Below are 72089 nucleotides of genomic sequence, written 5' to 3' on the forward strand. Positions count from 1 at the left end.
CCGGCCTAAATTTGTTTGTTGGGAAGGTCATGGATCCATGAGGTTGGTGTCGTAATGTCCACTTTGCACCAAAAGTTAAAATTTGTGAAGAATGGCAAGTTTGTTGTTGTTGGTGAGGAGAAAGCGCTTATAGTCAGTCATTTGTCATCCTTCACCTATGTGGAAGCTGAAGAAAAGGTTAGAAAGTTGTTCCAAGCTTTGTCTATTGCTGATGAATTGAAGACTGGGGCATCCATGTCTTCTCTAAAGGATGCACAAGAGGCTATTCAGACTGGCAGCACCGAAAAATGGGGTCGTCTGATAGAGATTGTTCAAAACAAGAACAGGGCTGGGTTGGGATTTCAGCAAGGCCCGTTCAACGCCAACATTAAGGCTATGCAATAAGTCTTCCGCAGTGGAGGGTTCATTCATGGAGATGATCAACACTCATCTGCAATTATTGAAGATGGTGATGAAGACGAAGCTTGTGCCAATTTTGTGACACACTGCCAGACTTGCAACAATTGGGTTGTTGTAGATGTTCCTGTCATTGTACATTGTTCAAAGTAATTGTTTTATTATTAAGAAAAATCCTTCTCCTATGCCTAAGGGAGAAGTGAGGCATTGTTGGGCATTTCCTTATTATCATCAATAAAAATTACGATTTTATTCATCCACATCTATGATGTTTATTTTTACTTTTTGCTTTTTTTCTGAAAATGGTAATCACAAAAAACATAAATAAGCAATAATTTTTCTCATGTCTGCATAATATTTGCTTGCACTTCACTTCTCTAAAATCAAAATATCAAATCATTATGCAGGTTGGTTCTCAAACCCATTGAACATAATGATCCTACTCCCTCTCCAAACTTTGATTTCCTTGTGTTTGCAGTTGAGGAAAAGAATGATGATGAAGATGTGTCTGATGAGTTGTTCCATTCACTTGAGCACGAGGAAAGAACCATTTAGCTGTTTGAAGAGCATATTGAATTAGTCAACTTGGGTTCCGAGGATGATGTGAAGGAAGTCAAGATTGGGTCTCAACTGTGTCTAGAGGTTAAGAAGGGGTTGGTTGATCTTCTCCGTTAATATTCTGATGTGTTTGCTTAGTCCTATCAAGATATGCCTGACTTGGATTCTGAGATTGTGGAGCATATATTGCCTTTTAAGTCGGAATTCCCGTCGGTCAAGCAGAAATTGAGAAGAACTCATCCTGATATGGCAATGAATATTAAGGAGGAAGTGAAAAAGCAGATTGATGCTTAATTCCTTGTTACCTTTGAGTATCCGTAATGGGTGGGCAATATTGTACCTCCTCCTAAGAAGGACGGAAAAGTCCGTATGTGTGTTGATTGCAGAGATTTGAATAAAGCCAGTCCAAAAGATGATTTCCTCTACCACACATTGATATGTTGGTAGACAATACAACTAAGTTCAAAGTTTTTTCGTTTATGGACGGATTTTCTTGTTATAATCAAATCAAGATGGCACCCGAAGATATGGAGAAGACCACAGTCATTACGCCCTGGGGAACATGCTGTTATCGAGTGATGCCTTTCGATTTAAAGAATGCTGGTGCAACATACCAGAGAGCCATGACCACTCTTTTTCATGATATGATGCATAAAGAGATTAAGGTCTATATTGATGATATGATTGCTAAATTAAGAGGTGAAGAAGAGCATGTTGAGAATTTGTTGAAGTTATTCCAGCGTTTGAGGAAATATAAACTCTGCTTGAATCCCAATAAATGTACTTTTGGTGTTTGCTCTGGTAAGTTGTTGGGCTTTATTGTCAGTGAGAAGGGTATTGAAGTTGATCCTTCCAAGGTCAAAGCAATACAAGAGATGCCTGTGCCAAAAACTGAGAAGTAAGTCAAAGGTTTTCTCGGACACTTGAACTATATCTCAAGATTTATATCGCATATGACTGCCAGATATGCACCTATACTCAAGCTCCTTCAGAAATATCAGTCTTGTGATTGGACCGAAGATTTCCAGAAAGCTTTTAATAGTATCAAAGAGTATCTGCTTGAGCCTCCGATTTTGTCTCCGCCCATAGAAGGAAGACCGTTGATCATGTATTTGACTGTGTTTGATGAGAGTATGGGTTGTGTTCTTGGTCAACAAGATGAATTTGGGCAGAAAGAATATATTATTTACTACCTCAGTAAGAAGTTCACCGACTGTGAGTCTCGGTATTCTATGCTTGAGAAGACATGTTGCACATTGGCTTAGGCTGCTAAGCGTCTGCGCCAGTATATGTTGAATCATACGACTTGGTTGATATCCAAAATGGATCCAATTAAGTATATTTTTGAGAAGCCTGCTTTAACTAGGAGGATTTTGTCGTTGGCAGATGTTGTTATTTGAGTATGATATTGAATACCGAGCTCATAAAGCTATTAAAGGTAGTGTCTTAGCTGACCATTTGGCTCACCAACCTATTGAATATTATCAGTCAGTGCATTATGATTTTCCTGACAAAGAGATTTTGTACTTGAAGATGAAATATTGTGATGAACCATTGCTTGAAGAAGGGTTATAACCTGGTTCCCATTGGGGCATGGTATTTAATGGAGTTGTTAATTCGTATGGTAATGGCATCGGGGAAGTGATTATTACTACTGAAGGCACTCATTTTCCATTTACACCTAGACTAACCTTCAAATGTACAAATAATATGGATGAGTGTGAAGCTTGCATTACGGGGCACGAAGAGGCCATTGATCTCAAAATTAAATATCTTGATGTCTATGGATATTAAGCTTTGGTTGTGAATAAGATCAAAGGTGAACGGGATACAAATCAACCCAGTTTGATACCGTATAGAGATTATGCGAGGAGAATTTCAACTTTCTTTACAAAGGTTGAGTTTCACCATATTCCTTGAGATGAAAACCGGATGGCAGATGCTCTTGCAACATTGGCTTCCATGATTGTGGTGACGTTTTAAAATGAAGTTCCCAATTTGACTGTGATGCGCCTTGATAGGCCAACTCATGTGTTTGTTGTTGAAGAAGTCAAAGATGAAAAGCCATGGTATTTTGATATCAAATGTTTCCTCCAAAGTCAGATTTACCCGTCTGGGGCATCTTTGAAAGATAAGAAGACTTTGAGAAGATTAGCTAGCAACTTCTACCTGAATGGTGATATGTTTTATAAGAGAAATTTCGATATAGTTTTTCTCAGATGCGTGGATAGACACGAAGCAGACCTATTGATGACTGAAGTCCATGAAGGTTCCTTTGGTACTCATTCCAACAGACATGCTTTGGCAAAAAAGATGTTGAGAGCAGGTTACTATTGGCTGACAATGGAATCTGACTGTTGCAAGTTTATGAAGAAATGCCATAAGTATCAAATATATGTAGATAAGATTGATGTTCCTGAAGGAGAATAGTGATCCAAAACACAACGAAAATTAAATTTTTTCTCCTTTAGTAATCCTTACGAATGGGCATGATCAGTGATAGAATCATTACCTCTTGTGGCGATTGAAACCTTTAATGCAGATCTAAGGAGTGATCACGAAGGTTGAATGGTGACAACGCCTCTACTCATTCCACACGAACGGATTCCTTCAATCTCAGTGCTAGCTGCTACGAATGAAGGCTTTGAGTGTGAGAGAGAGAGAAACGAAATTTCAATTGCACAAATGCTTCTGCACAAGGGTTCTATTTATAGAACCACTTGTGTGGACTGCAAGCTAAAAAGCCCACTTAAGTGTATGTGGCCCATATCTTATGATATGCTAAAATCACTGAAGCACGTGGTACCTTACCATATTTCATATTCTACTTAAGTACACTGTACCTTATGATATTCTACAATTCACTTAAGTGCACCGTACCTTACGATGTTCCTTATTTACTCTGTCTCTCATCAATCTGGCCTTTTGTGTGTGACCTTGTAGGTTTTAAAGACATTAGCAATTATATTAAATCACATATTTAACATAATAAATAGTGAGCGATATCTAGCAACACATCACTGCTATCTAAGACACGAAAATGTCATGTGATTTGACAAATCCTTTTGTGATAATACTTATGTGTATAATTACCCTTTTACCCCCATGTCTATATTGAACACAATGCATAGATCGTGTCATCCTTGTCCAGTTCAATATTGGGCCCGTAGACATTTATCTTGTTACGCAAGATGGGCAAATTCCATCTAGGTCACTCATGTCCCTCAGCATGATTCTTGGAGTACCCATAAACTATCTTTATGGTCATCCAGTTATGGACAATGTTTGATAAGCAATAAAGCACTCAAATCGACATCTAGGATCCATAGTGGTTTCAGGTCGAAGGGTGGTATACACCACTATCACCATGAGAATAACTTATGACACTTTGGATAACATTCTATATGATATTCTCATAGTGGGTCAATCCAGTATAAATATTACTCCTAATATTCATACCTATGTTTAAGACTTGATAACTCCTTATCCGTGATCCATGAGATATGATCATCAATCTATATACATAATAGTCTTAATGCTTTAATGTTATCCCACTTCACAACAAATCTCGACTATGAATACTTTAAGAATAATGTCCTTATGTTTAATGGGATCTCATGATTAAGTCACACTTGATACATTAAACGGACTATCTATTCCAGGGACTTTATTAATCAAACATAATAAAGAAAAAGCCTTTTATTATTAATAAATAATTCGATACAAGTACGAAATATATTGACCTCTAGGGCTTACACCAACAATCTCCCACTAGCACTAGAGCCAATCAGGCATACCCCAATGCCCATAGATCTAGTATGGCCATCATGCTTCTGCTGCGTAAGAGGCTTTGTTAGAGGGTCACCAATATTGTCAAGTGTATGTACTCTGCATATTTTCATATCTCCTCTATCTATTATCTCTCGAATGAGGTGATAACGCCTAAGTACGTGTTTGGATCATTGGTGAGATCTAGGCTCTTTAGCTTGTGCGATAGCACCATTGTTATCACAATAGAGATCAATGGGATCCACAATGCTAGGAACTATGCCAAGTTCACTAATGAACTTTTTGATCCAAACAACTTCCTTTGCTGCACTTGAGGCAGCAATATACTCGACCTCGGTTGTAGAATCAACAACTGTATCTTGCTTTGAACTTTTCCAGCTCACAGCGCCACCGTTTAAGCAAAACACATAATCAGATTGTGATCTAAAGTCACCCTTATCTGTTTGGAAGCTAGCATCGGTGTATCCAATCAGAGTAAGCTCTTCCTGACCTCCATATATCAAGAATGAGTCCTTAGTCCTTCTCAAATACTTAAGGATATTCTTGACAGCTACCCAATGAGCATCACCGGGATCAGATTGGTACCTACTCGTTGCACTTAAAGCATACGAGACATCTGGTCGAGTACATAACATGGAATACATGATAAATCCTATTGCAGATGCATATGGAATCTTATTCATGTGATCCATTTCTTCCTTAGTTGAATGAGATTGTGTTTTTTTATAGACACATGCCATGTTGCATAGGTATGAATCCTTTCTTGGAATCATGCATATTAAAGCGTCTCAGCATTTTGTCTATGTATGTACTCTGACTTAGGCCAAGCAGTTTTTGTGATCTATCTCTATAGATCCTGATTCCTAATATATAGGCTGCCTCACCCAGGTCCTTCATAGAAAAGCATTTCCCTAACCAAGACTTTACTTGTTGTAGGGTAGGGACATTGTTTCCAATGAGTAATATGTCATCTACATATAATACCAGGAAGACGATCATGCTCCCACTAACCTTCTTGTAGACACAAGGCTCATCTTCATTCTTGATGAATCCATATTATTTTACTGTTTCATCAAAATGAAGATTCCAGCTTCTGGAAGTTTGCTTCACACCATAGATTGATATTTGTAACTTACATATCTTTTGGGCTTCTTCTGGTATGTCAAATCCTTCAGGATGTGTCATGTCACATCCTCAAGAAGATTCCCATTAAGGAATGCGGTTTTGACATCCATCTGCCATATTTCATAATCATGATATGCAGCGATAGCAAGTAAAATCCAAACAGATTTAAGCATTGCAACCGGTGAAAAGGTTTCATCATAGTCAAACCCATGAATTTGTTTATATCCTTTTACAACCAGTCTTGCCTTATAGGTATGTACCTTACTATCCATGTGTCGCAACCTACCTGCGAAAAAAAAAACAACCGGCGAAAAAGAAAAGACATAAGAGTCGCCACCGTGCATTATTTATCCCAAAGGAGGGAAAGGAAATGCTCGAAGTAAACCTGGAAAAAGGAAAGGAAAAGACAAGGTCTCACAACCAAATCTTGGGTTCGGGAGTCGATTATGCGAAGGGAAGGTATTAGCACCCCTACGCATCTGTAGTACTCTACGGGATCCACTCTTGTAGTTCTTGTCTAAAGGGTGTGGGTTTATCTAATGTACTATTTACTAAAAAGGGGTTTAAAGAAAATGACTCGCACGAATGTCGCATCCACTGCATACGTATCTCATATGAATATGAGAATCGGAGTCTTCGTAGCTCGGCTGCCTAAGGGTTAGGGGGGGAGTGTGCTCGGTAAGACATCGCGTCTTATGCCTACGTATCTCATATGGAATGAGAATCAGAGCAAGCCGTAGTTCGGCTAACTACGGGTTAAGGGTTGTGTTTTGGGGTGAACGATGTTACTACGCAATCTACCGGATGCTCGACCTTTGGAGACTTACTCGCCTGTAGTAGAAGGAGTAAACGTGTTCTTAGGAGAAGAAAAATCAATGAGTTGTTGGTGTTTGGGAACGCTCATGCAAAAGGGGTAATGAGGATAAGACCTCATAGCTCTTAACCCTGGACAGGGTGAGCTTATGACAAAAAGTGGGGGTACAGAAAGGTGGAACCCTCTCCATTGACTGACCGGACAAAAGATCTGGGGTTTTTGTTCTGAAGCATCGATACGTAGTGTGATCTTAAAGAACGACGCACTGAATAACGGGTGATTGACCATTGATCCCTTTTATCCGTCAATTGCCTCTTCATGGAGGTCTTTAGGCAAAAAGTAGTAAAATGCGGGAAAGATAAATGGGGTTAAGAGATCTACCACACGGATAAAGATCCGAAGCAACAAAAAATAAAGAGATAAGAAACCCAGAGATTTCTCAAGCTAGCACCATCAAAGAAAGCGAGTCAGTACAGGTAATCGGGATAAACCTCCAGGTGGTATCCCACAAATAAAGTGGAACACCAGGCAAGCCATCTCTGCAAGAGTCATATGAGCCCTCACAAAACAAAACTCAACAAATAGGTTAGAGAAATAAGATAGGGTAATCAAGAGTTGCCCCCAAATCAAAATGTAACCACGTGAATCATGCCATTAAAATTCATAAAAAACTCACAAAAGCAACCAAGGGTAGGAGGCCTAAACCTCTTGTCAAACACATGCATCAAAAGAGTATCCAATTCACCCATAATACCTCATACATTCAGAGCATTCAAATTAAAATCATAAAGTAATGGGAATAAGGCAAACCTGACTGGAGAGATCGAATGAAATTGAATTGCCCAGTTGGGTTTGCAAAGCAATCTGAGGGTTTATATGAGATGGAATTGGTTCTTTGCAAGTGAGTTCCCTTCAGTCTCTAGAGGTTGCTTTGAACTCTGTTAGCTCTTCTCTCACTATCTTTTTCCCTGCCAGGGTAATAGGAATAGAATGGTCTTTTATTTCACTGAAACTCTGAATTTATAACCTGATTTTTTTGGACCTGTGGGCTCAGATGAGAGAGGCCCAAGTCCAAAATTTTTCTGTTATATTTTATTTATTTATTTATTTTATTTTATTTTATTTTTTTCGTTTTTTTTTTCGTTTTTTTTAAAACACGTGGGCTTCGTCTAGCGAGCATGACAGTTCAAGAAATTCCTCTGAGCGTAGGTGATTCTGGTGGCTTTTCTTGGGACTCGCTAGGCGACCCATTCTGCTCGCCTAGCGAGCATGACATCTCATGAACAAACTTTTGCTCCTTCAAGATTAACGTTTTGACTGACGAATAGACCCCTGTTGGAAGTAACTCAAGTCCTTCCCTTGTGTTGACTGATCATCTAAATAGAACCCACAAAGTGTCCTGGATGATGTTCAAGCTTCTTGGAGCTAATCCCGATTGACATGATGAAATTCAATGTATCTAATTCTGATTTATAATGATGAAATGCAATGTGAAATGTTAAATGACCTAAAAATGAATGCATGAATGAGGAGGGCAAATTTTGGGGTGTTACAGCTGCCCCTATTCAGTCATCAGCTAACCCGAGCAGGATGAAAGCGAACAGCTTATCAGACAAACAAGGTGAGCTGTGATTGAATACCAAAGACAACCCGAAAATTTGCGCTTTGAGAACACCACAAAAATGCTAAAATACACCGCACTGTTTATTTATCTTCCGATCCTCTGGCTGAATCTGAATCAGTCTTCTGACTTAATATGGAGTTTCGATCCTCTGGCTGAATCTATACTCAATTCAATCCTCTGGTTGGATATTAATTTTGATCCTCGGGCTGGATATGATTTCAATCTTCTGGCTAGATCTTCTTCGATCTTCTGGCTAGATCTGAATTGTTTCGATTCTCTGGCTGAATCTATTCTCTTCGATTCTCTGGCTGAATCGACTTCGATCTTCTGGCTAGATCTTCTTCGATCTTCTGGCTAGATCTTCTTCGATCTTCTGGCTAGATCTTCTTCGATCTTCTGGCTAGATCTTCTTTGTTTCGATTCTCTGGCCGAATCTATTCTCTTTGATTCTCTGGCTAAATCTATTTCCGGTCTTCGGGCTAGACCTGACTTCGATCTTCTGGCTAGATCTACTTCGATCTTCTGGCTAGATCTACTTTGTTTCGATTCTCTGGCTGAATCTATCTTCTTTGATTCTCTGGCTGAATCTATTTTCGGTCTTCGGGCTAGACCTTCTTCGATCTTCTGGCTAGATCTGCTTCGATCTTCTGGCTAGATCTACTTTGTTTCGATTCTCTGGCTGAATCTATTTCGGTTCGATTCTCTGGCTGAATCTAATCTCTTTGATTCTCTGGCTGAATCTATTTTCGGTCTTCGGGCTAGACCTTCTTCGATCTTCTGGCTAGATCTGGATCATTTTGATGATAAATTCCCGTCGTCAGGATCTCACATCGGAGGCATGCGCTAGTTGACCCTCTTTCGAAATCTACACCCAATCTTCATGTTAGATATGCAGCTTCGAGAATATTTCGCTTTCTGGGCTTCGTACATATTCTTCAGGCTAGAACATGTTGTAACGACTCTTCAAATAGACCTTTGTTTTTAAATTGTGATCCGCAGGCTAGACCCTCTTGTAGATTGATTTTCTGTTGAACTGTCAATCTACTCCTCTAGCTGGTTTGCTGGGGAAATAACGCTTGTAGGCGATTCTCTGGCTGAATCTTCAAATTGAACCTTAGGCTGGCTCTTTGGAAAACGATTCTCAGGCTGAATCTTCGAAATGACCCTCATGCTGGATCATACACACTTGATTCTCTGGCTGAATCTCATGACTTTGGTTGTAAAGTAGTTCTTCAGTCCGCTTTGAAGAACCTGTTTATATGCTTATGTGTATGCTTGATATGTATGCAAATGCAAATGCTATGCATGGTGCAAAAAGAAATCTGCTTGGGGAAGCAAACTCCGGTAGGGAACGGATCGCTATATCAATCCTTGAATGCTCTGTGGGGAATGATCCGTCTGCCGGGACCGGGGAGCCACCGAAAATAAATCGGCTTTTTTTTGAAAAGTTGACCTTGCTGGGGGAGTATCAACTATAAGAACTTTGCTTGGAAAGGCTCTGTGAGGAGAGTCTGTGGGGAAAGCACTTCCTGGGGAAATGTCGTAGGAATCGACCCTTGATGGGGATATGAACTTGCTAATCATCCTCAGGCTGGGGATCAAAACAAATCTATTAAAAAAATATCTGCTGGGGAATGAGATGAACACTGGGGACACCCTCTTGTTTGTTGGGTATGCAACTACTCCGCTGTTGCTGGGGATACAAGGTGCAACTCTATTGGGGGGACATGCTCTGCTGAGGAGAGACTTTGTCAACTGCTTAGGGATGAGGATTCATGACTTGGCATCCGGTTCATGTGACCTGCAAACACACACGTATGTCCCGGGGGAATTGCTCGGTTTGAAATCACCGTCCAGGATTAAGCACATTCAAAGCAATATTAAGTGTTTTCCTGTGCAAATCATCTGCAAAAGCCGCCATTGTTCATATGCAATATGTTTCATCAAGAATTCAGACATCTTTTGCAAACAAACTGATAAATGAAAAATAAAGAGGCTCTTTAGCTGAATTATTCGACTTTTATTGGTTGAAAAATTTGTTCCAGGAATAGGCGAGTACATCGGGAAGCTGATCCCTGAAAAGAGGCGATCACTATAACTTAAACAAAAGAAAACTATCCTAATGGCAATGTGGATACGGGGTTCCACTGAGTTTCGACTCTGCTATGGCTCGTATGACCTCAAGACGCTTTGCTCATATTGCTTTTTGAAGTGGATGATTAGTCGATCTTTAACCTTCGGAGATTGCCAGATTGAATGAAACGGTGATATAACACGGATGAACTCAGATCGCAATCATTCGCTTATTCCCTCTTTTGCATGGACCGCCCTTTTGGGTTTTCAATCCACCGAGATACCCTTTTTTGCCTGAGCCGCCCTTTCGGGTTTTCGACTCACCGGGTGTACATTATTTTTATTTTTATATCCCTAATTTTTGCCCGAACCTCTTTATTCTTTTTTTTTTGGTTCGTCAGGATGCCCTTTTTTGCCTGGATTCTTTTTCTTTCATCCAGCGGGTCAATTACGCGAAGTATTTTTTTAACTGCGTCTGAGTTGACAGGGGATGGGAAGTCTTCGCCATCCATGGTTGTTAGCATCAAAGCTCCGCCAGAGAAAACTCTTTTAACCACGTATGGACCCTCATAGTTCGGTGTCCATTTTCCCCTGTGATCTGTGTTGGGAGGAAGAATTCTTTTGAGTACCAATTCACCAACTTGATACTCCTGAGGGCGCACTTTCTGATCAAACGCTCTCTTCATCCGTCTCTGATATAGTTGGCCATGGCATATAGCTGCCAGTCTCTTTTCCTCAACTAGGCTTAGCTGATTGTATTGGGAACATACCCATTCTGCTTCGTCCAGCTTAACATCCAGGGTTTTAATCCATAGGTTGATGGCTTCCTCAAGTCCTAGGATACGAGCTTCGTATTCGGCTTCATTGTTGGTGCAGGGGAAAGTTATTCTGGCACAAAATGGCATATGAACCCCCTCCGGCGTGATCAACACTGCACCAACTCCGCGACCATTAACGTTGACCGCCCCATCAAACATCATAATCCATTTGGATTTAGGGTCAGGCCCCTCCTCCGGGAGTGGTTCCTCGCAATCTTTCGATTTGAGAAACATGATGTCCTCATCAGGAAAGTCGAACCTCATAGGTTGGTAATCATCAATCGGTTGCTCTGCAAGATAGTCTGACAAGACACTTCCTTTGATGGCTTTTTGTGAAGTGTATTGGATGTCATACTTTGTCAGTATCATTTGCCACCTAGCAACTCTTCCGGTAAGCGTTGGCTTTTCAAAAATATACTTGACGGGATCCACCTTTGATATCAATAGAGTCGTGTGAGTCAACATATACTGTCTTAGTCGGCGAGTAGCCCATGCCAAAGCGCAACAAGTTTTCTCGAGCAGTGAGTATCTTTGTTCACAGTCGGTAAACGTTTTGCTAAGGTAGTATATTGCATGCTCTTTTCGACCTGACTCGTCATGCTGACCGAGCACACAACCCATTGACCCTTCTAACACCGTCAAGTACATGATCAACGGTCTTCGATTTTCATTGCCATGTCGGGATGAGTTTGGCGTAACTTCTGCTTCACCGGCGGCATATCTTCATTCAACGGTAACCTGTGCACAACGATGTCTGTATCCAAACCTGGCATATCTTGATAGGACCAAGCAAAGATGTCGACGTACTCACGACGCAAACTGATCAACTGTTCTTTCACCTCGGCCTGTAGACTGGCCCCGATCTTGATCTCTTTCTTGTCGTCTTCGGTACCAATGTTGACGGTCTCAATCACCTCCTGATAAGGTGTAACAGTTCGGTCCTCCTGTTTCAACAACCTGGCTAACTCTTCAGGCAATTCACAATCTTCCTCAACCCCTTCTTCGGCTTGATAGATAGGATTGTCGAAGTCATACTTGGCCATATCAGTGTCGTTAGCAGTGAGATCCGGGTGATCATCTCTGCATGATGGAGGATCATGCTTTACCTTAGAACGAGAGATTTTTGGAAGGAAGAACGAAAGAGAAACATTGCCATTTTTTGTAAAAGTAAAATAATTGAAAGAAAGAGAACACAAAATTGTTTGCAAAATTTGTCCTTTATTGATTATGAAAATAATTGCGAAATGTAACTAAATGGATGACCCTACAGATGAGTCATTACACCTTGGGCAAAGTGTAAGACTTTATTATGCATGTAATAAAAGGAAAACAATAAAAATTACTCCTTCAGTAGAGTAACCCGGATGACTTTTCCGGACGACCAATTGTTGAGCTTTTCTCCCGGGACACACGGGCGAATCCAGCTATCTAAGTCACAGTCGCGGTCAGCCTTGTCTTCATCTGCAGCATTAACGATGTGGGGAGAAACCAAACCCCCGCTGGAGAAAGTACCGACTTCGTTCTTCTGAGACTCCAGAGTAAACCCCAATCCAAACTTGTCTTCTTTGATGACTGGCTCCACAAATTTGCCCCAGCCTTGGGCATTACCAACTTTAACCACTTCAACAGCTTGCTTGTATGAAGAGATAGAAGTCCCGACCTTCTCAGACTTAGGTGAAAAGACAGCTTCGAGCGCGACCTCACTGATGTTTATGGCTTCGAAGCCCTAACACAGCATCTCATGCATCTCGCCATCCATCTCCACATACTTAAACGTAGACAGGTGGCTAACAAAAATATCCTCTTCACCACAGACAGTGACGACTTGACCTTCTAGTTCATATTTGAGCTTCTGGTGGAGAGTAGAAGTAACAGCACCGGCAACATGAATCCAGGGCCGACCTAGCAGACAACTATAGGCAGGCTGGATATCCATCACATGAAAGGTGCTCTTGAACACCTGCGGTCCAATCTTAACTGACAACTAAATTTCGCCAAAGACAGTTCTTTAACTGAATTATTAAACCACTAGGTAAAGTCAATCAATAAGTTCCTATGGCTAAAGCATCAAGCTTTGCTCCATTGCCAACTCGTAGGTCAACTTCACCTTTTGCCAAATCTCTACTCCTTTTTAGCCCCTGCACATTGGGACAAATATGGGAACCGCATCCAGTATATAATACCCATGATGCAGAAGTAGATAAATTAATTTCAATAACAAAAATACCTGAAGTTGAAGTCTCTACTCCATTCTTCTTATCTTCTAGGTACTTTGGGCAGTTTCTCTTCCAGTGTCCGGTCTTACCGCAATGGAAGTAGATGCCTTCCTTTGCTATGCCTCCACTAGGCTTCAAAGCAGGAGCAGTGGGTTTGGGTTTGGCAACTTCCTTGCCTTTCCCTTTATCACCCTGCTTGGTGGGTCTTTTGTTCTGTCTCTTTCCATTTCCGATCATCAGAATGGACTTCCCTTTTGACTTCAGATTCTGCTCAGCAGTTCTTAACATGGCTAGTAGTTCAGGAAGATATTTGTCCATATCATTCATATTGAAATTAATGACAAATTGACTGAATCTATCTCGCAACGATTGCAAGATCAAATCAGTCGCAAGTTCCTTTCCGAGGGGAAAACCCAACCTCTCAAGGTTCTCCACATACCCAATCATCTTGAGCATATGGGGACCTACAAGGGCTCCCTCAGCTAACTTGCCTTGAAAAAGGGCTTTTTAAACTTCAAACCTTTTATTCCTTGCCTGCTCTTGATAGAGCATCTTAAGGTGTTCAATCATATCGAACACTGCCATGTTCTCATGTTGCTTTTGCAACTCTGAGTTCATGGTAGCTAGCATGAGGCAAGCAGTTTCATTGGCATCATCAACATGCTTCTTATAATCATCTATTTCTGCCTTAGGTGCAGAACTAGGAGGTTCCTCTTCAGGAACAGGTTTCTCAAAGACATACAACTTTTTATCATGTTTGAGGACAATCCTCAAATTTCGGTGCCAATCCAGAAAATTTGTCCCAGACAATTTTTCCTTATCAAGGATTGATCGCAAAATGTTGTTAGAGGTGTTTGTTGTCATGGTAATCTACATGAAAATATAAGTATCAATAACATATTTAATTAGGCCTTTAATTAAATATGTTCCCACTATTTTACTCAAAACAAATGACCCTCACCATTTGATTCGGAAAATCCCGTTGGAAGATTTTCTAGTGGGTCGAGATCCACATTTCACTTTGTTTTAAGTCCGTGTAGGCGGATTACACAAAACTAGGTTATTTAGGTAGGAACTCCTTCCAATTGTATCTAATACAACTCTCAAATATTTTAGTTGGGTGAATAACTCCTTATTCCAATCCATCACATGGATCATTTCCATCTCTTGCTTCTAAACATATATAATCTTATTATAATTTGTTTAGTTAAGTTTGACCCATTGTTTTAGCAATTGGATATTACAATTATCCCATCGCACCTTACTAATATAAAATATGCACCTCGCATAGGCGAAACCTACATTATTCGATATTAGTCTTCATGAGTGCTAAAACTTGGAAAGCATAAACTTAATATTTAATTTGAGGGAATTTGCAATTATTCTGATCTCACCGACTTATTTATCATATAAATTGTCTCTCACATGCATCAACATACATTCACATGCATCAACATACATATAAAATGAAACAGTTATGGCGCCTAGCGCAATTGTTCTCCCAAGCCAATGCGAGAACCTAAGCTAACCTAATAACGATCTAAGCTTCTCCAAGCAAGATCTTCAAGGTTGTCCTCCTTTGATATTGTATTCTTCTCTTTCTTCATAACATTACATTACATAAAAGAAACTTGTTTTACATACGAGGGGGTGCGATGAGAAAAGAAGTTACATTAAGATATTAAAAGAGAGGCACGACACGCATGTCGTATTTTAAAATCTCAAAACAAAATAAAGGAAAACTAAGGCCATAACCAATCACCACAAGACAATAATAATAAACAAGTTATTATTATAATTTAAATTCTGTTAATTAAAAAACCAAATTAAATTTCAGCGACCGATCAAGGGGGCAGCGCCCCTGCGGGGTTGTAAGGGCAACGCCCCGACGCAAAATTTTAATGAACAATTCATTTGAAATTGACATCGATTTTCGCATCAACACTTGATACTTTAAAGAACAACTCTTGCACAGTCACAAGCCTAATCGCATAACTCTTTAAAAGCACAACCCTTGTACCGTCATGAACCTTAACGCACCAATTTCATACCGTCAAACACACCTCGATTGTTAATTCAGTATGATTGATCAACACGTCATTGCTTCACCATACTTTCGTCGGATTCCGAAGCAAATGACCATTGATCGCTCAAAGGAAAAAAACCATTAAATGTTTGAATGAACGAAAGAGAAACAATATATCATATATACCGTATTTTGCATCAGAATTACTTATATCATATGTATAACTTGATCGATCTCCATTGTGTAACCTATCGACGATCGATGTATCGCTGCTTCACCATACTAACGTCGGATTCCGAAGCATAATCAACATCAATCATCCAAATTGTACACACATGATGCCAAATTTAATTACTCGTGTATTCTTTGATTCATTCTATCTTTTAATCGTATTAATACAGAAAATATAGAAAATAAACAGCTATTAGATACATGGTTTCTTAAGTGGCTCTGATACCGCTGAAGGAGAATAACGATCCAAAATGCAATGGAAATTAAATTTTTTCTCCTTTAGTGATCCTTCCGAATGGGCATGATCAGTGATAGAATCATTACCTCTTGTGACGATTGAAACCTTTGATGTAGATCTAAGAAGTGATCACGAACGTTGAATGATGACAACGCCTCTACTCAGTTCACATGAACAGATTCCTTCAATCTCAGTGCTAGCTTCTATGAATGAAGGCTTTGAGTGAGAGAGAGAGAGAGAAACAAAATTTCAATTGCATAAATGCTTCTGCACAAGGGTTCTATTTATAGAACCACTTGTGTGGGCTGCAAGCTAAGAAGCCCACTTAAGTGTATGTGGTCCATATCTTATGATATGCCAAAATCACTTAAGCGCATGGTACCTTACCATATTACGTATTCTACTTAAGTACACCGTACCTTACGATGTTCTACAATTCACTTAAGTTCACCGTACCTTACGGTGTTCCTTATTTACTCTATCTCTCATCAATCTGTCCTTTTGTATGTGACCTTGTAGGTTTTCGCGACATTAGCAATTATATTAAATCACGTATTTAATAGAATAAACAGTGAGCGGTATCTAGCAACACATCACTGCTATCTAAGACACGAAAGTGTCATGTTATATGACAAATCCTTTTGTGATAATACTTATGTGTATAATTACCCTTTTTCCCCTATGTCTATATTGAACACAAGGCATAGACCGTGTCATCCTTGTCTAGTTAAATATTGGGCCCGTAGACATTTATCCTGTTACGCAGGATGGGAAAATTCCATCTAGGTCACTCATGTCCCTCAGCATGCTTCGTGGAGTACCCATCAACTGTCTTTATGGTCATCCAGTTACAGACAATATTTGATCAGCAATACAACACTCGACTCTACATCTAGGATCCATAGTGGTTTTAGGTCGAAGGGTGGTATACACCACTATCACCATGATAATAACTTATGACACTTTGTATAACATTCTATATGGTATTCTCATAGCGGGTCAATCCAGTATAAATATTACTCATAATATTCATACCTATGTTTAAGACTTGATAACTCCTTATCCATGATCCATGAGATGTGATCATCAGTCTATATGCATAATAGTCTTAATGCTTTAATGTTATCCCACTTCAGAACAAAGCTCGACTACAGATACTTTAAGAATAATGTCCTTATGTTTAATGGGATCTCATGATTAAGTCACACTTGATACATTAAACGGACTATCTATTCCAGGGACTTTATTAAACAAACATAATAAAGAAAAAGCCTTTTATTATTAAGAAATAATTCGATACAAGTACCAAAAGTATTGGCCTCTAGGGCTTACACCAACAGTTCCTCCTACACCGTTGAACGCCATTTCCTCCCCATGGCCCTTCTCCATGTGGGGAATTGACATGATTGTCATGATTGAGCCCAAAGCATCGAACATACATTGTTTCATTTTGGTGGCTATTGATTACTTCACAAAGTGGGTTGAAGCGGTGTCGTATGCAAATGTGACCAAGCAAGTTGTTGTGAGGTTTATCAAGAATCAGATTATATGCCGTTATGGTGTGCCAAGCAAGATCATTACTGATAATGGATCAAACTTGAATAACAATATGGTGGAAGCTCTTTGCAAAGACTTCAAGATCACACATCATAATTCTTCTCCCTATAGACCCAAGATGAATGGGGATGTTGAAGCTTCAAACAATAATATCAAGAAGATTATCCAAAAGATGGTTGTGACGTACAAAGATTGGCATGAGATGCTCCTGTTTGCTTTGCATGGGTACCGTAGATCCGTTTACACTTCAACAGGGGAAACCCCTTTCTCTCTTGTTTATGGCATGGAAGTTGTGCTCCCCGTGGAGGTTGAGATCCCGTCATTGCGTATCTTGATGGAATCCAAGTTGACTGAAGTTGAATGGTGTCAGACCATGTTTGACCAACTCAATTTGATTGAAAAGAAGAGATTGACTGCCATGTGTCATGGTAAGTTATATCAACAGAGAATGAAGAAAGCTTTTGATAAGAAGGTCAAGCCTCGTGTGTTCCATGAAGGTGACCTCGTGCTCAAGAAGATTCTATCTTTTAAACTTGACGCTAGGGGCAAATGGACTTCTAATTATGAAGGCCCATATGTTGTTAAGAGAGCCTTCTCAGGCAGTGCATTGATTCTTACAACTATGGATGGTGAAGAGTTCACACGTCCTATGAACGTCGATGCAGTCAAGAAATACTTCGCCTAAAAAGAAAAGAATAACTTGCTGAGTTGAAAACTTGAAAGGTAGGCTTAGGCAAAAATGAGTTCCTCGGTGGATTGAACCTGAAAGGGCGGTCCAGGAAAAAGTTAGAGACATAAAAACAAAAAAAAGAATTATCCCGGTAGATTGAGTATCCCACCTTGGGGAAATCTAGGCAAAAATTAGGGATTATGGCAAGTAACTGCATCCGGCTGGTCCTGATCCTTGAAGCAGATTTGAACAGTCATTTGGTTCCGATTCATCATTCTCAACCAAAGACAAGAACACAGTGGATTTCAAAGTTGGTAGGGAAAGTAGTGGTAATTGTATTCAATGTAGCCCTTTTTCATGTAAATTAAGATTTTCAAACTTTATAAAAATCGATGGAGTCCTGCCATTTGCGGACTACCATTCTATTAAATAAAGTTGAGCTTTTATCCAATTATTTCTATTCTTATTTGTTTTGTTTAATAAAATTGAATTTTATGATGATAATTTCGAAATAAATAAATCAAAGAATAAATATTTTTCTGAAATAAAAAGGCATTTACTTTAAGAACATCGATTTCAAAAAGGAATCCTAACAACAATCTAAGAACGGTAAAGTCTTGACGTGTGAAGCATTGTTGTCTTCCCTAAGCAGTTGGTTGGTGGATTTACCTCCCCAACATTTCATCGTTCATCCCCGGTAATAATTGGTTGCTCCCTAAGCAGTTCATCATTTATCTCTAGTTGAGTTGATGTAATTGTAGTTCATCATATGTCCCCAGCTGAAGAATTATGATCTTTGTCTGCATTTGTGTTTATGGGCCTTGGATCCTTGTGAAACCTTTATTTGGTTTTCAGATCCATAACATCTTTATATAGTTGCGTAGCAGTGGCAGTTTCTCCCCTGCGTGAGTCTGCAGATATGGTTGATTTCTTTTGTACCTTGGAATTGGTTTATTCTCAATTTCCAAGAAGAGTCTGATGACTTTAGCTTTCCTTTTGAGGAATGTGTTATTGATTTGTATCCTCATGGGGTCTTTGATTTGTCCTGGTAGATTGTGTTTCCCCAGCGGAGGCCCCATAGAGTTTGATTTTGGATGAAATCCCCATCAGTTTGCCTGATTCCCCACTCAGAGTTTTGCCTCTTGTTGTGACATGGATCCCTGGTTAAGTTTCATCTTCTGATAGAAGTTTTTCTTCATTCAGGAAGTTTTTGATTATGAGAAATATTTATGTTATCCTTGCAGGGTTTTCTCCCATTTGATGTATTGTTGACCTAAAATTCCTCCAGTTGGTGTTTCCATCTTGTCGAGATTAGTCGAGTATCTAGTTGTGATGATTCAAATCCTCATTTGTTTGTGTCCTTTGTGCTCGTTTGTCAGCATAGTCATATACATACTCATGTATAAAACATAGCATCAAATATTTCATTGTGCATTATTGTCGCATTGACTTTTCTTATGATCCCCTACTTTGGTAATATTGTGTCCCCATGCAGATTTGGTGTGTCTGTCCTACCTCAACTGTAAAGTGTCAGCCCCTTTAAGTAGAAAGAGTTCATCCTTTCTTATTCCCCACTGAGTTATTTCCTCGTGGATGATTATTATTTCAGTTTCCTCCTTAGTTCGTTATCTGGATGGAACCACTCCCCTTGAGTTATATCCTCATTGGGTTGAGTCTTGTTTGACCGTTTCTTTCTAGTTCTTACCTAGATAGATCTTTCGGTCCCCAAGAGTTTATTATCCAGTAGCTGGTAATATCCTTTTTGATGTTGAGTACTTTACCTGTGTAATCCCCAACAGATTCATTTTTTTTCGTTTCCCCAACAAGTTTATCCTTGATATGTTCATCCTAACCGGTGACGAATATTCTTCCTATCTGGTATTCTACCCAATAAAAAGGTAATTGTAATTCCTATTATTCCCCCAGTGAGTCTATCCTTGATATATTCACCTTAACCGGTGAATAATTTTATCTTCTCTTCGGTATTCTACCCAGTAAAAAGGTAGATGTAATTCCTATTTGCGGTATTCTATCTGGTAAGGACAAATATAAATCCTATTCTCCCCTCTGAGTCTATCCTTGATATGTTCATCTTAACCGATGACGAATATTCTCTTTTCGGTCTTCTATCCAATAACCGGTTGTTGTAAATCTTATTTCTGTTGGTGGTCTATCCTTGATATGTTCATCTTAACCAGTGACAAATATTCTTCCTCTTTCCCCAGGTGGTTTATCCTTGATATGTTCATCCTAACCGATGACAGATATTCTTCATTTTGAGTTTATCCTTGATATGTTCACTTTAACCGGTGACGAATACTCTCATTTTGGTCTTCTGCCTAGTAAAGGTAGTTGTAATTCCTATTTGATTCCTTTTCCCCAGTAGGTTATTCTTACCCAGTAACCGGTAATGAATATTCCTCATTTTCCTCAGCAAGTCATCCTTGATATGTTTACCCTAATCGGTAACGGATGTCCCTCTGTCCGAGTGTATTATCTTCCTACCCAGTAACAGGTGGTAGGTAATATATCTCTTTTACTCCGGTGTTGAAGTTTATTTTCCCCAGTTGGGTTTGGGTTCATATTTATTTGTGAAATCGAATTTCCTTTGGCTTGAGTATTTCAGTTTTGTTCTGATCTACTCTCGTCCCCTGCAGATAGCTTTATCCCCAGTCCGAGTCTTTCCGTTGATTTATTTTCATGGAAATCACCTCGTGTCTCCAACAGTTTTTAAGTCGTAGTCTGGCCTATGCATAACTTTCATCCCCAGAGTCTCTGTCTCCTAAGTGAGTTTTCCTTATGGAATGAATTGTGCTCCTGTGGATTTCCAGTCTCTCCGGATTCTTTTCCTTTGTGGCAATATATCCCCCACAAATATTATTTTTGCATTCATATCACATTCATCATGAGGTATCTTAGGGACAAAAATTTGTTTCTTGATATTGTTATTTAAGCCCATTCTACCGAGTTGATACGAAGATTTTAACCTTCACATCCTCAGATAGAATGTCCTTAAATAGGGGCAGCTGTAAGACCCGAATTTTGACCCTAAGATCCCTCATGCTATCTCATCATTTGCATTGACTTTAGGATCACACCTTGGTATCCTCCTTACCCCTCATTCATTGGGTTTGCATTGGGAGAGATCACCAATCATTTTTTATTGTGTCATACTTTATTTTTATTTGTTTATTAACCAAAATACCCAAAATATGTCTATGTATAGCTTTGCCTCTTTTGTAGGTGTGTGTGTCCATTTGTGCCCCACCAAGTTCATATCTAGGGTTTGAGACCCTCAGTGCAAGAGATCAATCAAGGAAAGGTTAACAATGTTTCCAAGCATCATATATGGATCCCCATGTTCATTATTTGTCAATTTGATCAAGAGTTCATCAAGAGTTTGAAGCTTGTTTGCCTTGGAAGCCATAATTCATCTAGGTATCTTGTGTGACTTTGTCAACACGTTTCTTCAACAATTGGTCAAATATTTCAAGGGATAATTGATTATACATCATCATATGCATATAGGATCCTCCACGAGCCCCAAAGAGAAAAGGAATTTCAAGTTTGCAAGTTGGTTCAAAGAGGTTGACCAGAGAAAGTCAACTAGTCAAATCTAGGGTACCCTAGACCCTATCTCCTACAGTGTTTGTCATATGAAAAAGATTCCAAGAGAAAAGTTACTATTTATTCCATTCCAAACAAATTTCATTTCATGGGCCTATCACATCATTTCCAATCATTTCACATCATTTTCGGGTGTGTTTATACATCATTTTCGACCATTTCTAATCATTTAATGGGCCTATCACACGCCCATGCAAGCATGCACACTTGAATTACTATTTTTGGCATTTGAATGGAAGTGTGTGGAAATCATTTGCCAAGCCTATAAATGGAGCTCATCCTGCTCAGAATTGAGGAGACCTTGCCCGAGCCTTGCTCCTACAACCTTCACACCCTCCTTTGATAGGATAAACTTGGAGATTTCATTTGAAATCCAGTTTTAGTTTTAGTTTTGTTTTGAGATTGAAACTCCAAGTGTCCAAGCCATTTGAGCATCCATTTCATCTCCTACAAGCTAGTAGAAGTAGGACCAATGAAATTGAGATCCAGATCGAGCTTCATCACTGGAAACAGAAGGTGAATTTTGTGAAACTTTCCTTCTTCGATTCTCCCTCAACTCTCCATAATTTCACTTGTTTTTTGGTTGGATGATGTCCTACCAATGTAGGCAACAAGATTGAGTTGCTTTGAGGTCAAATAGAAGCAACTCAGATCATACTCCTCAAATTTAAAATCCATGTATCTTTCAATATACTTGGAATTGGAAGAAATTGAGGTCAGATTCAGACTCTTGGGGGTTTTTCCTTTAAATTAGTGTACTCACTTTTTATTTTCATGGAGGTTGGTGGTGGACTAGTCCGGTGAGGTCCACTGGAGAAGAAGACCGGAGCTAGGGCTCCGGTGGTGTGTTGGCATCCTACCAACCATCTGATCATGTGTGAATGTTTTAATCATGGCCATTGGTTTTAATTACTCACTTTGTAACGCGTTGACCAGAGTCCACAATGGACTACACACACGTGGCTATCAGATCTGCCACCTCAATCAATGAGAGAGTGTAACGGTAAATTAATGACCATGAAGCTATGGATAAACTTAACGTCGGTAAAACCAAAGTCACCACCACGCTTTTATTGTTTCCAAAGGAAAGGGGAAAAGGACGAACAAAACCCAAACATAAGAAGTTTTCAAATCAAAACTAATAAAATGCCAGAGATTACAGGTAAGGGGGTTGGTTACACAAAGGAAAGGTGTTAGCACCCAAAGTGTCCTAGGTACTCATAAGGAGCTTTTTTTTATATGTGTTTGTGTTTTTGGTATAAAAGATGTTTGCAATAAATAGAGTGTGGGGATGAGAAAAGAATTCATTGATTATATTTTTGTGTTTGACAAGACCTTCGGACTTGTGCCTACGTACCAACATAAAAATGAGGGATCAAAACCTCGTAGTTCATGGTATCAATTTCAAAGTGAGTGAATTTCTTTTAACAAAATTTTTAAATTTAAAAAAAAAAGAGGCACAAAGGGGCCAAAAGAGTTTGAATGAGTGTTAGTTCTTTTTGTCTTTTGAAATATTTAGGTCAATATGGTTAGATTCATTTACAAGTCTCATTTAAGAAAATAGTTTAAAAATGCAATGGCGTAAGGACAAGGTTTATAATTTGCAATAAAGTCTAAGTTTAGAAATCACAAGCAAAGAAGATTTTTTGAAAAAAAACGGGAAGAGATTTGAAATTTAAGAGAGTGGGAGGAGATGAAGAGACTAATCCTAAGCAAAAATTTAAAAGTTAAGAGTTGGAAATATCTGACCAATGGGATGCAATCCAATAGACAATAATGTCATATAGAAATCCACTTTTCCTTTGGACTTTAGAATCAAGCCATATCAATAAACAAGTAGCAAGATGAAGAGCAAGGCATCAAATAAAGATAGCCACATCCAAGCAAGCAACTTCACAGTCTTCTTCTTAATCTTCCCATGTATCAGATGAACTACTCCTTGATTGGCTCAGAATAAGGCATTAGACACAGGTTTTAAGTAACATTTGCATTAAGACCATGTAGTAGATGAATTCACGTGGATCCCCATACTTGCATCAGTTGGAAGCTCAACTCACAATAACTTGGTTTCATAAATGTTGGCATTAGCCAAGTACTTTTGCATAGGGAATGTTGCCTAATTCTAATTCCAAAGCTCAGATCAAATCCAACAGTCCACACAAACATTTTTTAGGGTCTTTGTTGTTTATTAAGTATTTTAAGGTCCTAAGACCACAAACACAAACAAGATACACAAACAAATATATACAACCACAATATATGGCTCAAGTGAGCAAAGTGAAAAATGGCATAAACATAAACAAGTTAAGTGATATGTAAATGATAAATGAAATGGTAAACAACTTAAACTTAAATTGCATAAAATAAATGACTTGAAAATAAAAAGCAAGATTAATAAAAGTTAATCAAATTTTAGTTGATTAGATGTTAGTGATGTTTTGCTTTTCAATTGATTAAGTCATTCTTTGGAGAACACTCAACCCTCTAGCCACAAGCATGGATCCTTGAACCAAGACATCTTCCAATGGAAGGAAAAAAGTCCAAGTTTCCATACAATATCATGATAGGGGGGCGACTTACAATCTCACTTACTAGAATGATATGCCTTTAGGTCAAAATTTAGCGCTATGTTAAGCAATTGTAATTGGACTTATGTAAAAGTCACAACTATCTGAGGCCGGGCAATAAAATTTTGGTGTTAATGCATGTTAGAGATATGGTATAATTAACCATACTCCTAAAACACACCACACACAAAAAGAAAATGATCAAAGGATGAACCTAATCTCATCCATACTTGTATTGGTTCGTCTAACACAAAGTTATTGATGAACCAATTAGCCTTAGGATATTGAGACTTCATTGGTCAATAAAAGGGATGGGATAGAATGAGATTGAAGATGAAGAGGGATGGGAGATGAGATCAACACAAATTGGTCATGGGAGGACTTTTATCAAATTAAAATCATCCATTCATTTTGGGAGATGAAATGTACATTTCATCAATCCCCTAAATCCAATGATTTTAATCCAACAAAAGTCAAATCAACCTTGACCAAGACCCAAACACACAGTCAAACATCACAAGTCAATAAAAATGGCTCAACATAATTTCTACACAATTAAACAATTAAAAATCAAATAAAAATGCATTTAAATTGAATTATGTTTGGTCAAAAACCTAAAACCTCTTCAAAACACCAAATAAATGGCCAAGAGATTTATCCTAGGTCAAACAAGGTCAAAGGACTTTAGACAAAAAATTTCATTATTTTTTGAAAGTCAAAAGTATTTTTAAACAATTAAAAATATGCACAAAAACAATTAAATCATGAAAATATCAAAATTAATCCAAAAAATAATTTTAATTCAGAACATGAAATAGGAAATTATTTGAATTTTTTTGGTGAAAGTCCCATATTTTTTGGATTAAAAATGAAATTGATATGAATTAATTAAAAAAAAGGATTAAATGAAAAATCAGAAAATAAAATACAAATAAAAAAAAACAAGGGCCATCAGATCTCCCTCATTAATTGAGGTGGAAGATCTGATGGCCAAGCGCACACTTTCCACCAATGCCTCAGTCAACTGTGCCACACGCGTGGTAATCAAATTGGATGGATGAGATTAAAACGTGAGAACCAAATCAGATGGCCTGGATTGTTCCAGCGTACCACCGGAGCCCTAACTCCGGCCATCTTCTCCGGCGAGCACCACTTGTCTGGTCCAAGCTCAACTCAATGGAAAATGAAAAGTGAATACACTAGTCTGAGGAAAAATGCCCAGGAGCACGAATCTGGCCTCGCTTTTGTCCAATTCCATGTATATAAAAAGATACAGGGATTTGAGTTTTGAGGATCATGAACTGAGTTACTTCGATTTGACCTCAAAGCAACTCAATCTTCTTTCCTACATTGATAGGACTTCAGACAACCAAAAATCAACAAGAATGGTGAAGAATTGTGGGAGAATCGAAGAGATGAAAATTCTGAAAATTCACCTTCAATGGAGCTTCAAATTGGCACAATCTTACTTTCAATTATGCTTGCCCTAGCTTCAGATGCTTAATGGAGGTGAAATGGATCAAGGAGAAGTATGGACTCTTGGAGTTTCAATCTCAAAACAGATGGAGAATTGAAACTCGATTTTTAAAGAAAATCCTCAAGTTTATCCTTCAATGGTGAGGGTTTGGGGTTGCAGATTCAAAGGTTGGGCATCAGCTCCTTAATTCTGAGCAATGAGGGTCTTATTTATAGCCAAGGATATTGATTTCCACACACTTCAAATTTTGGCAAAATTTCAAAATTCTCTTTGCATGGTTGCATGGGCGTGTGCTAGGCCCATGAAATGATGTGTTTTGATCCAAGAATGAGTGTGCATCAAGCTGAATTCATGTTGGAAGGCCATGCAAATGTGTATGAAAAATGGAAGTGGAAAACATCCAAATGGTCCTTCAACTTGTACCCATGTGCAAGTCCTTCATCCTTTGGCCAAATGAGGTGATCTTAGACTTTTTGGAAAGGTGAGATCAAGGGGAACAACTTTCAGGTTGAACACTGTTTCATTTGAAGCTTGGATCATGGTGAATTTTGAGGTGGAAGTTTGGGAAATCAAACATATTTGAAAATTTTCTAAGTCCCAAGTCAAATGTTCACTTCTTCCACCTTGAATTACTTTTTCTATGGACTTCAAATGAGAAAAGTTCATTCATCAAAGTTGTAGCTCTATAAAACCTCTTCAATTTGGTAATAAATTTGACCTCATTTAGATTTGGCATGAAGGAGTTATTCATTTTAGAAGTTGAGGAAAATCACTTGTTCAATGGTATTGGCCCAAAATGACCTATAATGTTTCCTCTTGGCACATGCATTTGAAAGTGGAATTTGAAATTCCTATGAACATAAACGTTGAAGTAGGCATACTGAACTTGATCATGAAATTTGAATGGATTTCATATCATAAAAATTGAGCAAGTTATGGTCTTGGGAAGTTGACCTCTATACTAGGGTTCAGACAAAATGACCTATAATCTTTCATCATAAAAAGTGACTTTCCAAGAAAAACTAGATCTGTACTTCAACATGAATGTTGTTGGGAATGTCAGTTTGAGTAACTTTGGTCTTGGAATCATTTTCATATGACAAAACCTGTAGGAGATAGGGTCTAGGGAACCCCAGTTTTGACCAGTTGACTTTCTCTGATCAACCACCAAGAACCATCTTGCTAGCTTGACAATATATTGACTTTTGGGACTCATGGAGGATCATATATGCATAATATGATGAAATATGAAGTATCCCTTGAAATATTTGATCAATTGTTGAAGAAACTTGTTGAAGAAGTCACACAAGATAGCCAGATGAATTAGGGTTTCCAAGGCAAACAAACTTCAAACTCCTGATGATTTCTTGATCAAGATAACATGTGAAGATCATGGGGGTCCATATATGATACTTAGAGTCATTGTGAACCACTTCTTGATTGCACTCCTTGCATTGAGGGTCTTAAACCCTATATATGAGCTTGATAAAGCATGAGTGACTATACACATTACCTACAAAAGCATCAAACTATACATTAACATATTTTTAGTATTTTGGTTAGTAAACAAAGAAAAATGAAGTATGATACAATCAAATGTGCTTGGGGATCTCTCCCAATGCAAACCCAATGGATGGGGGGTAAGGAGGATGCAAGGTGTGATCCCAATGTTAATGCATATGATGAGATAGTCATGAGGGATCTTAGGGTCAAAATTGGGGTCTTACAGCTGCCCCTATTTATGGACATTCTAGATGAGAAGATGAAGGTTAAAATCTTCGTATCGACTTAGTAGAATGGAATTAAATAACAACATAGAAGAAAATTTTGGTCCCTAAGAGACCTCACGATGCATGTGATATGAAATGTTAAAAATAATCTCTGTGGGGAAAGTGTTTCCACAAAGGAAAAGAATCCAGAGAGACTGAAAGTCCGCAGGAGCATAATGCATCCCGTAAGGAAAACCTACTGGAGAGACAAAGACTCTGGGGGATAAAAAGTTGTGCGTAGGCCAGGCTATGACTTAAAGCTGCTTGGGGGACACGAGGGATTCCATGAAAATAAATCAATGGAAAGACTCAGCCAGGGATCAAGGGGAAAATCTGCAAGGGAAACGGGTAAATCAGGACAAAACTGAAATACTCGATCCAAATAGAGGACGGCGATTTCACTGAGGAAATATGCACTCAAACTCAACTTGGGAAGAAATGAACTTCAATACAGGATTGACAGAAATATATCATCTATTACCGGTTACTGGGTAAGGAGATAATATAATCTGACATAGAGGACATTCGTTACCGGTTAGGGTAAACATATCAAGGATGACTCACTGAGGAACACAGGAGGTGTATTCATTACCAGTTACTGGGTAAGAACAACCTGCTGAGGAAAATCCAAATAGGATTTATAACTATCGGTTACTGGGCAGAAGACCAAAGAGAGAGAATGTCCGTCACTGGTTAAAGTGAACATATCAAGGATAAACTCAAAGGGAAGAATATTCGTCATTAGTTAAGATGAACATATCAAGGATAGACTGCCGGGGAAAAGTAGGAATTACATCTATCAGTTACTAGATAGAACTCCAAAAAGAGAATATCCGTCACCGATTGGGATGAACATATCAAGGATAGGCTCATAGGGGAGAAATAGGAATTATATCTATCAGTTACTGAATAGAATACCAAGAAAAGAGGAGGAATCCCGTCATCGGTTAAAATGAACATATCAAGGATTGACTCTTTGGGGAATGGAAATTAGGGATTACGACTACCTTTTACTGGGTAGAAAACCACAAAGAGAATATCCGTCATCGGTTAGGATGAACATATCAAGGATAAACTCAAAAGAAAAGAATATCCATCATCAGCTAAGATGAAAACATAAAGGATAGACTACCTGGGGAAACGTAAAACAAATCCGCTGGGAAAAACTAGAGGAAATAGATTAATGTCACTAGGCATTGGGTAAGAGTAAGGCACTCACAAATTGAGAAGAATATTACCAGTTACTGGGTAATAGACTCTCAGGGGACCAAAAGCATCAATATAGGTAAGAGATAGAAGGAAACAGTCAAATAAGGACTCGACCTAGTGAGGATATAACTCAAGGGGAGTGGTTCCATCCAGATAATCGACTGGGGAGGAAACTGAAATAATAATCATCCACGAGGAAATAGCTCAGTGGGGAATGAGAACGGTTAAATTCTTGCTGCTTAAGGGGATGACACTCTACAATTGAGGGAGGAAATACACAGCAAATCTGCATTAGGGAAAGGATACCACCATAGCAGAGGATCAGAAAAAATAATGAATCACAAAGTGCAATAATAATGCAATAATGAAATCTATGAATGTATATGCATATGTATATGTATATGATGATTATGCTGACAAAACAATCACAAAGGATACAAATGTCACTGATCTGAATCATCGCTACAACACTCGGCTAATTTTGACAAGATGGAGGCATCAACTGGAGAAAAGAGTTGGGGGGTAGATATAAACCAATCATCTTAAAGGTTCGACCCTAGCTGGGGAAAGGGAACAAATCAGCAGAGGATTTGAACCATCAACTATGCGGGGAATTTTAGGTCAACACCATGTCAAATGGGAGACAATCTCGCATGGGATACTACCAAAACTGCTCAAGAATCAGTGCTGACGGGGATCAGGAGTGAAATGCGCTGGCGAACTGAGGGGAAATGAAATCTTGCGCTGGAACTATTCAAACTGCTGAGAATAAGTGCTTACAAATCAGCTGGGGAAATGACCTTAAACTCAGCCAGGGAGACTAACTCAAACTTAGCTGGTGAGACTAACCGACTGCTTGGGGAAGACCAACAATGCTTCGCATTTTGGGACCCACCTGTTCTCAGACTGCTGGTGATATTCCTTACTGAAATCGATTGATTAAAAGTAATTGCTTTTATTTTAAGAAAAATGATTTTGATTTTAAATTTAATTTCAAAAATGATCATCATAAAATTTAATTCTATTTGGCTGAAAGATAAATAAGAGTAGAAACAATTAGATAAAAAGCTCAACTTTATTTAATAGAATGCTAGTCTGTAAATGACAAGACTCCATAGATCTTTACCAAAGTTGGAAAATGATAATTTACATGGAAAAGGGCTACATTGAATTCAATGATCGCTAATCCTTCCACCAACTTCAATTTCCATTATGCTCTTGGCTTCAGTTGAGAGTGACGAATCAAAACCAAATGACGTGCTCAAGAATGTCTTCAAGACTGAAGGTCTACCGAATGCAGTTACTTGCCATAATCCCTAATTTTCGCATAAATTGTCCCAATGTGAGGTGCTCAATCTATCGGGATAAAATTTTCTGTTTTATGTCTCTAACTTTTGCTTGGATCGCCCTTTAGGGTTTTCAATCCACCGAGACACTCATTTTTGCCTAAGTCGCCCTTTCGGGTTTTTAACTTAGCGAGCTATTCTTTTCTTTTTAGGCGAAGTATTTCTTGACTGCATCGACATTCACATGACGAGTGAACTCTTCACCATCCATAGTTGTAAGAATCAAAGCACCGCATGAAAAGGCTCTCTTTACAACATACGGGCCTTCATAATTAGGAGTTCATTTTCCCCTAGAATCTGGTTTGAAAGATAAAATCTTATTGAGCACAAGGTCACCTTCTCGGAACACACGAGGCCTGACCTTCTTATAAAAAGCTTTCTTCATTCTCTACTGATATAACTGACCATGACACATGGCAGTCAATCTCTTCTCTTCAATCAAATTCAGTTGGTCATACCTGGTCTGACACCATTCAGCTTCAGTCAACTTGGCTTCCACCAAAACACACAATGATGGGATCTCAACCTCTACAGGGAGCACAACTTCTATACCATAAACAAGTGAAAAAGGGGTTGCCCTTGTTGAAGTGCGGACGGGTGTACGATACCCATGCAAGGCAAATGGGACCATCTCATGCCAATCTTTGTACGTCACAACCATTTTCTAAATGGTCTTCTTGATATTCTTATTTGTAGCTTCAACAACCCCATTCATTTTAGGTAGGTAGGGAGAAGAGTTATGATGTGCAATCTTGAAGTCTTTGCAAAGAGCTTCCACCATATTATTATTCAAGTTAGATCCACTATCAGTAATGATCTTACTTGGCACACCATACCGACATATAATCTGATTCTTGATAAACCTCACAATAACTTGCTTGGTTACATTCGCATACATACTGCTTCAACCCACTTTGTGAAGTAGTCAATAACCACCAGAATGAAACGATGTTCGTTTGAAGCTTTGGGTTCAATCATGCCAATCATATTAATTCCCCACATGGAGAAGGGCCATGGAGAGGAAATGACATTCAATAGTGTCGGCGGAACATGAATCTTGTCTGCGTAAATTTGACACTTATGGCATTTCTTCACAAACTTGCAACAGTCAGATTGCATTGTCATCCAATAGTAACCTTCTCTTAACATCTTCTTAGCCATAGCATGTCCATTGGAATGAGTACCAAAGGAACCTTCATGAACTTTAGTCATCAATAAGTCTGCTTCGTGTCTATCCACGCATTTGAGCAGAACCATATCGACGTTTCTCTTGTAAAGCACATCACCATTCAAGTAGAAGTTGTCGGCTAATCTCCTCAAAGTCTTCTTATCTTTCAAAGATGCCCCAGACGGGTAAATATGACTTTGGAGAAAACACTTGATATCAAAATACCATGGTTTTTCATCTTTGATATCTTCAATGCTAAACACGTGAGCTGGCCTGTCAAGACGCATCACAGTCAAATTGGGCACTTCATTCTAAAATTTCACCATAATCATTGAAGTCGGCGTTGCAAGAGCATCTGCCATCCAGTTTTCATCTCGAGGGAGATGATGAAATTTAACCTTTGTAAAAAAAGTTGAAATCCTCCTCGCATAATCTTTGTATGGTATCAAACTAGGTTGATTCGTTTCCCATTCACATTTGATTTGATTCACGACCAAAGCTGAATCTCCATAGACGTCCAAATACTTGATTATGAGATTAATGGCGTCTTCAAGCCCCATAATGCAAGCTTCATACTCAACCACATTATTCGTACACTTGAAAGTCAATCTAGCTATAAACGGAAAGTGAGTGCCTTAAGGAGTAATAATCACTTCCCCAATGCCATTACCGTACTGATTAACAACTCCATCACAATCTTTCATTTTCAAGTACAAGATTTCTTCATAAGGAAAATTATATTGTATTGACTGATAGTCTTCAATTGGTTGGTGAACCAAATGGTCAGCCAAGATACTACCTTTAATTGATTTTTGAGATCTGTATTCAATATCGTACTCAGATAATAACATCTGCCAACGGACAATCCTTCCAGTTAAAGCAGGCTTCTCAAAAATATACTTGATTGGATCCATTTTGGATATCAACCAAGTAGTATGATTCAACATATACTGACGCAGACGCTTAGCAGCCCAAGCTAATGCGCAACATGTCTTTTCTAGCATAGAATACTAAGTCTCACAGTCGGTGAACTTCTTACTAAGGTAGTAAATAACATATTCTTTCTTTCTAGTTTCATCTTGCTGACCAAGAACACAACCCATACTCTCATCAAGCACAGTCAAATACATGATCAATGGTCTTCCTTCAACAGGTGGAGACAGAATTGGAGGCTCAAGCAGATACTCTTTGATACTGTCAAAATCTTTCTGGCAATCCTTGGTCCAATCACAAGTCTGATCTTTCCGAAGAAGCTTGAATATAGGCGCACATGTAGCAGTCATATGCGGAATGAATCTTGAGATATAATTCAAGCGGTCGAGAAAACCCCTAACTTGCTTCTCAGTGTTGGGCGCAGGCATTTCTTGTATTGCTTTGACCTTGGCAGGATCAACTTCAATACCCTTCTCGTTGACAATAAAGCCCAACAACTTACCAGAACAAACACCAAAAGTACATTTATTGGGATTCAAGCGGAGTTTGTACTTCCACAAACGCTGGAATAACTTCAACAAATGCTCAACATTCTCTTCTTCATCACTGGATTTAGAAATCATATCATCCACATAAACCTCGATCTCTTTATGCATCATATCATGAAAAAGAGTGGTCATAACTCTCTGGTATGTTGCACCAGCATTCTTTAAACCAAAAGGCATCACTCTATAACTGAATGTTCCCCAGGGTTGTAACGAATGTGGTCTTCGTCATATCTTCGGATTCCATCTTGATTTGATTATAACCGGAAAATTCGTCCATAAATGAAAAGACTTTGAATTTAGCTGTATTATCTACCAACATGTCAATGTGTGACAGAGGAAAATCATCTTTCAGACTAACTTTGTTCAAATCTCTATAATAAACACATATATGGACTTTTGCATCCTTCTTCAGAATAGGCACAATATTGGCCACCCACTGTGGATACTCAGCGATAACAAGGAAACCGACATCAATCTGCTTTTGCACTTCTTCTTTGATCTTTACTGCCATATCAGGATGAGTTCTCCTCAACTTTTGCTTGACTAGCGGACATTCTTGCTTCAATGGCAATCTATGCTCCACAATCTCATAATCCAAACCAGGCATGTCTTGATAGGACCAAGCAAAAACATCTGAATACTCCCAGAGAAGATCGATCAACCCTTCCTTAACCTCTGGACATAATTGAGACCCAATCTTGACTTCCTTCACATCATCTTCAGAATCCAAGTTGACTAGCTCAATCTCATCTTCAAATGCCTGAATGGTTTTTTCCTCGTGCTCAAGTAGACGAGATAGTTCATCAGATACCTCTTCATCAATTTCTTCCTCAGCCTCAAACACATGGAAATCAAAGTTTGGAGAGGGAGTAGGATCATTGCATCCAATGGGTTTAGACACTAACCTGCATAATAATTTGATATTTTGATTTTAGAGAAATGAATTGCGACCAAATATTATGCAGATGGACAGTTTTTTTTGTGATTACCATTGTTTTCTTCAAAAAAGTAAAAAAATAAAAGCATCATAGATGTGGATGAATAGAATTGCATTTTATTGATGATGATTTGAAAAATACCCAATAGTGTTCACTTCTCCCTTAGGCATAGGAGAAGGATTTTTCTAAAATAATGAAAAAGAAAATTACTTAGAATGATGGATAATAACAGGAACATCAACAACAACCCAATTGTTGCAAGTCTTGCCATGCGTCACAAAGTTGGCGCAGTCTTCATCTTCATCACCTTCGATCACAACAACTGAGTGTTGTTCATTACCATGGATGAACCCTCCTCTATGGAAACTCGGTTGCACTTCTTCAGCTTTGACATTAGACGACCCTTGTTGGAATCCCAATCTGGCTATATTCTTGTTCTCGCAGACTTCTACCATACGATCCCACTGATCTATGTTGTCTGCCTAAATAGCTCTCTGAGCGTTCTTGAAAGAAGACATGGGTGCCCCAGTTTTCTTTACTTCACCAATAGATAGAGCTTGGAACGGAGTCACAACCTCCTCCTCAGCTTCAACATAAGTAAAAGATGACAGATGGCTCATAAAGAGCGCTTTCTCTCCACCCACAGTGACAAGCTTGCCATTCTTCACAAATTTCATTTTCTGGTGCAGAGTGGATGTTACAGCTCCAACTTCATGGATCCATGGCCTTCCCAACAAACAGCTATAGGTTGGATGGATATCTATTACTTAAAAAGTAATTTGAAAATCACTCAGACATATCTTCACTAGAAAGTCCACTTCTCCTATGACGGTTTTGTGAGAACCATCAAAAGCTTTAACAATCACGCCACTGTACCTCATAGGGGCGCCTTGGTATGACAATATAGATAGAGTTGATTTGGGGAGTACGTTCAGGAAAGAACCGGTATCAACCAACACATTTGACAACGTATCCTCCTTGCAATTCATCGATATATTGAGTGCCAAATTGTGATTTTCGCCTTCCTCGGTAAGTTCTTCATTGCAAAAGCCTAAGTTGTTGTAGGAAGTGATGTTAGCCACAATGTGGTCAAACTGATCCATAGTAACATCGTGCTCAAAATAGGCTTGCTCCAACACTCTTTGCAATGCTTCTCTGTGTGCTTCAGAATTCATTAGCAGGGACAACACTAAAATCTTCGAAGGAGTTTGGAGCAACTGCTCCACCATATTAAATTCACTCTTCTTGATTAATCTCAGCACCTCATCATTGTCATTAGGCTTCAATTTGCTAGATTCTCCAGACTGACACATTGGAGCATTAATTGGGTTTGCTGCAGGTACATCAACCTTCTTACCATCGTCTAACACCTGTTTTGGAAAAACAGGACCAAATACACGACCGCTTCGGGCCACCTTTGTAATATCGGCTATATTCACAACATAATTGGTCGTAGGCAACAAAATATCTTGACCATTCTCCACCATCGTGGCATTATACTGGTATGGAACAACTTTATCGGATGCATACGGGACGGGCCCCGCTAACCGTATCACTAACGGCGACACCGATCTGTTGACGCTGTTACTGCTGCTACTGGCAAACTGAATTACTACCCGCTCAGGGGTCTTAAATACAGGAACAATCACATTTACATCATTTATATCCCTAGAAGGTTGAATATGGATTACATTCTCATCCATCAACTTCTGGATATCCTTCTTGACGATCAAACACCCATAAGGGTTTACACTGCAAATTGCACAACCATCATGGTCGTGCTCACAATCACTAATGGTACACAGGGTCCTATGCATCTCCACCAAGGACCAATGAATACGTCGCACATTGATGACTCAGAAGCTTCCTGGACAACCATCTACCATATTAACAGAGGAAATACCATGAGCGGGCAATGGGTTAGCTTTCACATTCGGCGCATGATCCTCAAAGGACACCATCCCACTCTTCACTAGCTTATGTACCTCATACTTAAATGGGTAACAGTTCTCAATATCATGGTCGGGAGCTCCTTGGTGAAAGGCACAATGAAGTTCGGGCTTATACCACCATGGAAGTGGTTCTGGAATTTGAGGCGGATTTCTTGGCTGAAGTAGGTTCTTGAGAACCAAAGACGGGTAGAGTTCGGCATATGACATAGGAATAGGGTCAAAATAGACCTTTTTCCTCTCAAAGCTTGGTCGTTGTTGATTATTGTTGTTGTTGTAGTTGTTTGTTCTTTGTTGCGGCTGTTGTTGACGTTGTTTTTAAACTGGCACTGATTGATTGTTAGAAAATACTGGGAAAACTGATGAGACTTGGTGATGATGTTGACGTGGTTGCGGATTTCTTTTGACATGAGGACTCCTCTGCCTCCCTAGAGATACTGCATTGGTTTCTCCTTCCTTCTTCTTGGCAAAACCACTCCCATACCTCTTACTAGATGACATTTCTTCTTTAGACAAACGTCCCTCTCGGACTCTGATCGCGACTTAGTAAGTCTATGGGAATCGTGATTGCAAGTGCACAGTCGTATCGTGTAGTTTTAAAGATTATCGAACCCACAAGGACTAATAATCGAACGTATCATTATCTAATGTTACTATATAAATCTAAGGCTGATGATCATTCTTAGATTGGAGGGATGAAGAGAAATAACTATTACGTAAATAGAAGATTAATAAAGATATTTGATAAAGGGGTATCGGTATGTAACGCATCAAACTTCGGGGATTCGATAGATAATTGGTGTAATCTTATTGGTCAAAATATTCTTCAGTAGAAATTATTTATAAAAAGGACTTAGTCTCACACTCTCGTTTTATTGACTCTGACCATACTCTTAAACGAGAATGCTTGGCTCTCGCGGTCTCATTCTGAATTTAAAAGTAATTTTTGAATATGAATAAAGTCTAATTAACCCTAAAGTGCTCTCGCTGTATTTAGGAATAATGCCTAGTTTCAGCTATCTGGTTAAAATCTCAAACTCTCGTTCTTGTTGACCCTAACCTTTGTTAGTTTTGTACTCTTGTACGAAAAATAGTTTTGACTGAAATAAGAAACTAAAACCGAAAAAATAAGTTTTATAAAAGCCAACACCAATTATTTACGAATCCCGTCGTTTTGAAGGTCTTTACATACCGATACCTAGGGGTTTAGCCGGACATGGATCCGGTAACAAAAATGGTATTCAGGAAATCAAACATACAATAAGGCATAAATAAATAAAATGGAAATTAAAACAAAACCTGGAATATAAATTGAAAACTTGAACGGAATCCTGATTCTTCAAATTAAATAATGCCGACAAGCTTTGGCAATCGCGTACAACGTTACAATCGAATTCAAATGTGTAAACAATAAGTTGCAATAGTCCCCGATGTGGAGAATCTATTGCTTTTACAAAGTAAGAAAACTGCCTAAGAAAACTAACCAAAAAGAATCTGACTAGAAAAAAGCGTGTCTTCAAAGGAGAAACGACCCTTCTTTATATATTTTCCACTTCTCTAGATTGTAGCAAAAAGGTGAGTAGAATCGTGGCTAAAATTGTGAAGAGAAAGTAGGGAAGACCGGGTTGTGGCGGTTGCCACAACCCTAGTTTGATCTTCGTGGCAAGCGCCACCTTTTGAGGGATGGGCACCATCACTTCCTTGCTTTGTGGCAGGCGCCACCACTCCCTTTAGGTCATGTGGCGGGCGCCACATATCAAAGTGATGGGCGCCACATGCCCATTTGGTGTGATAGGCCCCATACTCTCTATTTTTCTCCATTTTCTTCTCTTTTTCTTTCCTTTTGCTATTTTCCACTTTGCTTGCTTTTACACCTTTCATTCGATAAATACCTGCAATAAACATAAAATATTGCATAATAATAAGCGTTAATCAAGTAAAAAGCAATGCATATGAAGCCAAATATATGATACGTTTTCGTGTTATCAAACTCCCCCATACTTAAACCTTTGCTTGTCCTCAAGCAAATGCTGCGTATATGAATAAAACGTTTGGTAATATCTTTGTAACATAAAGTATCAAGACTCGTAAAAGACACAGTTGCATTCGGATACTCATTCTAGTCTATAAAATCCACTTTGGTCAAAAATTGCATTAACAGGTACTCACTTCCACACTAAGGGTATCGTTGGAACACATAGTCGCAATAGTGAAACCTAAGTCTCCCTCCTGTACAAACCAATCCGAATCATGTCGTCATGCCTAAGCCTATCTTACTAAACCTTCATTTGATCCTTTTTCATTCTGGCGCAATCACATTAAGCCCGTTATCCTTTCATATTCATAGCAAGATAATCTGTTAGTGACTATGATCTCATCATTATTTATTTCTTTCTTTTTCGCACTTTGGCTCAAATAACAGTTAAAGATGGTTATACTGTTGGGATAAATGACTGGGGTGAGGATCACCTAACTTAGAGGGAACAATATTTTTCATACATTTTGTCAATATTTTTCTCTTTTAAGCTTGAGATCATACACTTATTTGCATCGACTTCTTGCGTAGTATGTGCTTAGGATGATGTTGACTGCTAGATAAACTACTTAAGGAATATTAAAGGATGAACTACTTATTTGCATCGGTCTTATCCTTGGGAGATTTAAGGTGTTAAAATGATACCGATCTTATAAAGTTTTTCCAAATCTCTAAAATTCAACCTCAGTTTTATTTATAGGTTAGAATTTTCAAAAGATGTACGATATCTCCAAGTCTAGACTTTTGCAAAAAAAATTGTATGGCTTAAACAAATAGGAGAATTAGTAATAACGAAAACCATGCATAAAGACTCGACAACACATTGATATTTGACTCGACTTACACTTAACAAAAATAAAATAACAAAAGGAAATAACAATAATTTAAATCTACCTAGAAAGCGATAAATAAAAGCGGTAAAGCTTCCTCCCCCATACTTAAACCTTACATTGTCCCCAATGCAACGAAATAAGATAGGAAGGAAAAGTAGAACCTAGGTAGCCTGCTACTGGCACCTTCTGCTGATCATGCTGCATCTGGCGAAGGATTTGCATCATTTCTGTTTGTTGAGCTTCCATGTTTTGGATTTGTAGGTCGCGTCGAGCGTCTAATTCGCTACGCTGCATCGGTTTAGCATAGATCTCATAAAGAGTGGCTGGTGCCACATTTCTTCTTCCGGGTCTTTGGCTGGAGGATGTACCTGCAACATTTTCAGATGGCATGTGTGTGGTGTGTGGGTCAGTAGCGGGAGCAGCTTGCTCCGGAATATATTCCTCGTCGGTGTCCCCGCCAGCAGCTACATTCTCAGGAATGTGTGCGGGGACCGAATCATTAATATAACAAAAAAATTCCTGGTTACGCAGATCTGTGCGAGTTGGATTTGGGAGGATGAAATCTTATAACACATTGTTTGCAATTATAAGATTAAACTTACCGTCTCTCCTTCGTTTTACCAATTTCATGCTCCTCGCCATGTCAATGTCAATGGCACGATGCGGGAGCGGGGTTAGCCTGAAGAACTTTTCTTCGAGTCCTAGGACTCTGGATATGGAGGTTATTAAAACTCCAAAAATAACCGGCCCTCTCTTCATATTGACAATGGCCTACATGTGAGAGAACAAAAAAGGGACGATATTCACCTTTTGTGGCAGAAAAGTGGCGAACAAATAAAAGAGTTCTTTTTCGTTCACCTTGTTAGAGTTTGCTCGGTCGAAAATGATGAACGTCAATATTTGGCGGAAATATCGAATAGCCGGGTTGTGAATTAGTGTGGCTCTGTTTCTCTCAAAACTATGGGTTACTGTACCCGTTATTACCCTCCAAAATGGTTGAAAGGCGCGTTGCCAACCCACAATATCTGGGACCTAACTTACTACACTGTCCCCATGGGGAAATTGTAGTAGGTCCGCTAGTTGGGAAAATGTGAAGGCATATTCGGTGTTGGACAAACAAAACTGGACAATCCTACTGGAACAAACTGTGTTGGTTGTGGGACTAAAAATTAACGAACTTAGAAATTCTAGTGTTAATTGAGCATAGACAGGGTCCTTAAGAGATAGGAAATAATTTAAATTTAAAGTGTCTAGTATATAGTTAACACTATCTAAAATTCCTAAGGCAAATAAGCAAGGTTCATCGGCATACCTTTTTGATTCAATTTTTCTTGCGCTTAGAGTCGTGTAAGTCTCTTCCTGTAATTCACCTAGCTCGCCGTTTCTGAACACTATTTCGTATTCCCTCATCTGTGCCATGATGAATTTCACACTTCTTATGTAATGTAGTGAGAATATAGCAAGAGAGTGGAGAATTATGCTTATGAGAGGTGTGGTTTTGTGAGATTATGTTGGTGGTTTATATAGAGATGATTGTGGTTGGGAATTGATGAATGAAATAAATTTTATTTAAGGTCTTCAATGCCGTGGTCAAAGGATGTGAGAGTGGTTGAAGAGCTTTTATGGAGTGTCCAACATATAAGGGACAGGGCATTAAAAAGTGATCATGTGACATTAGTACAGCATAATGCATGTGAACGGTAATGTAGTGGCTGACGCCACTTTTTATGCTTGTGGCGGGCGCCACTAGGGACTTGTGGAGGGCGCCACAATCTTCACACAGGCGCCACAACCTGTGTGTGGTAGGCGCCACATGAAGTGTGGTTTGTTCCCATGTGTGTACCTCTTTATGGTTTTGACCACAAATTTCCATTTGATTTTTAATTGACCGACATTAAATAGTGGTTGTATAGTTAGGTAGAAGAAAACCAACATAATACATAGGTAGGAATGAGAAACAGGATATGGAAAAATGAAATTAAAACGCAAAATTGAAAAATAAAAGAATGAGGTAGACAGGAAAAGATGATATAATTCGTGTACTGGAATAAAAAGAAATGAAGTAGATAAATAAATTCCCAATGTGTAAAAACAATAATAAATTTCCAAACAAGAAAATAAAATAAATGTCAGTAAATCGGTAATATTCAAATAAATTAGCCATTACGGCGACGGATGGTAGGAGGAGCAAACTAGTAGAAGTGATGGTAAATATGATCTAGGTTCTCTATCACTACATCCATAAATCTGTGGAATTCTATGCGCAAGATGCTCAGCTCGCCTCTCAGTTTAGCAAGGTGCATCTGGTGGTCCATTCAAATCATAGAGCCAGTTGTTCCTATCATATACACTCGTCCTATGGTCTGGAAGGGTAAACAGGTGTACTACTTGGCGGTTAATTAGAAATTCAAACACACCCGGACCTAGATTCCTAATGATACCGGTGTTGACACAGAATCGAATATTCATAGGTCGTATAACCCTGATGAGTGGGTGTTTCAGTCCGATGGCATTTTTTATCATGGTCACTAAGCCTCCCACTAAGATTGGTTCATGGTTATCCTGTGCTATACGGTCCAAATTAGCTATCATGAATGTAGCGGCGTTAACAGGTCGGGCCTGTGATGCATAATACATTATAAAAAGTTCGTCTTTGGACACGAAGGTTCTGTTCCATTCCTTTCCAAATAAGGTGTGAGCTAGGATCGTATGAAAGTAACAAATGGCAGGGTTATGGATATTCTCAGAATGCATAAGATCCGGCTCAGGATGTGTAAGACCCTAATTTTGACCCTAAGATCCCTCATGGCATCATATCATTGCACATTGCATTTGCCTCAAGGATCATAGCATCTTGGCTCCTTACCCTAAGGTTGGGACTTGTGTGAGTTGGTTTGAGACCACCAAGCATGCTTGAATTGTATATTATTGCTTTTCTCATTTTGTTTACTAACCAAAAGCACAAAAACATGTCACTAACTTTGTTTGTTTTGAAGCTTGAGCAATCATGTGATCCAAGGCTCCTAGGAGGCCCCTATGCTCAAAGAATAGCCAGATGAAAGTGAAAGCAAGCATGAAAATGGTTCCAAAAGCTATCAATCATCATATAGGCCTCCTTAGTATCTCAATTTGTCAATTTGATCAAGATAAACCAAGGGGCTTGAGGATTGTTTCTCAAGGAAACCCTAATTCAACTGTGCCTTGACTGCGCCTTGCTCATGAAGAAAACTCAACCCATGATCAAATACAATCAAGGGAAGTTATTTAATTAATAAATTTATGCATATATGAGTCTATTTGAGTGTCCTCAATCATTCATTCATCACTATTTGGAGTTTGGACTTGAGAAGTTGATCAGTCAATTCATCTGACTATTTTGAAATCCACTGAGACCTAACTTTTGATGTGTTTGTCAAATGAATATGACCCCAAGAGAAACAATGTTCTTAAGAACCATATTAACAAATTTCATGTTCATCAAAATTTTATTTTAAGCTTGGAAGGTCATCATTCATTTCAAAACATTATAGGTCATTTTGACTGAAACCCTAATTTTGGGTCAACTTCCCAAGGACCTAACTCCTTCATTTTTCATGATTTTAAGGTGGGATCAAATTAATTGGAAATTTTACGATGTCTACTTAAATTGTTATGTTGGACAAAATTTCAAAATCTTAAAATAAATACATGTGATAATACAAAACATTATAGGTCACTTTGGACCAAAGTCATTGAAATGTGAAAAAGTCCAACTTCAAGTGCCCATAACTTTGTCATAAAAAATCCAAATGATGAAACATTTAAGTCCAAATTGATTGCCTTGAAACTATGTACAACTTTGATGTTGAAGGTTTTATCATTTGAGGCTTTCATCATTGAAACAGAAGGGTTTGAAGTTGGTCCATTTTGCCAAAATTCTCATACACATGTTTTGCACCTTGAACTTCATGATCAGTTTTCATAAATTTCCCAATTTCAAATGGATTTTTGTTCAACATAACATTTGTCCCTCATGTCTAGACCTTTCCAACCATTACCCACAAGGTTATGTTTCAATTTGGAAAGTGGTATTTTCGAAGATGTGAAGATTTGTGTTCATTTATGCATAACATGTTGAAACTTTGTGCACAAGCCAATTCAATCAAATCTACACGTCCAATTTCATTTCGCTGATGTTTAGCTTGCATTTGCAATTGAGTTTGGGCCTCACATGCGCCTGTACAGGCCCATGCATGGAGGATCCAAACTCATGCACACATGATTTTTCCATTGCTTGCATCACCTCTTGCAATAAATACACATGCCTGGCTTCATTCATATCCAACCTCAAGGTGTCTAACATTCTGCAGAATTGAAATCCTAACCTCCATTAAAAGGAATTTTGAGTTTTCTTCTTCAATTTTCAAGTTCAATTTTCAACTTCATTGGTTGATCATTGAACTTCAATTCCTTAGCCTAGCTCCTTTGCCATCTCAAGATCACACTGCATCAAAGAATTGTAGTAGATCAAGTGTTTGAAAGCTGCTCTCCAAAGGTTGTTGTTCAAACTTTTTCCATTCGAAACTCTTTGATTATTGCTCATTTCTTGTGTTTGTTGGTACCTCTGAAGTCCTCATGTGAGAGACAATTGATCTGTGCATTTAATTTCATGAATTGATCAAGTTTAGTATGAACACCATGAACTTTCATCTCAGATTTCTCTTCATATAGTGATCTTGAGTGGAAATCAATGGCACATGGGTGATGTACATCACCCCAGCTTTCCAATGATATGAGGATCGTGCATTTTGATTAAGTTTTCAAAACCTGCAACTCTGGCCGGAGCTAGCTTGCTCGCCGGAGAAGACGGTGGTGCACACCATCGTCCCCAACGCGTTTGCATCTGGACCATTGGATTTTATTTCCAGATTCAATCCCAGCCTTTGGATGTTATGACTTTATTAAATGCTTTGTGTTTCGCTTTGAATGGATCCACACCTTGAGCGCGCGCCTAAGAACCTTAGGATTGGCTACGTCAATTAATGAACGTGATCCAACGCCTCATGATTTTTCTAATTTCTGATTTTTCATTCTATTTTCTTTTATTTCAAAAATTCATAACTTCTTCATTTTTAATCCAAAAAATATAGGACCAATTGCATTATTTCCCTTTTTAATTCTAGTTTCTGAAAATGATTTTTAATATTTTTATTTTGCCATTTAGTATTTTTTATGAATTTTCTCTTTTCTGGTTATTTTTAATTCATTTAAAATAGTTTCCAATATTCAAAAATGCCAAAAATATTTTCTTAACATCTTTGAATGATGATGAATCTATGAAAAATACTCTCATCAATTTCTTAATTGATTTGATATTTATTTGAGATTTTAGTTCAATTATTTTATTTTTATTCATTTTTAATTGTTTAAAATTAGTTTCTGGTTTCTAAAAATGATGAAATTTTTTGTCAAACCTTGTTTGACCTTGTTGAACTTAGGATGATCCATTTGGACTTTTCCAAGTTGATTTAAAATGGATTTGAAGTTTGACCTTTATTTGTTTATTTTAATTCAAGTATTATTTTAGTTCCAAAAAATACCAAAAATATTTTATTTGTTTCTTGACTTCTAAGCTTCATCTCACTTCTGTTTACCATTGATTGACTTTGATTCCATTCATGTTTGATAAATGTGTGTAGATTATGTCATTTGAATTCCATTTATGTACATTCCATTTCTTCTTCTTCTTCTTCTTCTTTTTTCTTTTTGATCAATGAGTTAAAGATTGGTGGTTAGCCTTGACATATGAGAGGCTTAACCTTCCTTGATTCAAATCAAATTCATCTTGATCAAAGATCAAGTGAATTGCTTTGCATTAAGGATATGTTGCTTCTTGGTCAAGCAAAAAACCTAAATCAATACAAGATCATTCTTCTTTTCTTTTGGCATGGCAAGTTGTAGGAGTTTGGCTTATTAGTCATGATCTCTAACTTGTGTTTGTTGCCTATAGTTTTATTGACCGGCCTCAGATATGTGTGACTACTACATTAGTCCACTTACGATTGCTTAACATAGCGCTAAATTGCCTTATGGCACACTAACACTAACTACTAATCACTAACTTTTAATTCAAGCATTTAATTCTTGCAATTTACTTTAATGCAGTTTAACTTCTTGCTCATTAATTCATTTGCCTTTGCCCTTTGCTCACTTGAGCTCATGTTTATGTTAATGCAATTTGCCTTTTGCTCACTTGAGCATATTATTATGTATATACTTTTGTCTTGTGCTTGTTGTGTTTTTGTTTGTGTGAACCCAATGCAAATGGAAAAAGGACTTAGACTTAGGACCTTACCTATGCTAATGGAGTTTGAAGAGCAACTAGACCTCATGCCTTTAGAATGCTATATATGTTGAAGAATAACTAGGCCTCATGCCTTTAGAATGCTATATATGTTGAAGAACAACCAGGCCTCATGCCTTTAGAATGCTTAATCTTGAAAGATAAATCGAAAGGACCCTAATTCTAAACTTACACTTTAAATTATTCTTTCTATTGCATTGTGGAACTTTTTGATTTGTGTGTTCTTCTGTGCTAGGGATCCTAAACTTGAGCCAAGTAGAAGAACCATTGTCATGAGCTTCCAAAGTGAGAGATACAAAAGCCAATTGGAAGATTCCTAGGAGCTTAATTGATTGTTTGCTTGATTGCTTGAGTTATTTGCTTATTGCTTGCTAATTCCAAAGGATGGGAGCAACTTGGATCATCTTTATGATCTCAAGAAGGGAACTCCAATGTGGTTTTATTTTTCTTCCCTCCTCTTTGCATGTTTAGGACCTAGCCCTTCTCTTCTTCTCTCCACTATAACCCAAGCCAAACCTTTGTGCAAACATTAACATTGTTTTCAAAAATTAGAAACCTAAGGACTACGCTTTTAATTTTTCAGACTCTTTTCATAACACTTATTTTGAATTGAATCTCAAGTCAACTTTGACCTTATTTTGTGAATACATTTCATTTGTAAATACAACTCACTCAATTGTTTTTGTGGTTTCAATGGCCACTTTTGCCAAAGCTTTTTCATAAATATTAGCTATTAGGTTTGAGTTATCCTAGAGGTTGATATAATACTCACCTATATCCTTAGCGATGGACTATAAGACTTCCATGCTTATTATAGGGTTAACCCCTCACTAGCATGTTGAAGCTCTCCTCAAATGGTGGACTTGTGGTTTTAGGTTGGGTTTTCTCCCTTTGATAACAAAAGACCTTAAGGCTTTTGACCAATCAATTCACCAATTTCTTTTGAGATTTTTACCCCCGAACTACGAGGTTTTGTTCCTAATCTTTTTTTTAAGATGGTACGTAGGCAATGGGTTTGTCCATTCAAACATAAAATTTGTAAATAACTTGTATATTCTTCTCTCATCTCCCCAATCATGTTTGCACAAATATTTTTCACAAATACCAACCTACCTTACAACACTGGGAAAAGGGCTCCCTTAGAGTACTAAGGATGTTTTGGATGCCTAAAACCTTCCCATTGCATAACCAACCCCCTTACCCAGATCTCTGACATTTTTATTAGTTTTTGATTTGATAAAACTTCTCGGTTTTTTTTCACTTTCTAACCTTTCCTTTGGATAAATAGAAGTGCGGTGGCGACTCAAATTGTATGATTTACTTTTGATTTAGTTAATAAATCTAAAGGTAACGAATACCCCACTATAGCATGGTCGTTTTCTGTGATGCTACCCTAAAAGTGATCTAATTCAAGGTCTATATGTCTGTCTTCCTGGATAACGGTAAAGGTATCAAGACCATTAGGGTATCCTAGGAGTTCAACTATTTCTCTATGGGTGTAGCGGTGGTCATTATCGAACAACCTAAAGATGATGAGGCCTTTGTTAAATCCCATACCATGGTTTGGCAGGTAAACTAGGGAGCTTAGGAATTCTAAAGTCAACCTACTGTAGGAACTAAATTTTCTTTTGATAGCAAAGGTGTCCCAGCCTAGTTGGTTAATTAGGAACATAACACTGTCTCTTATACCTAATTTGGTCATAGTGCGTCCATCTGGGTATAAGGTTAGTGCCATTTCTCTCTGAGCTAGAGCCTCAAAATGTATCCTTTGAGCTCTGCCTCTGAAGACTATATCCATGAAATCTACTTGTTGCATTTTGATGGTCAGTAGCTAGATAAAATCAAGTAGATAACAGTATTAAGTTAGTAATGGTCAATAATAAAGAAAGATACTGATTGACTTTATAAAAATAAGAAAGAAAGAAAGAATGAAAAATAAGCAGTAGTAATAATCAGAAATTTAGATAATTGAATTAAAATTTAAAAATAGAGTGTGGGTTATCTCCCACCAAGCGCTGTGTTTATTGTCATAAGCTCGATAGAAATAGAATAGATGTTATTCTTGTGAATGAGCGGGCATCTCTGCAAGCATTAGATTCGCGATGAAATCATTGTTGTCAATATTGTGGTAATGTTTCAAATGTTGGCCATTTACTGTAAATGGTTTGCTCGTTTTTCCCTTTATCTCTATCGCTCCATTTGGAAAGACGTTGGTAATTTCCGGGAAAGATTCTGAGGCGGGAGTTAAACAGAAGTATTTGTCACCTTCCTTAAAATCTTTCCTTGATATGCGATTGTCATGTCATTTCTTAGTTCTTTCTTTATAGATCCGGGCATTCTCATATGCATCTAGTCTAAGTTCTTCTAGTTCATGGATATCTGATATTCTTTTTTTGCCTACGACAATATAATTGAGATTAAGGGTCTTAATGGCCTAATATGCTTTATGTTCTAATTCTACCAGCAGATGACATGATTTTCCATAAACTAGCTTAAAAGGTGTGGTTCCTATTGGGGTCTTATAAGCTATCCTATATGCCCATAGAGCTTTGTGTAATTTTGAGGACCAATCTTTCCTAGAGGTGGCAACCGTCTTTTCTAAGATTTATTTGATTTCTTGGTTCGAGACCTTCACTTGCCCACTCATTTGTGGATGATGGGGGTGTTGCTACGCAGTGCCGGACTCCATATTTCAGTAATAACTTTTCAAAAATCCTTGAAATGAAATGGGAGCCACCATCATTGATGACAAGTCTCGACACGTCGAATCTAGGGAAGATTATACGCTTAAAGAGTCTAATTACCACTCGTGTGCCATTTATTGGAGAGGCTGTGGACTCAATCCATTTTGATACGAAATCGACCGCAACAAGGATATACTTGTTACCAAAATAAGATGGGAATGGTCCCATAAAATTGATTCCCCAAACATCGAAAACTTCTACTTCCAAAATGCCTTTAAGTGGCATTTCGTCGCGTCTAGATATGTTGCCAGTGTGTTGACACCGGTCGCAATTGATGATCGCGATGTGCACATCTTTCAACAGAGTGGGCCAAAAGAGGTCGGCTTGCAAGATCTTAGCGCAAGTCTTCGAGGTGCTTGCATGTCCTCCATAGGGAGCAGAATGACAGTGGGAGATTACGTTTTCTACCTCATCTTCGGGGACACATCGACGGAAAATGCCATCGGCGCCTCTCTTGAAAAGCAGAGGCTCATCCCAATAGTAATGTTTAAGATCGTGGAAGAATTTTTTCTTTTGTTGGTAAGTCATGTCTGGTGGAAGCACCCCAGTTGCTAAGTAGTTGAGAAATCAGCGTACCATGGTAGTGTGGTTTTAGTGTAAATTGCTTCCACTACCTCATTTGTTTTGGTATCCTTATGGGTTAATGCATATTTAGATGTATTGCTTTCCAGTTGGGCTATGAGTCTTTCGTAAGGGAAATCATCGTTTATAGGCACTCGTTCAGGTTCAAGACCTTCCATTCTTGACAAGTGATCGGCCACGACATTTTCAGTGCCCCTCTTTTCCTTGATTTCTAGGTTAACCTCTTGTAATAGTAAGATCCACCTTAGGAGTCTTGGTTTGGCATCCTTTTTATTTAACATGTACCTAATTGCAGCATGATCGGTATAGATAATTATCTTTGCTCCTACTAGGTAGGAATGAAATTTATCCAGAGCGAACACTACGGCTAAAAGTTCCTTTTCTGTGGTGACGTAGTTCATCTGTGCATGGTCTAGGGTTCTACTTGCATAGTATATTGCATGAAGTTTCTCTTCCCTTCTTTGTCCTAAGACTGCGCCTACAGCATAATCACTAGTGTCACACATGATTTCAAAGGGTAATCTCCAATCGGGCGGTCGCACGATAGGTGCGGTAATAAGAGTTGTTTTCAGTTGTTCAAACGCCGCTAGGCATTTGTCATCAAAGATGAATTCGGCATCTTTCATCAATAAGCCAGTCAGTGGTTTGGTGATTTTCGAGAATTTTTAATGAATCGGCGGTAGAAACCAGCGTGTCCTAAGAAGCTTCGTATTTCTCTTACGGTTTTCGGAGGCTGAAGGTTTTCTATAACTTCTATTTTAACTTTGTCTACTTCAATCCCCTTATCGGATACTATGTGTCCGAGTACGATCCCTTGTTAGACCATGAAATGGCATTTTTCCTAGTTTAACACGAGGTTCACTTTTACGCATCTTTTAGGTACCATTTCAAGATTCGATAAACATCCTTCAAAGCTCTGTCTGCATACAGAGAAATCGTCCACGAAGACTTCCATGATGTCATCTATAAAATCAGCAAAAATTGACATCATGCATCTTTGGAATGTTGCGGGAGCGTTACACAGTCTGAACAATATTCATCGGTAGGCGAGTGTACCATAGGGACATGTGAAGGTCGTTTTCTCTTGGTCGTCAGGATGAAAAGGAATTTGGAAAAATCCCGAATAACCGTCTAAGTAGCAGAAGTGAGAATGCTTAGCCAATCGTTCAAGCATTTGATCGATAAACGGTAAAGGAAAATGATCCTTCCGAATGGCTTTGTTTAATTTTCTATAATAAATGCATATTCTACTTCCAGTAACCACTCTTTATGTTATAGATTCGCCTTTTTCGTTATTAACAACTGTGACGCCTCCCTTTTTCGGTACGACATGTACTGGACTGACCCATTGACTATCAGATATTGGGTAGATAATACCTGCTTCTAACAGCTTTTGCACTTCTTTATTTACTACATCACTCAGAATGGGATTTATCCTTCTTTGATGTTCTCTAGAGGTCTTACTGTCTTCCTCTAGAATTATGTGATGCATGCATATGGAAGAGCTTATTCCTTTTAGATCTGAGATATTATAGCCTAAAGCAGTTGGATATTTTCTTAAAACATGTAGGAGCTTTTCGATTTCTATCTACACTAAGTCTGCATTGACTATTACAGGTCGCTCGAGTTCAGTGTCTAGGAATTCATACCTTATATTTTTGGGTAGCGTCTTAAGTTCTAGGGCTGGTTTCTTTGGGCAAGGCATATGATCGGGCGTTAGTGCTAGGCATTCACTTAGGCTTTCATCTTGGTATTCCTCACTTCAATTTTCATATTCAAAAGTAGGAAGCCTTGGAATTTTCAGTATTTTGGAGTATGATGTTTGTTCATTCTCCATTTCTCTTATACATTCGTTGATGACATCTAGTAGACAACAAGTATCGTCTATAGCTGGTGCCTTTAAGAATTACGTCAAAATGAATTCGACTTTTTCCTCACCAACTTCAAAGGTTAGCTTGCCTTTCCTAACATCTATAATGGCTCCGGCAGTAGCTAGGAATGGTCTTCCTAATATGATAGGGATGTTGGAATCCTCTTTTATATCCATAATTATAAAATCAGTAGGAATATAGAATTGTCCTATGCTTACCGAAATATTTTCTAACATACCTACGGGAAATTTAATAGAACGATATGCAAGTTGTATGAACATCCTCGTAGGTCTTAATTTTCCCATTCTGAGCGTTTCGCATATGGACAAGGGCATTAAGCTAATACTGGCTCCTAAGTCGCATAGTGCTTTGTCTATGACAAACTTTCCGATTATAGAGAGTATGGTGAAACTTCCTGGGTCTTTTAGCTTAAGAGGCATATTGTTTTGTATTATGGCGCTACACTCAGCAGTAAGTGTAACAGTTTCGTTATCCTCTATCATCTTCTTATTAGATAAGATTTCTTTGAGAAACTTAGCATATGAGGGCATTTAAGTGATGACTTCTGAAAAGGGTATTGTGATATTCAATTGTTTTAGAAGCTCTACGAACTTTTTAAATTGCCCAACACTTTCGGATTTAACAAGTCTTTGAGGATAAGGGATTGGGGGTTTATACGGTGGTGGAGGCACATAAGGTTCTTCTTTCTCTACGACCTCTTTGTTTTTATCTTCCTCTTGATCGTCTTCCTTCTCAGTTACCTCACCAGGGTCTTGGTGCATGGATGGGTTTTGAATTCTAGGGTCGGTCGGTCCGTCTAGTTCTGTCCCACTTCGTAGTATAATAGCATTCACATGACCTTTTGGGTTTGGTTGCGGCTGTCCAGGAAATGTGCCTGCAGGAGCAGCAATAGGTGCTTGTTGTTGAGCCACTTGCGAGATTTGTGTTTCCAACATTTTGTTATGGGTGGCTAATGCGTCTACCTTGTTTGCTAACTGCTTGATTTCCTCACTAGTGTGTATGTTTTGATTTAGGAAATCCTTAATTGTTTGGGCTTGGGTAGCTATGAAGTTTTCCATCATTATTTCTAGGTTTGACTTCCTAGGAGCATTTTGAGTATTTGTGGCAGCTTTATGATATCCTGTTGGTACAGCAGGTGCTTGGTTAGGTGCATACAATGCATTATTGTTTTTGTATGAAAAGTTATGATGATTCTTCCAACCTGGGTTATAGGTGTTTGAGTAAGGGTTTCCTTGAGCATAGTTTACCTGGTCTGTGGAGGTTCCTGTCAAGAGTTGACATTCTGGGGCAGCATGCCCTAGAACTCCATATATCTCGCAGTTTGGTGTTGTGGCAGCCATGGTGGCTGCGGGTGTTATGGTCAACTTGTCTATCTTTTGAGTAAGAGCGTCTACCTTGGCATTCACATGGTCAAGACTGCTTAATTCATACATACCGCCTTTCGTTGGAGGTTTCTCTATGGAGGTTCTTTCGCTTCCCCATCGGTAATGATTCTGGGCCATACTTTCGATAAGTTGACAGGCCTCATTGTAGGGTTTATCCATCAGTGTGCCACCTGCGGAGGCGTCTACTGTCAATCTTGTGTTGTACAAGAGACCGTTGTAAAATGTATGGATGATCAACCATTCTTCTAGACCGTGATGTGGACAAAGCATCATCATGTCTTTGTATCTCTCCCAAGCTTCAAAAAGTGATTCATTATCTTTTTGTTTAAACTCGTTTATTTGGGCTCTTAGCATAGCCTTCTTACTAGGTGGGAAATATTGTGCTACGAAAAATTTCTTCAACTCGTTCCACGTAGTGACAGAGTTGGATGGTAGAGGCTGGAGCCAAGCTCTAGCTCTATCTCTTAATGAGAATGGGAAAAGACGTAGTCTTATAGCTTCATAGATGACACCATTTTCTTTCACTGTGTCTACGTATTGCAAAAACACTGACAAATGTAGGTTCGGGTCCTCCGTGGGACTACCTGAAAATTGGTTTTGTTGTACGGCTGACAACAACGAAGGTTTTAGCTCTAAATTATTGGCCTCGATGGCAGGGGAAGCGATGTTGTTATGTGGTTCATCTTGCGAAGGGATTGTATAGTACTTAAGAGGACGGTTTTGCAGTCCTTTGGTCATCTCTGGTCGAATAACTGGTTCAGGAATAGGTATATTAGGATCGGGAAGATGTAGCTTGATACGATGTTCTTGTATCAAGTCTCGTATCCGGCGTTCTAATCTTAGATAACGCTCAGGTTCGTCGAACGGTAGCTTTAATTTCTCGCCTTAAGAGCGAGTATTTGGCATACACTCGACAAAATAGAAAGGGAAATAGATTTGTTTGCCTTAGTCTATACTGGGCAACGCTGGAGTTACGATATCGACTAAATTAGTCCCCGAGAACAGCGCCAAAAACTTGATTGTGACTTAGTAAGTTTATGGGAATCATGACTGCAAGTGCGCAGTCGTATCACGTAGTTTTAAAGAATATCGAACCCACAAGGACTAATAATCGAACGTATCGTTATCTAATATTACTATGTAAATCTAAGGCTGATGATCGTTCTAAGATTGGAGGGATGAAGAGAAATAACTATAACATAAATAGAAGATTAATAAAGATATTTGATAAAGGGATATCGGTATGTAACGCATCAAACTTCGGGGATTCGATAGATAGTTGGTGTAATCTTATTGGTCAAAATATTCTTCAGTAGAAATTATTTATAAAAAGGACTTAGTCTCACACTCTCGTTTTATTGACTTTGACAATACTCTTAAACCAAAATGCTTGGCTCTCGCGGTCTCATTTTGAATTTAAAAGTAATTTTTGAATATGAATAAAGTCTAATTAATCCTAAAGCGCTCTCGCTGTGTTTAGGATTAATGCCTAGTTTCATCCATCTGGTTAAAATCTCAAACTCTCGTTCTTGTTGATCGTAACCTTTGTTTGTTTTGTACTCTCGTACGAAAAACAGTTTTGACTGAAATAAGAAACTAAAACCGAAAAAATAAGTTTTATAAAAGCCAATACCAATTATTTATGAATCCCGTCGTTTCGACGGTCTTTACATACCAATACCTAGGGGTTTAGCCGGACATGGATCCGGTAACAGACATGGTATTCAGGAAATCAAACATACAATAAGGCATAAATAAATAAAATGGTAATTAAAACAAAACCTGGAATATAAATTGAGAACTTGAACGGAATCCTGATTCTTTAAATTAAATAATGTTGGCAAGCTTTGGCTATCGCGTACAATGTTACAATCGAATTCAAATGCGTAAACAATAAGTTGCAATAGTCCCCGATGTGGAGAATCTATTTCTTTTACAAAGTAAGAAAATTCCCTAAGAAAACCAACCAAAAAAAATCTGACTTAAAAAAGTGTGTCTTCAAAGGAGAAACGACCCTCCTTTATATATTTCCCACTTCCCTAGATTGTAGCGAAAAGGTGAGTGGAATTGTGGCCAAAATTATAGAGAGAAAGTAGGGAAGACCGGGTTGTGGCAGTTTTCACAACCCTAGTTTGATCTCCGTGGCGAGCGCCACCTTTTGAGGGATGGGCGCCACCACTTCCTTGCTTTGTGGTGGGCGCCACCACTCCCTTTAGGTCATGTGGCGGGCGCCACACATCCAAGTGATGGGAGCCATATGCCCATTTGGTATGGTGGGCCCCATACTCTCTATTTTTCTCCAGTTTCTTCTCTTTTTCTTTCCTTTTGCTATTTTCCACTTAGCTTGCTTGTACACCTTTCATTCGATAAATACCTGTAATAAACATAAAATACTGCATAATAATAAGCGTTAATCAAGTAAAAAGCAATGCATATGAAGCCAACTATACGATACGTTTTTGTGTTATCAGACTCCTTCCTCTAATCTCATCCCCATGTTTACCATCTCAGTAAATTCACTGGGGGCACTGGCAATCATGCGTTCGTAATAAAACGAATTCAATGTCTTAAGGAAAATCTTCGTCATCTCTTTCTCTTCTAACGGAGGATTAATTTGAGTGGAAAGCTCTCTCCACCTCTGGGCATACTCTTTGAATGTCTCTTTGTCCTTTTGAGACATAGACCTCAGTTGGTCTCTATCAGGCGCCATGTCCACATTGTACTTATACTGCTTCACAAATTCTTCACCCAAATCATTGAATGTGAGAATACTTGCACTGTCTATCCCCATGTACCATCTCAAAGCGGCACCAGTCAGACTGTCTTCGAAGTAGTGAATCAATAGCTGATCATTATCAGTTTGAGTTGATATTTTCCTGGCATACATAACAAGGTGGCTAAGTGGACAAGTATTTCCCTTATACTTTTCAAAGTCAGGGACTTTGAACTTCATCGGGATCTTAACGTTGGGTACCAAGCAGAGTTCAACAACACTTTTACCGAACAAATCTTTTCCTCTCAATGTCTTCAATTCCTTACGCAGCTCAAGGAACTGATCCTTCATCTTATCCATATTCTCATAAACATCAGGGCCCTCAGACGACTCAGAATGATAGATGGTATCCTCAACACGAGGCAAGGTATGAACAACTAGAGGCGGCACAGACATGGCCGGGCTAGATGCCGGCATAGAAGCAAATATGGGTGCAAACCCTTCAGGAATAAATTTCGATGGTATTCCCCAAGGAAATCCAGCAGGCATAGTTGGACCGGATTGAGTAGTAGCAACAGGGACAGTTGAGGTAGCAACCTCTGAGATGACGGTCCTTTGAGGAGGAAGTTGATGGAGTTGGAGAAGACAAATGATGGGCAACTAGAACAGACTCCATCATAACAGTTAGACGAGCAATCTCATCCTTCAGTTCTCGGTTTTCTTGCTCTAAGTGCTCCATGATTCTCGGTTGATTGGCGCGAGTGTTGTATCGGTGAGTCAGCTTGGCTGAAGCATAAAAGAATAACCGATAAGACATCTGGGGGAAGAAAGCCCGTTTATGCAGATGATGCATGAAATGCAATGTTTTTGATTGATTTTATTTTCGAGGAACATACTATTTTATTTGCAAATATATAATAACGATAATAACAATTTGATTGTCCATAAAAATATCTTTTATTCATAAAATTTGGAAGTATTACACTGAGTACACTTTCAGAAACCAAAATACAAATTCAAGAGAAAAGGAGACTAATCATCCTAAGGATCCCCTAACAACAGTGTCAGATGATCTGGCCGCTGGCGCGTACTTCCTTCGGATGTGTCAGATCTCGGACTCAAAAGAAGTCTTCATCCGAGCCTTCCCGAGGACAAGCTGATCAACAATCTTCTTCCAAGCCCCGGAAGGCTGAGGCATACTAGAGGAAGATGGACCCTTTGGCTCTCTCTGTCTCTTTACTGCTCGGTCTTCAAGAAGTTCAATAAGTGCATCTTTGTCCTTAGATTCAAGCTGCAACTCCTCATGCTTTTGGCTCAAAGCAAGGAACCGCTCTTCCCGCATATCCTTCTCTTGCTTCATGTTGGCGAGTGCGTCTTCCAACTCCTCTACATCTTGGTTAGGGAGAGTTGATGGCTCAACCACAACCATAGACATAGGTCTTTCACACACATACGTCATCTTCAATTCCAAATCTCTCTTCTTCACCCAAGTAGTGTAAGCTTCTAAAGATACACAGTTTCACGGACCAAGCTCGGATCTTCCTTTCCTATGCACATTATGCTAAGCATGTATCATTTTTTGCTTCAAAAGTTGGGGATCTTTACCCTCTTGATAGAAAAGACCTTCTAACTGAGTCTTATTAGGTTTTCCTCTCAAGGGGAACCCAAGTTGAGGACGAGCCAAATAAGGGTTGTAGTTGATTCCTCCTTGTGTACCAATAAGAGGCACATTAGAGAATTCGCCACAATTGACAATAGTATCCAAGCTACTCATCATAGAATCATACCAAATAATATCATCTTTAGTGAGAGCCATAAGTCTCTGAGACCACCGTAGACATTGTTTGTTCTCCACAAAAGCAGGTGTCTGAGGCAAGTGTGAAATAAACCACTTTTACAGAAGAGGAACACAACACACAATAGTCCCACCACCTTTATAATTCCTCAAATGCAAAGAAAAGTACACGTCACCCAACAGAGTTGGCACGTGATTCCTAATCAAGAAGATTCTAATGGCATTAACATCAACAAAACCTTCAATGTTAGGGAACAAAACCAAACCATAGACGAGAAACACAAAGATGGCTTCAAAAGCATCCACACTATCGGCTTGAGCAAAGACAATAGCTTTCCCAATGAGAAACTAAAAAGTCAACCCAAACATTCCTCCTTTCTTCACCCAATAAGCCTCAATCTCATACTTTTTCAGATGAAGAGCTTCAACTATAATACGAGTTCTGGGAATCTCCTCCAATCCACTAAAAGGCACCTTGTCAGAAACAAGTATTCCTAAGAGATGGGCATACTCCTCTAACGTAGGCATAAGCTGATAATCGGGAAAAGTGAAGCAACGGTAGAGAGGGTCATAAAACTAAACCAAAACACTCAAGAGTCATTCAACTACATCAGCGGATAACACAGATAAAATCTTCCCATGACGTTGCTTGAAGTCCAAGGGATCTAATACAAAGGATGATAGCTTCTTTAACTCTTCCAAGTCGGGACATCTGAAACTGTACTTCTTAGTGTTCCTTCGTCCATAATCCATGGTCTGAAAATATTTGTAAATAAAACCTCAGTTCCTTGAAGTTATTTTTCGTGTGATGAATGTTATGATGCATATGAATGCATGAATGCAACAATCACAAATAAGGGATCACACACAAGGCAAACAAGAAAAGGTCAAGGGATGAATCGATTCATTGTCAAGATCAATCTTCCATTTTGGTGGATTATGGTTTTCACCTTATCAACACCCAAGTTCCATTGATATTGACAAGACTTGATTGGATCAACCAAGAATCAAGGGTTTGTTGTGAGTCACGAGCATGGAGTCAGGTTAAGAACCATCCCAAAGGAGTGTACTAAGGATAAAAACCTGTAAATCATGTTCTAAAAAAGTTGCCAGAGTATTAATTCCATCTATCAGATATTATAGGGTAGGATGACTGACTCATCAATCCATAATATTCTTAAGAGAAACTCGTCTGAGTGTAGTTTTGTGTAACAACTGTTATCAAGTCTACACCTGAATAGTCTTTGCACTGCGTCCTAAATGGGCCAAGTGGGGTTAAATGTTCTAAGGTCCTCAGCTTCTCAGACCGCAAATCAGAGAAAGTAATGTTTAACCACAAATAACTTGTGTGACATCAATAGCTCCAAAAGGGTTTCCACTGAGTAGATGGGTCTCAAGCCAACTTGTTAAGGACTACTCCATACAAGTCGAACATGACTATACCATCCTCCTATCTTAATTGCACTCAAGTTTGGGTTTGAACTTATCTCACCACTCAGAGTTCACCAAGCATAACAAGAAAATTATATCACACAAACAAGTATACAAACATCAAATATACAATTATATACACATAAAAAAGTAGGCTAAACCCACTGGAGACTACTCCCCAGCAGAGTCGCCACTTAATTTCTATAGCGGTAAATTCATGAGCATTAAGCTATGGACAAACTTAACGTCGATAAAACCAGAGTCGCCACCACACTTTTATTTTCTCCAAAGGAAAAGGGAAAAGGACGAACAAAACCCAAAGATAAGAAGTTTTCAAATCAAAACTAATAAAACGCCAGAGATTACAGGTAAGGGGGTTGGTTACACAGAGGGAAGGTGTTAGTACCCAAAGTGTCCTAGGTACTCCTAGGGAGCCCTATTTTATGTGTGTATGTGTTTTTGGTATAAAATATATTTGAAATAAATAAAGTGTGAGGATGAGAAAAGAATTCATTGATTATACTTTTGTGTTTGACAAGACCTTCAGCCTTGTGCCTACGTACCAACATAAAAATGAGGGATCAAAACCTGTAGTTCGTGGTATCAATTTCAAAGTGAGTAAATTGCTTTTAACAAAATTTAAATTTAAAAAAAGAGAGGCACAAAGGGCCTAAAAGAGTTTGAATGAGTGTTAGTTCTTTTTGTCTTTTGAAATTTTTAGGTCAATATGGTTAGATTCATTTACAAGTCTAATTTAAGAAAAAAGTTTTAAAATGCAATGGCATAAGGCCAATGTTTATAATTTGCAATAAAGTCTAAGTTTAGATATCACAAGGAAAGAAAGTTTCTTGAAAAAAAGGGGGGAGATATTTGAAATTTAAGAGAGTGGGAGGAGATGAAGAGACTAATCCTAAGCAAAAACTTAAAAGTTAAGACTTGGAAAGATCTGACCAATGGGATGCAATCTAATAGACAAGAATGTCATATAGAAACCCACTTTTCCTTTGGACTTTAGAATCAAGCAATATCAATAAACAAGTAGCAAGATGAAGAGCAAGGCATCAAATAAAGATAGCCACATCCAAGCAAGCAACTTCACAATCTTCTTCTTAATATTTCCATGTATCATATGAACTACTCCTTGATTGGCTTAGAATAAGGCATTAGACAAAGGTTCAAAGTAACATTTGCATCAAGACCATGTAGCAGATAAATTCATGTGGATCCCCATACTTGCATCAGATGGAAGCTCAACTCACAATAACTTGGTTTCAGAAATGTTGGCATTGGCCAAGTCCTTTTGCATAGGGAATATTGCCTAATTCTAAGTCCAAAGCTCAGATCAAATCCAACAGTCCAAACAAACATTTTTTAGGGTTTTTGTTGTTTATTAAGTATTTTAAGGTCCTAAGACCACAAACACAAACAAGATACACAAACAAATATATACAATCACAATATATGGCTCAAGTGAGCAAAGTGAAAAATGGCATAAACATAAACAAGTTAAATGATATGTAAATGACAAATGAAATGGTAAATGGCTTGAACTTAAATTGCATAAAGTAAATGACTTAAAAATAAAAAGCAAGATTAATAAAAGTTAATCAAATGTTAGTTGATTAGATGTTAGTTATGTTTTGCTTTTCAATTGATTAAGTCATTCTTTGGAGAACACTCAACCCTCTATTCACAAGCATGGATCCTTGAACCAAGACATCTTCCAAATGAAGGAAAAAAGGCCAAGTTTCCACACAATACCATGAAAGGGGGGAGACTTACAATCTCACTTACTAGAATGCTATGCCTTTGGGTCAAAATTTAGCGCTATGTTAAGCAATCGCCATTGGACTTATGTAGAAGTCACAACTATTTGAGGTCGGGCAATAAAGTTTTGGTGTTAATGCATGTTAGAGATATGGTATAATGAACCACACTCCTAAAATATACCACACACAAAAAGAAAATGATCAAAGGATGGACCTAATCTCATTCATACTTGTATTGGTTCATCTAACACAAAGTTATTGATGAACCAATTAGCCTTAGGATATTTAGACTTCATTGGTTAATAAAAGGGATGAGATAGAATGTGATTGAAGATGACGAGGGAGGGGAGACGAGATCAACACAAATTGGTCATGGGAGGACTTTTATCAAATTAAAATCATCCATTCATTTTGGGAGATGAAATGTATATTTTATCAATCCCCTAAATCCAATGATTTTAATCCAACAAAAGTTAAATCAACCTTGACCAAGGCCCAAACACACAGTCAAACATCACAAGTCAATAAAAATGGCTCAACATAATTTCTACACAATTAAACAGTTAAAAATCAAATAAAAATGCATTTAAATTGAATTATGTTTGGTCAAAAACCTAAAACCTCTTCAAAACACCAAATAAATGGCCAAGAGATTTATCCTAGGTCAAACAAGGTCAAAGGACCTTAAACAAAAAATATCATTATTTTTTGAAAGCCAAAAGTATTTTTAAACAATTAAAAATATGCACAAAACCAATTAAATCATGAAAAATATCAAAATTAATCCAAAAAATAATTTTAATTCAGAAAATGAAATAGGAAATTATTTGAATTTTTTGGTGAAAGTCCCATATTTTTTGGATTAAAAATGAAATTGATATGAATTAATTAAAATAAAAGGATTAAATGAAAAATCAGAAAATAAAATATAAATAAAAAAAACCAAGGGCCATCAGATCTCCCTCATTAATTGAGGTGGCAGATCTGATGGCCAAGCGCGCGCTTCCACCAATGCCTCAATCAACTGTGTCCATGCGTGGTAATCAAATTGGATGGATGAGATTAAAACGAGAGAACCGAATCAGATGGCCTAGATTATTCCAGCGCACCATCGAAGCCCTAGCTCCGGTCATCTTCTCCGGCGTGCACCACCGGTCTGGTCCAAGCTCAACTCAATGGAAAATGAAAAATGAATACACTAATTTGAAGAAAAAATGCTCAGGAGCACGAATATGGCCTCAATTTTGTCAAATTCCAAGTATATAAAAAGATACAGGGATTTGAACTTTGAGGATCATGAACTGAGTTGCTTCGATTTAACCTCAAAGCAACTTAATCTTCTTGCCTACATTGATAGGACTTCAGACAACCAAAAATCAACAAGAATGGTGAAGAATTGAGGGAGAATCGAAGAGATGAAAAATCTGGAAATTCACCTTCAATGGAGCTTCAGATTGGAACGATCTTACTTTCAATTCTGCTTGGCCTAGCTTCAGATGCTTAATGGAGGTGAAATGGATCAAGGAGAAGTATGGACTCTTAGAGTTTCAATCTCAAAACAGATGGAGAATTGAAACTCAATTTTCAAAGAAAATCCTCAAGTTTATCCTTCAATGGTGAGGGTTTGGTGTTGCAGATTCAAAGCTTGGGCATAGCTCCTTAATTCTGAACAATGAGGGTTTTATTTATAGCCAAGGATATTGATTTCCACACACTTCCAATTTTGGCAAAATTTCAAAATTCTCTTTGCATGGTTGCATGGGCGTGTGCCAGGCCCATGAAATAATGTGTTCTGATCCAAGAATGAGTGTGCATCAAGCTGAATTCATGTTGGAAGGCCATGCAAATGTGTATGAAAAATGGAAGTGGAAAACATCCAAATGGTCCTTCAACTTGCACCCATATGCAAGTCCTTTATACATTGGCCAAATGAGGTGATCTTAGACTTTTTGGAAAGGTGAGATCAAGGGGAACAACTTTCAAGTTGAACACTGTTTCATTTGAAGCTTGGATCATGCTGAATTCTGAGGTGGAAGTTTGGGAAATCAAACATATTTGAAAATTTTCTAAGTCCCAAGTCAAATATTCACTTCTTCCACCTTGAATAACTTTTTCTATGGACTTCAAATGAGAAAAGTTCCTTCATCAAAGTTGTAGCTCTTTCAAACCTCTTCAATTTGGTAAAAAGTTTGACCTCATTTAGATTTGGCATGAAGGAGTTATTCAGTATAGAAGTTGAGGAAAATCACTTGTTCAATGGTATTGGACCAAAATGACCTATAATGTTTCCTCTTGGCACATGCATTTGAAAGTTGAATTTGAACTTCCTACAAACATAAAAGTTGAAGTAGACATATTGAATTTGATCATGCAATTTTAATGGATTTCATATCATAAAAATTGAGCAAGTTATGGTCTTGGGAAGTTGACCTGCAAACTAGGGTTCAGACAAAATGACCTATAATCTTTCATCATAAAAAGTGACTTTCCAATAAAAAATAGATCTTTACTTCAACATGAAAGTTGTTGGGAATGTCATTTTGAGTAACTTTGGTCTTAGAATCATTTTCATATGACAAAACATGTAGGAGATAGGGTCTAGGGAACCCCAATTTTGACCAGTTGACTTTCTCTGATCAACCACCAAGAACCATCTTTCTAGCTTGACAATATCTTGACTTTTGGGACTCATGGAGGATTATATATGCATAATAGGATGAAATATGAAGTATCCTTTGAAATATTTGGTCAATTGTTGAAGAAACTTGTTGAAGAAGTCACACAAGATACCCAAATGAATGAGGGTCAAGGCAAACAAACTTCAAACTCTTGATGATTTCTTGATAAAGATAACATGTGAAGATCATGGGGGTCCATATATGATACTTAGAGTCATTGTGAACCACTTCTTGATTGCACTCCTTGCGTTGAGGGTCTTAAACCCTAGATATGAGTTTGATAAAGCATGAGTGAGTATACACATTACCTACAAAAGCAACAAATTATACATTAACATATTTTTAGTATTTTGGTTAGTAAACAAAGAAAAATTAAGTATGATACAATCAAATGTGCTTGGGGATCTCTCCCAATGCAAACCCAATGGATGAGGGGTAAGAAGGATGCAAGGTGTGATCCCAATGTTAATGCATATGCTGAGATAGTTAAGAGGGATCTTAGGGTCAAAATTGGGGTCTTACAGAGAGATCTGATGGCCCTTGTTTTTTCCGATTTTATTTTATTTTCTGATTTTTCTTTTAATCCACTTATTTTGATTAATTCATAATAAATTCATTTTTAATCCAAAAAATATGGGACTTTCACCAAAAATCTTTAAATAATTTCCTCTTCCATATTTTGAATTAAAATCATTTTTTGGATTAATTTTGGTATATTTTGTGAATTAATTGAATTTTGACTCGTTTTTAAATATTTTAAAATACTTATGACTTTCCAAAAATTATGATTTTTTTTGTCTAAGGTCCTTTGACCTTGTTTGACTTAGGATAAATCCCTTGGCCATTTATTTGGTGATTTGAAGGGATTTGAGGTTTTGACCATTTAAAAATGCATTTAAATTCATTTTAAAATTGATTTTTAATTGTTTAATTGTTTAAAAATATTGTTGAGCCATTTGATTGACCATGTGATGTTTGAATTTCTGTTTGGCCTTGATCATGATTGTTTTGAACTTTTATTTGATCAATATTATTGGATTTAGGGGGTTGATGAAATGTACCTCTCATCCCTCAAGATGAATGGATAATATTGATCAGATGAATTTCCTCACGTGATCAATTTGGGTTTCTATTTCCCTTCCCCTCTTTATCTTCATCCCTATTCTTTCATAATCCATCATTGGCCAATGATTTATCTAATGTCCAAATGCTAGTTGATTCATCAATGACCTTGTGTCAGATGAATCAACATGAGCTGGATTGAGATAAGTCCATCCCATCTTTATTTTTGTGTGTGGTATGTTTTAGTAGCTTGGTTCTTTGTACCAAGTCTCTAACATGCATTAACACCAATATTTTTATTGCCCGACCTCAGATAGTTATGACTTCTACATAAGTCCAATTACGGTTGTTTAACATAGAGCTAAATTTGTCCCGCAAGGCATAACATTCTAGTAAGTGAGATTGTAAGTCTCCCATTCTTCATGGTATTGTGTGAAGACTTGACCTTTTTTCCATTCATGAGAGCTAGTGGCATACTTGTTGATTTATCCAAGTTGGAGCCCTTATCATGGATGATGTCTTGGTTCATGTCTTCATACTTGTGAATGGATGGTTGAGTGTTCTCCAAAGAATGACTTAAACAATTAAATTCGTCACTAACATTTGACTAACATTTCATTAATATTGCTTTACCTTCAAGTTATTTACTTAATGCAATTTAAATTTCAGTACTTTTATCATTCATTACCATTTACATTTCATACAAGATGTTTAGTTTTCTGTCATTTTTTCTTTGCTTACTTGAGCCATATCATTTGTGCTTGTATATATTATGTGCTTGTGATTTTGTTTTGTTTGGGGTCTTAGGAACTTAAAATACCTAATAACAACAAAAACCCTAAAAAATATGTTGGTTGACTGTTGGACTTCTACCCTTTGACTTGATATGAACTCTTGGACTTAGAATTAGTCAACTTCCCTATGCTTTCAGGACTTGGCCAATGCCATTATTTTGAGACTGAGTTATCTTTGACAGTGCCTTTCATCTGATGCAAGCCTTGATTTCCCCTTGGGTTCATCTGTTATTTTATATATGTGCTTAAATTGCTACACTTTTCTTATTGTTTATATCTAATGATTGTTTCTATAAGTTTATAAAGGAAATATTTCATATGATACATTTGAAGACACTCAAGACTGTATGCTATTGGAGTGCTTGCTTGGATATTATGTGTTGGTTCTATGTGTTGGTAGCAATTTTGGTAAAACCTAGAGTGTTCATAAGTTGTCACAAGTGTTGTCTTGACATAAGATAACTTGTACCTGCAGGATGTTTAAAATGTGAATATGCAGGAGTTCTACTGAGATGTCAGACCCGATGTCATGACATCTGTATACAGAACATTCAGTCTGAATGTTATGTATTGTGTGATTGCGTTTTTTATGCTAATCAATGTATGATTGAAGATATGATTGAACGCGCCTTCAATCAGTAATTACAACCAGATTGACTTATTTTCTAATGAGATATAATCAGTTGTCACGAGAAGATATGAATGGAAAATAGTTTTAGGGTTTTATGATGTCCATGCCCATCCAAATGCTTCTATATAAATGACATGGAAAACCTGGTTTTATACACAAGAGATAACGAACGAAATATTGAGAGAGAATAAGGGTTTTAGTCTTATGTGGTTGTGTGTATTGTAAGCCATTCATTCATCCATAGATGATTGATTTGGACTGATTTTTGAGTTGTAAGTTGTCCACTCTAAGCTTTGAAGCATGAGTGTGTGTTTACTTGATTGAAGCTTTTAAGCAAGATCAAGTATGTGTCTTTGAAGAGTGTATTCTTTTCATTGTAATTCTTGTTTTATATCACTGTTGTGATTGAGGGGGAGTCAGTAGGATCTCATATCTAAGAGTTCTTAGGTAGAAGTCACACGGGTAGAGATTAGGTGAAAAGACCGTAACTTGAAGTTGTTTACTGAGAGTCTTTGAACTGATTCTGTTTAGTGGATTTCCTTCTTGGCTTGGTAGCCCCCAGACATAGGTGAGTTTGCATCGAACTGGGTTAACAATTGCTTATGTCTCTTACATTGTTGTTCTTTATCTTTTATCCTGTTTGTATTGTTCATATATTAGTGCCGTGACATTACCATCGACATCTCATATCTGATACCAGAATTTCAATTGGTATCAGAGTAGGCATCCTTCTCTGGTTCTGGGTGATATCTAGGGACGTTACTTTCTGGTACTATGGATAGAGACGGAGGATCTATTCACAGACCACCTATTCTGGATGGATTAAACTATGACTACTAGAAACCTCGAATGGTAGCCTTCCTAAAATCGTTGGATAATAAGGCTTGGAAGGCTGTTTTAACAGGCTGGGAACATCCAGTTATTACTAAGGATGGAGAAGCTACAACTGATAAGAAGGCTGAGGAACAATGGACTAAGGAGGAGGATGATCTAGCCCTTGGGAACTCTAAAGCATTGAATGCTATATTCAATGGAGTAGATAAGAACATATTCATATTGGTAAACAACTGTGAGGTGGCTAAAGATGCTTGGAACATTCTTAAAACCACTCATGAAGGCACCTCTAGAGTGAAGATGTCTAGACTACAGCTGCTCACTACCAAGTTTGAAAATTTAAGGATGAAAGAAGATGAAAATATTCATGAATTTCATATGAATATCCTTGAAATTGATAATGCCTTAGGAGCCCTGGGTAAGAAGATGTCAGATGAAAAACTAGTGAGGAAAATACTCAGGTCACTTCCTAAGAGATTTGCCATTAAAGTGACAGCCATAGAAGAGTCTCAAGACATTTCCAATATGAGAGTTGATGAGATAATTGGATCCCTCCAAACATTTGAGATGGGAATGTGTGATGGATCTGAAAAGAAAGTCAAAAGCATAGCCTTCATGTCAAACACCGAAGAGAAAGAGGAAGAAAGTGGTCAAGATACTGATGAAGATCTGGCAAATGATGTAGCATTACTGGGAACACAGTTCAACATACTTCTAAAAAAGATGGATGTAAGGTCTAAGTCTAATGTCAAGAACATCTCATCTGACATCAGTAAGTCCAATAATGCTGGAAGAAGAACAAGATCTGATGAAAAGTCCGAAGAAGGAAAAGGAGTTCAGTGCCATGAATGTGATGGGTATGGACACATTAGAGCTGAATGTGGAACCTACCTCAAGAAACAGAAGAAGAGTCTTGCTGCTACTTGGTCTGATGAAAGTGAAACAGAAGAGTCTGCAAATCTTGTGAATGCCTTGACTGGAAGATAGGGTTTTGATGAAGACTCAAGTGATGATGAAGTAACCTTTGATGAGTTAGCCACTACCTACAGAAAGTTGTGTCACAGAAGTGAATAAGTGTGTCAACAAGTTGAAAGTCAGAAGAAAGTGATAACACAACTTGAGAACGAGAAGGTAGAACACTTGGAAACCATCTCTAAGTTAAAGACTAAAGCAGTGTTCTTGAATTCCAAACTGGATGAGATGACAAAGTATGTCAGAATGCTAAACAATGGATCTGACACCATAGACAAAATTCTCCCGACTGGACAAATGGCAGGAGACAAGTCTGGCATTGGGTTCAATGAATCCAAACGTAAGTGCAGTCACACTGGTAGCAAACCAAAATCCGAACCTGAGTGCAGTCACACTGGTAGCAAACTAAAGATGTCACATCATATGTCATAATATCATAAAGGAAGACAACAGAAAGGGAAACATCAAAGATGGAGATGTCATTACTGTGGAAAATTTGGCCACATAAAACCATTCTGCTATAAGTTGTATGACTATCATAGTCCTTCTCATCATCAACCTAGACCCAAACATCACATACCTGTCAACAGAAAACAATGGGTTCCTAGGTCTGGTGTTACAAACCTAATAGCTCACACTTCCATCAGAGTTTCAGCCAAAGAAGACTGGTATTTTGACAGTGGGTGCTCCAGACACATGACTGGAAACAAAAACCTGCTAACTGGCCTTCATCCTCATGCCACCAGCTATGTAATCTTTGGTGATGGAGTAAAGGGTGAAATCAAGGGGATTGGTAAGCTTAACTGCCCTGGAGTCCCTAACCTTGACAATGTCCTACTTGTTAAGGGACTGACTGCAAACCTAATAAGCATCAGTCAACTATGTGACCAAGGTCTGACTGTAAACTTCACAAAAACTAAATGTCTGATTACTAATAAAGAAAATGAGGTGATCATGAAAGGAGTCAAGTCTAAGGACAACTGCTATATGTGGAGTTCTCAAGAAACTGATTATTCATCAATGCGTACTCTAGCCAAAGAAGAAGAAGTGAAGATATGGCATCAAACATTGGGCCATCTGCATCTTAAAGGAATGAAGAGGATTATATCAGTTGAAGCTGTTAGAGAAATTCCAAACTTGAAGATTGATGAAGGAAGAGTTTGTGGGGAGTGTCAAATTGGAAAACAGACAAAGATGTCACATCAAAAGCTCAGAAATGACACCACTTCCAGAGTGCTGGAACTTCTCGATATGGACTTGATGGGACCCATGCAAGTGGAAAGTCTTGGTGGGAAGAAGTATGCTTATGTAGTGGTGGATGACTTCTCCAGATACACTTGGGTCTATTTTATAAGAGAAAAATATGATGTATTTGAAGTCTTCAAAGGTCTTTGTCTAAGACTTCAAAGAGAAAAAGAAAGTCAGGTTATCAAAATTAGAAGTGATCATGGGAAGGAATTTGAGAACAACAAATTTGTTGAATTCCGTGCATCAGAAGGAATTAGTCATGAGTTCTCATCTCCCGTTACTCCTCAGCAAAATGGTGTGGTAGAAAGGAAAAATAGAACTCTCTAAGAATCATCCAGAGCTATGATTCATGCTAAGAAATTGCCCTACCACTTCTAGGCCGAAGCTATGAATACAGCCTGCTATGTTACAAACAGAGTAACCTTGAAGAAAGGGACTCCTACTACCCTATATGAAGTCTGGAAAGGGAGAAGAACTACAGTCAAATACTTCCATGTGTTTGGTAGTAAATGTTATATCTTGACTGATTGTGAACAAAGAAGGAAGATGGATCCCAAGAGTGATGAAGGAATATTTCTGGGCTACTCAACAAACAGCAGAGCATATAGAGTCTTTAATTCCAAAACAAAAGTAATGATGGAATCTATCAATGTTGTGGTTGATGATCAGCAGACTGATGTCACAGACGATGTTGAGACATCCCTAAATGATCCCCCAGCTGATTTCCCAGACAAAAGTAATGAGAGTGAACTCACTCAAGCTGAACCTGAAGCTGACAAAATTAATAAGGGACCCTTTATTAGAATTCAGAAGGATCATCCTAAAGATCTCATTATAGGAGACCCAAATAAAGGGGTATCAACTAGATCAAGGGAAGTGATCTCACATGGTTGTTTTGTGTCCAATATTGAGCCTAGGAATGTCAAGGAAGCCTTGACTGATGAGTTCTGGATCAATGCCATGTAGGAAGAGTTAGGCCAATTCAAGAGAAATGAAGTATGGGAACTGGTTCCAAGACCTGAAGGAATAAATGTAATAGGAACAAAGTGGGTGTATAAGAATAAATCTGATGAACAAGGGGTGGTTACTAAAAATAAATCAAGATTAGTAGCACAAGGATACACTCAAGTTGAAGGAGTTGACTTTGATGAAACATTTTCCCCTGTAGCTCGCCTTGAGTCCATTAGACTACTGCTTGGAGTGACATGTATTCTGAAGTTTAAACTGTTCCAAATGGATGTAAAAAGTGCCTTCTTGAATGGCTACTTAAATGAGGAAGTATATGTTGAACAACCTAAAGGGTTCACAGATCCAAATCATCCAAAGCATATGTACAAGTTTAGGAAAGCCCTCTATGGTTTGAAACAATCTCCTAGGGCTTGGTATGATAGACTCATAGTGTTCCTCACTAACAAAGGATACAGGAAGGGAGGTATTGACAAAACCCTATTTGTTAAGAATGAAGGAGGAAAACTCATGGTGGCTCAAATATATGTGGATGATATTGTGTTTGGTGGGATGTCAGATCAGATGGTCAAACATTTTGTTAAACAAATGCAGTCTGAATTTGAAATGAGCCTTGTTGGAGAGCTGACCTATTCTTGGGCTACAAGTCAAACAGATGGAAGATTCTATCTTTCTATCTCAAAGAAAATATGCCAAAAACATTGTTAAGAAGTTTGGCATGGAGAATGCAAGTCATAAAAGGACATCTACTCCTACACATCTGAAAGTCTCAAAAGATGAAAATGGTGTTAGTGTAGATCAAAGTCTCTACAAAAGCATGATAGGAAGTCTGCTATATCTCACAGCAAGCAGACCTGACATTGCTTTTGCTGTAGGTGTTTGTGCTAGATATCAAGCTGAACCAAAAGTCAGTCACATAAGCCAAGTGAAAAGGATATTGAAATATGTCAATGGCACCAGTGACTATGGGATGTTGTATACTCATGGATCTGGATCTATGCTGACTGGATACTGTGATGTTGACTGGGCTGGAAGTGCTGATGATAGGAAAAGCACATCAGGAGGATGTTTCTTCTTGGGGAACAACTTAATATCATGGTTTAGTAAGAAACAAAATTGTGTGTCCCTGTCCACTACTGAAGCTGAATACATAGCAGTTGGAAGTAGTTGTTCTCAACTGGTTTGGATGAAATAGATGCTAACTGAATACAATGTCACGCAAGATGTCATGACATTGTACTGTGATAACCTGAGTGCTATAAATATTTCTAAGAATCCTCTTCAGCACAGCAGGATAAAACACATTGATATTCGTCATCATTTTATTAGAGAATTAGTGGAAGAGAAAATCATAGCCCTGGAGCATGTTACTACTGAAATGCAATTAGCTGATATATTTACAAAGGCTTTGGATGCTAATCAATTTGAATGTCTAAGAGGGAAATTGGGGATTTGTATCTATGAGAATTTATAGCAATTAATTTGGAGTGGAAAAGGTAATAAAAATATTGTCTTCCCACTTAAAAGAAAGGGCCCCATTTATGGTAAATCATTACCTAGTATTGGAACTTCCATCTATAGCATTTTTACACGTAACCTCAGCTCAAACATTTCCACCTTCCTCAAACTTCATCGACCTTCTCTGCTAGGGCAATAAAAATACTTTCACGAGCTCAACAAGATGTCACAACATCCTTCATCTTCTGGTTCTAAAAACACCAAACCTGCGCACAAAGCTAGAACACCCTCTATGGATTTTCTTAATGAAGACATTTTGGAAGTGATTCCCCTATCAGTCATCCCAGGCGACGCTCCTGGTCCATCCTCCACTACAGGACATACTCAAGGTAACAGTTTTGATAACCCTACCTCTAAGGATGACATGCATCATACTGATCGTGACATTAGAAATCTTGTCACGAGGATCCTTAATGAAGGACACTCAGTAAAGGGAGTTTCTACTCCTCTATCGAGAAGGGACCCCTCTCCTGAGGTTGAACCTCACAATGAGAAAGATGATGAGTCATCTAGGTCTGAAAAAGATATAGCTGCTGAGGGACTATGCTCTTTAGGGCAAACCTTGCCTAGTAAGAAATCTGTAGATGCTTCTCAGTCTAAGAAGCATGACTCTGCTAAGAAGGTGATCGACGTGGAAAATGAGAGCTCAGATGATGAAGATGATAGTTTGCTTCATCACTTGAAGCCAAGTGTTGCTAAGAGAATAAAGACCAGGAACGGTAGGTCTGTGGCTGAGATGATGACAGCCAAAACTGGTAAGAAGCCTACTGATGTAGGCCCTTCAAAGTCTTGGAGTAAAGAGGAGGTAAAGAAGAGGAAAGTAAGAGAAAGTTCTGATTCAGAGGAAGATGTTGAAGACGATGTCCCTGACATCTATCCTATCAAAAGGTCAACTGTTAGAAAATCTCCTGCTAAGGTTGCTGCTGTACACTTGGATAACATTTCCTTCCATCTTGAAGATGGTGCAGCAAAGTGGAAATTTGTAATCCAAAGGAGAGTGGTTGTGGAAAGAGAACTGGGAAAGGATGTTGTGGAGGTTAAGGAGGTCATGGACCTGATTAAGTCTGCTGGATTAATGAAAATAGTTAGTGGGTTATCTCAGTGTTTTGAAGGTCTTGTTAAAGAATTTATGGTGAACATCCCTGAGGACACTGCTGACAAGAACAACAAAGAGTTTTGTAAGGTGTTTGTTAGAGGAAAGTGTGTGAATTTTTCTCCAACTGTGATTAATAAGTTCCTAGGAAGAGGAACAGAAGGTGCTGGTGAACTAGAGGCCACAGACAATAAGGTCTGTAGGAAAATAACTACTGGACAGGTCAAGGAGTGGCCAAGAAAGAAGCATGTCTCTGCTGGAAAATTAACTGTGAAATATGCTATCTTGCATAAGATAGGGTCAACAAACTGGGTACCAACAAATCACATCTCTACAATCTTAAATGCTCTTGGAAGGCTCATATTTTCTGTTGGAACAAATCTTAATTTTGATTATGGAAGATTCATGTTTGAACAAATTGTCAAACATGCTTCTACAAATGCAGTGAAGCTGCCCATAGCTTTTCCCTCAATAATTTGTGGGATAATCCTAAGCCAGCAACCAGGAATTTTGAGCACAAGTGATATCCCTAGTAGAAGAAAACCTCCCTTGTCAGTTCATTACAAATTATTTGAAGGCAGTCATGTCAATGACATTGTCATGACATCTACTTTCAAGAAGCCAGCCTCTCAAGGTGGTCTGATTGCTGAACTGAAAGAGACCTGTAAGGAATTGGAGACTGGGAAAAGGGTGGATAAGGCTAGGAAAGAAGCTTTGGTTAATAGCTTGGAGCAAGGTGATAGAGATAATGTTGGACAAGCCAAGAAAACAGAAGCCTACACCTCTAGTGAGAGGTATGAATCTCAAGATAAATCAAGTGGCTGTTTTGGGTCTGTAGCTGATGAAGATGCTAGCTCTTTTGACTGAGTTTTGGTGAAGATTGTTCCCCTTTTATAATGATGTGCTTTCCTGGATGCCTTGATGTTTGATGTTTTTTTTGGCAGTCTTGTTTTGATGCCTTGATGTATTTTTTGGGTTCTCTTTGATGTCTCTGGATTTTATCTCAGCTTATATAATTGTGTTTGTTTGTGGTTCTATAACACATGACAATATGTTTTAACATTCTATATGACATTCTCTTTGACTAATAGACATTTATTTTGTC

At 38.2% G+C, this 72089-nt stretch overlaps 1 non-coding gene across 1 annotated transcript; it reads left to right on the forward strand.

The window, feature by feature from the left end:
- Window positions 1-51727: 51727 nt before the first annotated feature.
- LOC127133464 (small nucleolar RNA R71) lies at window positions 51728-51834 on the forward strand. Its single transcript, XR_007807435.1, has one exon. It is a non-coding gene; the product is annotated as a small nucleolar RNA R71 (small nucleolar RNA).
- The last annotated feature ends 20255 nt before the right edge of the window (window positions 51835-72089 follow it).

The sequence above is a fragment of the Lathyrus oleraceus genome, chromosome 3 (genome assembly GCF_024323335.1).
Source record: "Lathyrus oleraceus cultivar Zhongwan6 chromosome 3, CAAS_Psat_ZW6_1.0, whole genome shotgun sequence".
Taxonomy (NCBI): domain Eukaryota; kingdom Viridiplantae; phylum Streptophyta; class Magnoliopsida; order Fabales; family Fabaceae; genus Lathyrus; species Lathyrus oleraceus.